Genomic DNA, 62,265 nt, shown 5'->3' with positions numbered 1-62,265 from the left:
AAAATTCATAATGTTAACTAAGCTTTGAAGAAAAATAAAACTATTGAAAATATAATTTACAATTCAAAAGTTTCATTTTCTTAAATGTTATCAACATATTATTAAATGTTGTTCAGCTAACATAATGTGTCATTTTTTTTGGGGGGGGGATTCTAAAAAATGCAAAAGATTTGCATCAATTCCTGTTTTTCTGTGTGTGTGTGTGTATGTGTGTGTGTGTGTGTGTGTGTGTGTGTGTGTGTGTGTGTGTGTGTGTGTGTGTGTGTGTGTGTGTGTGTGTGTGTGTGTGTGTGTGTGTGTGTGTGTGTGTGTGTGTGTTGTAAATGACCCATCAGGTCCTTGTGACATTTGTTATCCTAAGCTGTGACAGAAATATGACTTCCCCTAAGAAATGTCAGAAAGCCATGTCACTAACTTAAGTGTCAGCAAAATCATGCCAGGGACAGAACATGTATGATTCCAACAACACAGTCTCAATATCTAAATTGAGATAGTACAGTTACATTTGAACAGCACTATACCTTTATAGTCATAAAAACAGTTGCTTAGGACTTCTGAATCAGATCTTACACACAGTGTAATATATTTGCAGTAATTAGGGCCACAAATGCCAGTCTCTATGCCTAGGATAGACACATTCTATTTATAACAGCAAACAAGAATATTAATAAATAAATTTTACTTTATAGAATTGTATATGCTTAATGAGCAAACCAAGGATGGTGATTGCAAGACTCCAAGAGACGGCTTATGGATAAATCTTGAGATGAATGCTAGGGATGAGAGACAAGGAATGCACATGTACTAAATGTATGACCAGATTTCAGTAGTTAGTTTCTGAAGATGAATAAATGTTAACATAGCTTATGGCACGTGACTTGGGCTCGATTCATAATTTGATATTTAGGATGTATGTAGAAACAGGATTTTAATAGTAGTTTTATTTTTTATACTTTACTGTATGGATTGAAATTTTTAAACAGTAGTTCCTTATCTATGATGTCCTTTGTGGTTTGTTATACTGGCCACTAGAGGGCACAAACACAAAAGTACACGATGAACGCTTCTCTAAGCTTTTGTCAGATTAATAAATTTAAAAAAGTGTAGATAGATAGATAGATAGATAGATAGATAGATAGATAGATAGATAGATAGATAGATAGATAGAATAGAATATAGGTATAGCCTATATGTAAACATATGTACAGCATATATATATATATATATATATATATATATATATATATATATATATATATATATATATTTATATATAGAGAGAGAGAGAGAGAGAGAGAGATAGATAGATAGATAGATAGATAGATAGATAGATAGATAGATAGATAGATAGATAGATTTAATCAGAATCAGAATCAGAATCAGGTTTATTGGCCAAGAGTATTGACACACACAAGGAATTTGGTTCCAGCTGTTTGTGACTCTCAAAAGTACAGACATAAACAACATTATACTATACAAGAGAAGACAATACAGACTGTACAAGAAAATGCAGACCACGTGATACAATATAGACAGTATAAGTATTAAATTTGAATACAGAATATATGACTGATCAGTTATGTACATACAGTGGGAGAAGTACATGAGAGTGCAAATAACAATATTGTGTAATGTTTTGTGCAACATACAGCAGCAGTAGTGTGCAGCAGCAGTACTGATAATGCAGTACGTGTAGATATATATGTAGATACATATATATATATATATATATATATATATATATATATATATATATATATATATATATATATATATATATATGTATGTATGTGTGTGTGTGTGTGTGTGTGTGTGTGTGTGTGTGTGTGTGTGTGTGTGTGTGTGTGTGTGTGTGTAAACATATGTACAGTAAATAAATATAAAGGCTATAGCAGTGCAGAGATGTGTGGACATTGTTGAAAAGTACAAGTAAATGGTTCTAAGGCTATGGCACTGAAATAATGTGCAGACACTGTTGTAAAGGAACAACAGGTAGAAGGTTCACAGTAATGGGTTCTTACACTGAAGGTGTCTTAGAATGGAGGTGCTGTCTTATCAAATAAATTTTGATCAGTCATTATTTTATCACTCTCTCACTCACTCATTTTCTAACGCTTATCCGATCTACCTCGGGTCACGGGGAGCCTGTGCCTATCTCAGGCGTCATCGGGCATCAAGGCAGGATACCAATTGCAAAAAAAAAGCATGAGGGCAGTTTGCCATGATGGACAAGAAGATGAGATTAACTGTAACTAATCAATCAGTGAAGCTGATTTTCGCACGTATAAGGAAGTGGAACTTGGCAGTACTTCATATTATTGTAGAAACTGAACCATAATAGGAAGTTTCGCATCCTTGTTTGTTTTGTACCGTTTCCTGTTGAGAATAAAGTCTGGAAAGTGCTGTGTTTTGAATTGATTTATAAACATACACATTGTAATATGAAGTATTATGGTGTTGTATTGATCCTGAGCATGTTGGATTTATCTTTAGTGGACACACAGGAAGACTACTGGCCTGTTCACACTGTGTGTGAATCAAACAAGATCCAAGTGACATACAGGAGCTGCGGTGAGATCAAAAGTGTGTGTGTAGTGTGTATGTGTGTATGTGTGTAGTGTGTGTGTGTGTGTGTGTGTGTTGTGTGTATATGTGTGTGTAGTGTGTGTGTAGTGTGTGTGTGTGTGTGTGTGTGTGTGTGTGTGTCTGTGTGTAGTGTGTGTGTGTGTGTGTGTGTCTGTGTGTAGTGTGTGTGTGTGTGTGTGTGTGTGTATGTGTGTGTGTTTGTGTGTAGTACGTGTGTCTGTGTATAGTGTGTGTGCTGTGTGTGTGGGGTGTGTGTGTGTGTGTGTGTGTGTGTGTGTGTGTGTGTGTGTGTGTGTGTGTGTGTGTGTGTGTGTGTGTGATCAGTGCTTGAAAAGAAAAACTATTTTTGAACTGAACAATGTAATATACAATTATTAAGATCAATCATGGGAATAATATAGAATTATTTGATTTAAAATGGTTTATGTATTACGCAAAAGCTGAAATACTTAGTGAGCTATGACCAACCATGATGTTCATCTTAAAACAGGAAGTCATGAAAAGCTTTTCATTCTCGCTGGTTCAGTTCGGTCTTACAACACACCAAAGACTTCATTTAGGACATTCCTCTAAAGTTAAATGAGCTTATTTTCTTCTCTCACATGTCATCAGGTTAAACAAATAAAAGGTACTCAGCTGTACCATTGCTGGTTACTGGACAGGTTCCTTTAGGAATATACTTTCAGCTGGGAGCATAAAGGTAGTGTGTATCATTAAATCTAATTTAACATATAATCAATACTAGCTCAGGTTAATGTCTGTGGGTTTTCTCTGGGTTCACTATGTTCCCAGACCGGACTGTAAAGTGAATTGTCTATGCTAAATGTCTGCACAGTACATAGTGGATAAATCAGTTAATTAAACTGAATGGATGGATGGAAGGACGCAAATGAATCACAAATACATACCTGAAAAATCCAATATGCACTTACCCTTAAAAAACCTGTTTATTTTTTTTTTTATCTATTATTGTATGTTATTGATGTAAATAATACTATGAATACATTACAATATGCACTTTGGCAGCAAAAAATCTGAATCATCAATACAATGGACCATGTAATGATATAATATTGTACATACATATATTACTACTATATTGTATTTTGCTTTTTCCTTATTTTTATCAACTCACATCAACTGCTCATTTATAAACAAATGTCATGTTGACGTAGGAATATTAAAATCACAGAGGACTACAGACCCTTAGCATTTTGTGTTTTACATCTTAATGTGTTTTTACTTTTATGATGATGTAATTAATCCCAAACAGCATAATGATCATCTGATCACTTACAATAGCAGAGACATTCCAAGCTGTACAGTGTAACACGTGTGGTAGCCTAGTGGTTAAGGTGCCGGACCAATCGGAAGGTTGTGAGTTCGAATCCCAGGTCCACCAAGCTGCCACTGTTGGGCCCCTGAGCAAGGACCTTAATACTCAATTGCTTAGTTGTATAAAAAAAGGAGATAATAGTTGCTCTGGATAAAGGCATCAACCAAATGCTGTAAAAGTAAACACTGTAGATTGACACACTTGCTTCAAAGACTTAAGTGCCATCTGACTTTGTCCTTCCAGACCCCATACAGGATGTAGGCTTCACGCTGACCTCTTGTTCAGACATTTTTACACAGCCATATGTCAAAGCATCCTTTCTCCTGAGTGAGTTCACACACATCTGAGCATTCAGACTTACAGCATTTTATCATTGTGATGATCTAAAGTTGATAATGTGTCATCTGTAGGACAAACTGTTGATGAACTTTATCTGTCTGTCGAACTATTTCTCAATGGAGTAAGCACTATACAACATGATGAGCCCGTCTGCTTACCCAATTTCCCTCGGTTCACCTTCTGTGGCAACAGGAGAGGAGGTAAGTGTTCAGCTATCAGTTTCTTGTGATATTCCTGTATATAATTAAAACCTGACCTAAATCAGAATATCTTACAATTTAAAGGTACACTTGATTTTTTTTTTCAAGTGAGCACAGTGACAAGCAATGGTCAGGTTACAAGCTTATTTTCTGAGAGCTGTCTCAATTGAAGCTGGGACTGAAGTACTAGTGGTTTTTTTTTTTTAACATAACATTTTTTAACATTTTTTTTAACATATTTTTTAAAATATGGATGTACAATGTGCAGTAATTGAAAAAAAAAACTTTTTGTCAGCACTGATTGGTGCTTTCATATTTCAGAAATGATTGCCATTCAGTCATCTGTGCCAGGGCTGAAGATTCCACTAAAGGTCTGTATTATTTAAATGACATAGACTATTATAAAGAATCTCTCTCTCTCTCTCTCTCTCTCTCTCTCTCTCTCTCTCTCTCTCTCTCTCTCTCTCTCTCTCTCTCTCTCTCTCTCTCTCTCTCTCATTTATTCCACTTATTGCTCTCCTTTTCTCTCTGCAGGGTCACTACAACATTAAACTACATGCTATAAACCAAAAGGGCTTCCAGATTGTTTGTGTGAATGCCACTGCTATATTTATGTAACATATGAAATAGCCCGAAGAGTTATAAGTGTATATTGTTTGAGGTGTGTTTACATAATGCTTCCTGATTTTAACAAACAAAAGCTGTTTAATTAATATTGATATTGGATTTTATTGACTTGATCTGGATTGCAGCATTACCGAACCCTACCAATAGATGGCACCACTAGCATCTTTCACTGTTATTGTCTATTGTTTTCTTGGTAACTTTTACCAGTCCTTATGTCTTATTTAGTATACACACCCAGGCTCTCTGATACAGATCAGTACATTTTTCAACCTCCTTCATTTTCAGGCTCTTTTCTGACATTCAACAGTCCATGTCATTTATATTGTAACTGGCGTGCACTCAGAACCACACATAGTTTCGCACCACCGCTTATTATTTGTGATTGATAAGCATACTGAACCTGCTCAGTGATCAGACTTGTAGAACAGAATTCATGTGATGTGAAATAGTACAGTACATTTTCTCTGTTTTTTTTATCTCATGGGAGAAAATGTCCTTGTTCTTCTGTTTGCTACAACATTTCAGATATGGATTGAAATCATAGATTCACCCTCATCTAGCATTGATATTAAATAGGGTAATGATGCCTAAGAACCATTGAGTCAGGAGAGGAAAATGTAGACAGTCTGATCACCTTGTCAACTGAATAACAAAATAAATAAACAAACAAACAAATAAATAAATAAATAAATAAATAAAGCAATGCACTTGTGTGTGTGTGTGTGTGTGTGTGTGTGTGTGTGTGTGTGTGTGTGTGTGTGTGTGTGTGTATGTGAGTGTGTGTGTGTTTGTGTGTGTGTGTTTGTGTATTATAGCAAGTCTCTGTTTCTTGGTTAGGAAAACGGGGAATGAGAAAAATTATGATACCACGTTACAAATCCTTATGAGTGTGCTTTAACTGTTCACGCAAAAAAAAAAACAACTTTTTTTTCAAAGAAAATGCAAAATATTAAAAAAGTGTGAATACGGAAGTTGTTTATTTCAAAATGGCTTAAATGTTCTTAATAAAAAGTGAAACTTAATATGAACCACCACGTGGGTGATGTGGCAGCTCAGTAATCTTCTTTTCAAGACATTTCCAGATTTTAAATGTTAGTACCTTCTATAAGCTGGAACATTTATTTCTTTCAGTTTACATAAGGTTTGTTTTTTAACACTAAACATTCTGCCAAGTTATAGTTCTTGAGACCAACAGAAAACACTCATATTACCATAATAACATCAGCACTAATATTAACATGAAATACTAATATTAATATTATGCACACAATTTAGTCAGAGGTTCCACGGCATTAAATATTTACAGAAAACTATTAATGACCCATACAAGCAAAGACTCCTTTTTTAATTCTGCAGCTCAGCAGAACATTGCGAATGAAGCCTCGGGCCACTGTAAGACACCAAATGTTAACTGTTTACAAGAATACAAATCTATTCATATGAACATGCTATAAATCACGGTTACCGAGTTATATATAATAAAGCTTGGGCATTAGGAAGGGAGCTGCATGATCATGTGCACGTTGGAGTTGGAGTGTTGGAGTTGCAGCTACATGGTGAAGGCCTGCAAGGCAAAACACATGGAGACAAACCGGTTTATGTGACCACCCCCCAACACACACAACTTCTTAGGTCTTTAGGTGATCAAAAGCACACTGCTCCTTTAAAGATTACAAGAGTTTTGTGTAATTTTACAAAATAAACAGTATTTTCACAAATTGTAGTGATGCAAACAATTTTATGGGGAATAATTGCTTTACCGTGTGCTTGATTATTTTACTTATCTACCAAATAAAACTTATCTTAAGTGACAAACGTGACTGAAAATTTGAGTAACGGATGTAGTCATGAATACTCCCATGCACTGGTTTTGTATTTAAATCGTACAACAATAGCTTGTATATACTGTATAGCTCTGAATAGTGAGCTACATCGAGATTGAGCTGCTGTGGACGGCTCAAACATAGAAACGAGTTTTTCGACTCTGCTCTAGTGTGGGATGCTCTCAAAGTTTGCTCTACCCTGTGAGAGGTAGCTGCTCTTTCAGCCTCAGTTCATGGAGGATAAAGGAAACCTTTTGTTACCGTGAAGGGTTGTTCCTTAGCAACAGCGTTGCATTCGGGAGCCGTGGCAACAGGTCAATAAATAACATCACTCTCAAGTTTCCCTCTCCGTCTCGGACATTCATCACGTCTTCTGTTACTTTATAGGAACTTTTTGGAATTGTAGCATGGTATTATTAGTGGTTTTATTTATTTTTTTCTTACCTTCCTGTGGTGCTGCTGATGGTATAAATACCAAATTTACTACAGTTACAACACGAGCTCCACAACACTTCACGTTTGAAACAGACCTCACTATATTTATTCTGCATTTAGTCTTCGGTACTTTATTAGGCATCTCTAAAATAACCTTCATGAGTAAAATTAGACTGTGGGTTTGGGTAAAACGGTGCATATAACGTGCACAAATGAGTTACACATTGACTCAAATAGTCTAGACTGATCTTAACTGTGTCCTTTGCTGTGTGAATAACCTCTATGTATTTGACTGACAATGTTTGGAGATCATTATGGAAACAGATGAGAGATAATACAGAGCTGATTGAAAGGACTTTTATCTGAAACATTCTGATTCTCTAAAAATGTTCCGTACATTTCTACGGCAAGCACCATGTTTAACGAAACACACGTCAAGTGACCACTCGTGAGCGTTACATGTACACGTTGAGTCTCAAACCGGGCTGTTGAAATGAGAACGGAATATTATTTTGTCACAATATGGAGGTGCAATAAAACTGAAATGAAATAGAACTTTACATAAAGTCAGTCGACTGACAGTATATACTCGTTATTTATGTAACAGACAAGCAGGATAAAATAAGCTCTGACAGGCTTTAAAACACAATCACGTCCTTCATCATGTGAGAATGAATTTAGATGATTTAATCACAGATAAATAGGCCTTCAATGGGCTGTGTATACAGGGATTAGTAAACACAAATGGGTGCTAAATGACACTGTGGATGTGGGTTTTTTGTTTAATTTTAGTGCAGCTGTAAACATTTTTAAAACTTTTTTTTAAGTTTGTGTGAGCATCTGATAAAATGGCCTCTCGTGGAACCTGTTTGGTCCTGTAGGCTCAGGTAGGGAGATGGAAGAAGAAAAGAAGGGGGAGGACTGGCATGGCTCAGCTCTCAGGGTTGCCAGATTTTGCCTTTTTAATCCGGTTTGGTGTATGTTCTTTTCTTTTGAGTGGTAAATAATATTGAACTTTTAAATGCTTAAGCGTTCTTCTAGCTGCGTGATTGAGGACGGCTTCGAAAGCGGGTGCGATAGGGTGAAAGGATTCTGGTGCATCTGGCAACCCGGGTCTTAGTGGCTTTTAGCCTAGTTGATGAGCTGTTAGACACGTGGATGGATGGGGGCTGTATCGTGCACTGAAATTGAAATGTGAGCATTTGGTCTGCACAATCCAGTGTTTAAAAAGTTTTTCGGCATATTTTATTCGAGTGATCCGTAACCCCATTGATTTTGTAACCATGCACTGGATTACACTGAACAGCATCCTTGTGCACATCATCACATTTCTACATCCACGTGCGTTTGTAATAAACATTTCACGTGCGTGTCCTTTATCTGGCGTACAGAGCTGTACAGAGACATATTAATATTACATCATGCAGAGTGGGTAGATGCCACAGGTGGTTTCATCTTTTATTGTTTAAGCAACTTGAGTTTCCTTTTATTTCACACTCAGAGAGAGGGAGAGTGTGTGTGAGTGAGAGAGAGAGAGACATTAAGAGTTTGTGTGTGAGAGAGAGAGAGACTGTGTGTGTGTGTGTAAAAGAGAGAGAGAGAGAGAGAGAGAGAGACACAGAGTGAGTGAGAGAGAGAAAAAAAGACAGAGATGAGATGCTTGGAGCAGCTTCGGTCCCCTTGGAGACTCCGGCAGGAGCGCAACACGTGATGAGATAGAGATAGAGAGAGAGAGAGAGAGAGAGAGAGAGAGAGAGAGAGAGAGAGAGAGAGAGAGAGGAAAGAAAGAAAGAGAGAGAAAAGAAAGAGAAAAGAATAGAGAGAAAGAAAAGAGTGAGAGCGAGTGAGAGTGAGAAGAGAACGCGCGGAGAGTAAATAGAACCGAACTGAAAAGAACAGAACAGAGGAGAACAGAGGAGTAAACACGACTTGAAGCGCGTCTCCTCTCCTCCCACATCTCGTTCTCCTCCTGTGGGGGATTCGGAAGAAGAAGAAGAGGAGGAGAGAGAACACGGAGTTAACGAACTTTCTGCACATCCTCGGGAAACGCCATTTTGATTCCTCTCCGGAACAGCTTTACTTCTGTACACCTCTATCTCTCCTTCTCTTAACCCACCGTCATCATCATCACCACCACCACCACCATCATCATCATCATCATCATCATGTCTCGGCGAAAGCAGCCAAACCCCAACAAAGTCAGACGTAAGTTACAGCACTTATTTATTATCTTCTGTGCGCCTACAATGACATCCGTGTGATAGTTTATGTGTCCTGTAGCGTGTTATGGTTTAAAGAAACGAGTTATAAACGTAGAAAAGTTTCTCTCTCTCTCTCTCTCTCTCTCTCTCTCTCTCTCTCTCTCTCTCTCTCTCTCTCTCTCTGTGTGTGTGTGTCTCTGTGTCTCTCTCTCTTCACCACCATCGACCTGATGCTCATTGCTCATCCCCAACATCATCGTGACACGTTTCCACACGTATAAAGTTATTTATTCACACGATTTCACAACTATTACACTTTATTTAAAACTTTAGACCGTTGAAGTTTGAATGATGGCGGTTGGAAGTCAGTTAGCTAGCCGATGCTAACAGACCGGAGCATCCATATCTCTGCACTTTGATCCCAAACACTTTTATCGTCATTTTTATGTCTCTACACGGTTTTCTTTCACTTCGTCAACGTTTATTAACATCCACTGATCAAAAAAACACAACTGTCGACTCGTTTGTGTGTGTAATCATTTATTAATTCGATGATTTTTGCTTGCGCGTGTCGTTATTTCACCTCAGGAGTTAGTTTGGACTCCAGGCAGGTCGGTGTATTTTATTTATTTATTTAAACAAAGTTCGGTTCCTGGTTATATGTTGTGATGACACTTTTTTATTTGACTGTCGATCGTTTTTGAATGAGACAAAAAATAAATCGCCATTTTTTTTCTCGGTAAGGTTCTTTAAAAGAAAAAAGTTACTAGGTTAGTTTAAGGGAATGGATGAGGGCGCGTTCCAAATCGCACACTAGTGCACTAGGTCGCGCGCGCTTGCTGGGTGGCGTACTGTTCTGACGAGGGCTGCTATGTAGTAAGCAAGCGTGCGGTTTGAGACGCGGCCTGTGGTCTCTGGGGAAACGGCATCGCCTGAGCTAAATTTTAGGATGCGTCGATTCGAAGTGTGTGACATCGCGGGTTAGAACGACGGGTTAGAACGACGACAACGGTGTTTAAGTGGACTGCTTCTGGCCATGGCAGAGTGATTAGTCGGTGTTGTAAGGTTTACTGGTGAAACCGGTCGTTTAGTTGCCTACTCTGGAGGGAGGAGGAGGAGGAGGAAGATCCGGATGAGCAGTTCACATTCCATTACGAAATTCAACACTGCATGAGAGAGCAAGGCCTTTAGCAGAAGTGTGCACACGTTAAGCATACAGCCAGCACACCATGACCACTTTCTGTGTTTTCTTCCCAAGTTCTGCTCATTTAGTCTCCCTGCATGGTACTTTGTAATGTTGTTCCTGCTCCAACACACCTGACTCAACATATCAGCTAATTCCAGGAGGTTCAAGTGTGTGTGTGTGTGTGTGTGTGAGTGAGTGAGTGAGTGTGAGCGAGCATCAGCACACTAATTAGAATCAGAATCAGAGCAAAGTGATGATTTTTGCTTTGCCTGTTCTCGGCTATGACACCAAACATAATTTAAGGAACCAAAAGCAAAAAAATAATAAAAGCCCTGGACGAAGGGAAGCAAACCTGATGCAGCTCGATTTATTCGTCGCTCATAAATATGCAGACGGACCGAAAACACAAACAGGATTGTGTGAGCACCGAAAACACACGATCTAAATAAAAAAAATAAATAAAATATTTCCGAGATAGTTATATAAAAGTTCTGATAAGACCCGATGCATCACGTTCGCGGCACTAGATCTCTAGTCAGGTTCATCAGTCGGTGCCTCATGGTTCAGAAGCACAGCTCAGATACTTGCTGTATTTGTTCCTATTAATGCATACGAATAAGAGTCTAATTGCGTCTTACTCTCAGCTACTTGGACACTTTCGGACCGGTCGGTTTTCGCCGTATCGCCGACCACCTAAACAGACCTGCACCATGGTCTGATTCAAACTGACTTCATGTGTACGTGAAAGCAACTTAACACGTGCAACAGGAATGAGAAACACCACTCTGTATGATGTATGGCAGATGCTAGAAAAAAAAAAGTACTAGCTTTTTTCATTGCATTAAACCAGTGGCTGTTTCCTAATCCTGCTTGTGAATCAGTTGCTGTAACACACCCTTTTTAAGCTCATAAAGGCCTGAAGTATTGCATCAGGTTCGTTGGGTTTCTGATCGATCCGGGCAAAGGCATACGCTTCATGATTGTTCATTTTAATTATAATAATGTGTACATGTTTGTTTTGAGGCCCTGCAGCAGTGATCAAGTGAGGACATGCAAATTTGAACTGAAATGACAGGACTGAGAAGCTGTTGTGTAGTTCCTGTATTACAGAAAACAGTGCGATGGGAAACAATAGGTGCAAAAAAACCCGAAACCAGTACTCCAGCTCTAGCCTTGATGTCGAGAAGTGTACCTTTGATTGCAATTGTTTGTGATCCCAGTGGCCTCCAGTGCTGCTAAAATAGTCAAGATAGCAGCTTTTGTTGTTGTTAAACTTTAGCTGTTCATCACATAGAATAGCGTTTATTTTACATTATTATTTTTTTTTCATTTCTGCTTGGGAGCTGCCGGCTCTCCGTTTCATGATTGCGAGCCATGTTTGGGTGAGCAGGCCTAGGCTGGATGTGGCCTGCTCCATTGTGAGGTCTGTTGACAAAATATACAAATCGCAAGTTTCTGCCGAGATGAACAATACCACTGTAGCCGAGTGAAAGTTCGAATCAGACTCCTCCTTATGCCTCCTTAAATACGCAATTAGGAGAGGACCAGAATGAATGTGTAAATATTTATCGTAAGATTGACATGATGTCAAGAAGAGTGTTTCAGTGCTGTGAAACTGTGTTTTCCAGATTAATATTTTTCCTCACTGTTTTTACGATTTGAATCAAACGTGTTCAATCGTAGTGTATGATGTCTGAAGGATCTCTGTCTCCCTTCGGCTTAGACTAGTTCATTAAGTACAACTCTGCCCTGTAGGGATTCAGAATCACCCAGGGCACAGGCATTAGCAATTCCTAATTCATTTAAAGTTCAATCCCCAGACGCCCAGGCTACTTAACCAAACCCCCCCCCCCTTCTTTCAAACAATTGCTGGGTATCACTTTGCATGTGCTTATTACATGGAGCACAGGATTTACATGGTCTGTTTGATTTGTTATTCATTTATGGTTTCTTTTTTTTATTTCTTTTTTTTCTTGCATGTAAAAACATTCAGTGCTTACACCCAACGATGTGTGATTTGTCAGTCTGATTATTTTTTTTTTAAAAACTACTCAACCAAACCTAGAAACAGGTCTGAGAGTTTCAGATGGTATATCTCTATATCTCTTTTCAGGGTTTCCGCATGTCTTTTCTGATACAGAAGGTCCCGTGTTAACCCTCGGGTATTGATGAGCTGGCCTCTGTGGCTCCCAGGCTATATTTATCATGCCTTTTTTAGATAAGATTAAGTTCCTTCTCACTGACTGCATAGAGCGGATGCAGGGACTGGACTTTTCTGCAGCGGGATGATGTGGGACGGAACGAGCGGATACATGAATAGAGACGCAATTGAGTTTTAACCTCGGTATTTATTACTGATCAGTCGGCTGTCTTTTTGCTAAACCATAAAATAATGAAAACTATTGTTAGAGTTGATTGTTGAGTTCATATTCAAAATTTATAATGAGTCCCAAGGGCTAATATCTAAGACTAGATGAAAAGCCATAGTCAGAAGTGATTAATTGCCTGTTGGTGTTAATTTCTAAGTCATTTGAAAGCACACAATAGATTGAACCAGATTCAAGTCATGGAAGCTGTTGAAGATTCAATTGTGTATGATGGTCAATTTCACTGTGAAACCAGCTCTCAGAAAGCAGCTGAAATGAGCATGTTAGATATGCAGAGTATGCTTTTTACGAGGAGATAATAACAAGTCTTGTTGTACTGACAGTTGTAAATGAAGATAAAAATAATAAAGTGAATGTGAGCTGCAACTGGAAAAAGTTAAAATAAAAATGTACTGCTGCACGGTTTGTGGCTGCACACTGTGCTGGACACAGAAATTATGGCAATGGCTATATTTGTGGTCGTCCCTGATGGCTTATTGTGGCCTGCACTTCATCAGTGATAATGTATAAATCAGACCACGTGATGACTTGCTTTCTCAATGACTACTTTTTGTATTAATCTAGTTGTATAAGAACAGGGGTTTCACTTTGATGATATTTTCTAACAAAATCTTTTTAATTATGTTGCAAAAGTCACATCTTGTTGCTCATTTTAAATCGAAACCGTGGCCTGTTTGAACACGTCGTGTTTGCCGCCGTCGCTTGCTTAAAGCCGATGCTTTTTTTTTCCTTTTTTTTTTTTTTTTTTATTAGATACTTCTCATTCTGTTTTGGAGTGTTTTTTTTTTTTTGGTCATTGTTTCCTTCTTTTTTATTAAACTCCTTCAATGCATTCGGTGCCATAATTTGATGTCCAAAGCGTCTTGTTTTGAGGAACTGTATGCAGAAAACCTTTCATTATGACTGCAACCTAATCATCTGCCGTCGAGCAGTCAGCAGACCGAACTGATGTGCTCATCTCGATGGCTCATCAGCTTAGTTTTTGACGACCTGGTCACAAAAGCCTACGTGTCATTCAGGCTCACCTCCTCCTTCTGCTCCTCCTCTTCCAGCATGTCGTGTCTCTATCACCTTTAACTAACAACCCCCTTCAGCTCGAACAGGCAAACAGAGCAGGTATTTACTGTGGGTCCAAAGTCTAACTCAAGGGCTGTCACCGATGTGAAAGAATGCCAGAGCGGAGGAGAGAACTAAGCAGGAAAGAACAAAAGATAGGAGCGAAACAAGCAACGACGAAAAATATAGAGTGGAGAAGAGGGTCGTCAGGAAGTGAAACTGCCTCTTAGCTGAGGTGGACAGGGAAGTGATGGAGGAAGTGGAAGAACAATAGAGCTAAAGCAGACGGCCCTTGATCATTCACCCGTGTCCTTTGCACATGGCTTTTTACTACAGCTACTTTTCCCTCTCCCTCTTATTGCATTCGAAGGCTAAATATCAGTGTCGAGACTGATGGAAGAAAAAGACACGGCTAAATGGAGAGACTTTCTCTCTCTCTCTCCCTCTCTCTCTCTGTGTCTTTGGCCTCTCTTTCTCTTTTCGAAACTCTCCCTCAGTCTGTCTGTCTTCTTTCAAGCCTGTAGCTCTCCCTCCCTGCCTGGATTTCTTGCTGACTAAACAGTTTTGTCAGCTGGCAGTCGTGCGCAGGCTGAGGATTTGCGATAGCTTCTGGAGGTTGGAGCGAGGGGGAGGGGTGGTACTCCCAGGCAGCACTTGTTGCTCAGTGGAACCGAGAGAACGAGGGAGGGAGGGAGGGAGGGAGGAAGAAAGAGGGTGGGAAGAAGGGAGGAATAGTTAGAGACAGAGGGAGGCTGCAGGAAGGAAAGGGGAAAAAAAAGCGGCAGCAGCAACAGCATCGCCCAACCAGTTTCTGTGAGACCGAGGGAGAGAGAATGCAAATGTTACACAGCTGAATTGCCTGTATCTTTTTACAGCCAGACCGTTGTGATCTCAAAGTTATGTACTTTGCTTTGTTTGAAAGACTTCCCCTCTCTCTCTCTCTCTCTCTCTCTCTCTCTCTCTCTCTCTCTCTCTCTCTCTCTCTCTCTCACTCACACACACACTTTGCTCTCAAACCCTGTCTGCCTTTTTAGCACAGTGAGGCAATATATTCCTATTCCTAAAAGCCCCCCCCAAAATGTGCTATGGCATGTTTTCCACATCTGTCACTTTTGAAGACAGGCAGGGAAAAGCGCCGAGTGTATTTGTGTAAACCGTATTAATCTGAACTGGGGCATGCTGCCTAGATAACAACCCCGGTCCAGTAGGATGAGCTCTCTGAACGACACCCTACCTAAGAACCATAGCTCGGAAGACACGTGGGTCAGCTGATGTTGAGAAAATTGCTCTAAAGTTGATTCCCCCCCCCCCCCCCCCACCAGCACACTTAGCAAAAGTGTATTTTTAAAGCTCTTCATGGTTGCATTCTGTTGCAAAATGTGTAATTATAAGAGTGGGCTTTTGGTTTTAATCTCCTGTTGTAACCCCACTGTCTCTCTAACGTTACCTTTTCAGCGCCCTAGGTGCTCTATGCACACCCACATACACAATGTCCTGCCTCACAGCTCACACTGGGTTGAAAAGGTACCATTGTTTGTTCTGCAAACATGGGACACACCTTGTCTCCATGGAGACAGGAGTGCATGCCCCTACTTTTGCTGCTTCTTCGGTTCGTGAAAATGTTGAGCCTCGCACTATCTACAGCCTCTCTTAGGGAATGACATGGTTCTGACCTAAAAGAAATCATCCCCTAGCCCCGGTGGTACAGCAGTGGGGGAGGATAGGACAGGGTGGGGTTCATGGAGCAGTACCTGAAATGGAGGAGCCTCAGAGATTCATTGAAGAATGGGATCGGGGCTTGCTGATGGGGAGGGTTGAGGAATTTGACACTCTGAAACTTCAGCTGCACTTTTTACCCCCCCCCCTTTTTTTTTTCTTTTTTTTTTTTGCGCAAAAGTCTTGCTAAATGACTTAAAAGGAACATGGAACTGTCAAATATGCTGCATATTTGCTTTTCAAAGATTATCCAGAAGTAAGCATTTCTGAGAAATTGCCATGTCATTGCCTGTTGTTTAAATTATTGCTATTATTATTATTATTATTATTATTATTATTATTATTATTATTATTATTATTATTATTATTTTACTTTGTTCCTTGTAATTCTTTTTCAAGACATTCACCATCTTGTTCATTGCAGAATAACAGGGACACAGATTTCTAGTTCAGTTCGCCGCCTTTAAATACGTCCGCCTTCTTTAAAGCTGTAGGATTGATACAGATGCTATACAGAGCTTCACTTAATGCCTTCATGTCACATCATGGCAGAGAAGTGAAAAACAAAACCCCCACAGTGTCGGGTCAAGCAATTTAACAGAAGACTGAGAAACCCACCCACCCATGTGTTGGTACATAAGCATTAAGAAGATGGTGGACACAGATGCAGATGCCAGTAGTGTTTCCAAAATAAATGCTGTACAGTGATGTAGCCGGTAAAGACATCGGGGTGGGGCCTGGGCTATTTTGAAGGTTGTGTGTCTAGCTCTAAATTTGGGTTGCGGTTATGTGGGGGCAGGTAAAACGTAAAGATCTGCCTGGCCCACTAAACTAGGGTTAATGGTACACTGTCAGCCTCCCTTGAGAAACGTCAATAGCTTTTGCTGCCACACCTCTAAGAAAGGAGACAAAGGGGAGTGATTTGGATTCTTTCTTCTGCTTGAAACCTGGCCTTTTGATCAGGATCTGAGCACGTAAAGAATGACCACAAGCCCTGCCCACCTTCAACACCTACTCCCTATCAGTATTTCAACCTTATCAAAAGAGGTCTACCTGTACAACCCAGCCTTGTTCAAGCCTAGCTCCCTGTGCCCTACCTTTCACATATTTGCTCACTCACACTCAATTTGTTCGGTCCCTCACAATACAAGTAATCTAATTCCAGCCTCGTAATCTTGTTTTATCAGCTCCTAAGTTGAGCATGGAATATTTTATGGTGTGGCAGGTAAGAAAGTACAAGCAAAACGTAATAAGGTCCGACTTGTCCGTGCCTGCCATCTGGATTACTAAAAGGACGAGCCATAACCACCATTTCTCAAAACAGTTTCAAACGAGGCTTAGTCATAAGGAAGTCACTATGCTTTTCTCCATCACACATTGCCTTGTGACCTCAGCATCAAGCAAACCATTTCTTTCAAAGGAGTGTTATCTTTAACCACTCACTCACTTAGGCCTCAACTTGTGAACTTTGGTACCAAGTATCAGGGGAAAAAAAACTTAGAGCAATGATGGTCATAAAGTTCAGGAAAGAAAGGAGAACGAGATAAGTATGTTGTCGATGGGCTCGTAAGAAGGAATCTGGGTCAAGGTTTCTGCAAATAGATCTTTTTCTGTTCATGTTTAAGTAGTTATAGTCGTGTTTAGTTTTTTGTATCTTAATTTTAGACCGCTCAGATTAAAATAGAGCCACGGACTACCCATTCGCTTACTATGAGTGAAATAAGAAACCAGAGAGTAATAGAAATGGTCTGTGGTCTGAGCTTGTGTAACATTGAAATTAAGCCAAAAGATTGGCAAACAATTTCAGCGGGTGGCTCAAGTTGCGTGTTCGGATATATTTACGGCATTTGGCAGATGGGGTGGATTTCGATAATAGATATCCGTCCTTACTTCCAGAAACTTTCTCCATGATTTTGACAGATGTGAGTTCAAGTCATAAACAGGAGGGTGATTCAGGCCACACATGTTGGTCAGTGACTTTAAGTGTATTTCTGCTTTGGGCTTGTTTCTGCTATCTGGATGTGCTTATCTTGTATCCTTTAAAAAAATGACCACTTAGCATCTCATCATCTAGAATCAGCAACCTGAATGCCAACACAGCAAAGCCTCAGGAACGTGGTGTTGTACTAGTTGAAGATCAAGACCCTATACATGTTTCATGTTGAACTCAGAAGTGTGTAATTAGTTCTGAACATCCATGTGTGTTTGTAGGTTTGTGGTTTCCTTTGTCCATTTCATCCCTCGGGAAGAAGATTGCTTTTCCCACCAGACTGTGAGTCTTTCAGATGTTTGCTGAAAGATGAAGAGGAAATAGTGGATACCGGCTGTTGTTTCAGAACTTTGTAATTACTACTACATTAAGAGACTGAATGCAGAACGTTCCCTGTGAGAATTTCTCTCAAGTGGACAAAGACCGTCCCACCAACCCAAAGTCGGCCAGTGATATATGTTCTCTTCCTGTGTTTCCATTCGTACTTTAACCGTTTTCATTCTCTCAAGGCCTCACTGTGTTGAGAGTTGTAACCCACCCACCAATCTGTACCCAGGCTTGTGCTGGCTAACATCTGATGAAACTCTCTTTATCACCCTGTTGGCAAAACATTGAGGGGGCTCATACAGATGGAAATGAGGCCTTTAGAGTCCCACAGTCGAAATGCTACTGCCCTAACGCCTCCGCAGAGTGCCATGGGATTACAAAAGGGACTGGTTTGCCATGACCCCAACCCATGACTGCTGAGATGCTAAAACCACAGAGCTCTTGATGTTCTTCATTCAGCGTTCTCTCCTCTACATTCTTTCAAGTTGGTATCAGTTGTGTTTTACATATTTAGACATCAGCCGTCTTCAGTCGTTTGAACGGAGTTAACAGCTCATTAATGACACTTAAAATAACACTAGTATTACTGGAATAATTAGCACAATCCACCAATGCTGCTTTTGTACCGTACACTTAATGGTCTCTTGTGCATTCCACTATATCAAGTGCTAACTACAAGGCGCTTTTTTTGCATGAAGGTTACTTCCCCGAGTGATGCTCGTTCTCTTTGCAAAAGTCACAAAGGATTGCAAATGTTGCGAATGACGAAATTGGGGGCATTTTTGTCAAAGCTACCACATTGCAATTCGGCACTTTCTTAAGTAAGTCATTTACCCATTCATCGCATCTCATCATGTAAAAATAAATAGATAACCAAGGCTTTTTAAAATGCTCTCTGAAGTTCCAGAGCTTCCAACCCCCTATTTCAGATGAATTACTCCCTTGTAAGAGTATGTCCTCAGTCAGAGGCCTATGTACAGAGAGAGTGAGAGGGAGACTAGCACAGTGACTCTGGAGTGGCAAGGAAAAAAAACAATGTGACTCTTATTTCAGCCAGAGGAGAGGAGAGGAGGGGAGAGCAGAGTACGCGATGTGATGCCGCAGAGTTGCTTCAGTGTAACCGAGAAGTTTCAGTATGCCCACATACCCCCGAGTTTGATGGATAACCCCTACTGCGAGGGCTGGTCTGCCTGTCAATCAAAGTGCTCTGCCATAGCAAACAGCCGGCTGCTCAGCCTCTCATTGGCTGAAGGGTTGTCATGTGATTTGGTTTTAGGGGGTAGGTCCTGAAAGGTAGGTGGGTGAGAGCTTACACTGCAACAGTTGGTTGATGTTATGGCCTTGTACTTTGGCCTTCATCCTCATTTTGGAGTTTAGGTCATATAACATCAGAACAGGAGCCAAAGCGGTGTGTCGGGAGTGAGGACAAGAAGAAGAGGTGTGTACAATGATTCATCTGGAACTGCAGATAATATTGCGGTTATTTTGGCATTCCAAGGACAGGTGTTGACTAAATACACTGCCATCTAGTTGCTAAACGAGTACTTTTTCCCTTCCCCCCCCCCCAAGTTCTTCAGTAGAGGGAGGGGGAAAGGTCTCACAGGCCACAAATCATGTGTGCTTGCTCAGTGTGTGTATGTGTGTGTGAGGGAGAGAGAGACAGACATTGGGATAGCCTCAGTCTCAGTCCAGATGAACGGTGTATTCTTCTTGCTTTCACAAAGAGCTCTATTATAGCATGCTGTAAGAGGCGTATCTGCCCAGTGCTCCATTAAAGCCCCCTCCAGTGGTTTTCCTTCGTCTTGGCTCCCTAACAGACAAGGTGGAACCCACAGACGCCCGGCAGCACAACTCGGACCACTACTAATAGTAGCCTGGGCATCAATCCCCAAAGCACCATGAAGGCCCAGGGGTTAGAATTTTCAAATTTAAGAACCATGAAATAGTCAGGGGAAGTTGGGACCACGATGCTGGGATCGTGGTGCGGAAAACCCCGCACGACATTCATTACAGTAGGGCTTGGTTCTTTTTAAAGAGCTTTAAAAAAAAACAACAAAAGAAATGGTTTGAGGAAAATATTTTGAAAGCAGAAAACAAAGTCGACCAGTCTACCCAGATTGTTATTACAGGAGATTTCTTGACAACTACTACTTTGAGTTTATTTTAATAAGATGTTTGGAGATGCATCCGTTCGCTTAGCTGAGGCATCAGGATACACAGATAATCCAGTTCAAAACTCAACTAAAACAACGACGTCTGTATTTTGACTGAACTCGTTGACGACTTTGGGAAGTTTCGTTAGTCAGCATAGCTAAATAATTTGCAGACTTTCGAATCTTGAATGTCTTTAAGATCCGTGGCTCACGGAGCACGTTGTGTGTTCAGGGCATATTGAGGATCTGTACACGTCTGCGTGTAACGGCATGTCGGTTTAACGGGCCTGAAAAGCCCTTCGAGCACCCAATCCCTCCCTACATGGTTTTCTTTTCAGGTGTAGGGAGGCTTTTGGGTTTCACCTCATGAAGCCAGCAGCCACGCCTTAACCTTGCTTCAAAAAGAGATTATCCTAAGCATCTTCAGGCCTTTAGTTTCCAGAGACATGAAGACAGAGATACAGCTGTGAGCTCAGCTTCAGTATGATTTAACCAGAGCTAATCTTAGACCATTACGTCTCTGTTTTTTTTTTTCAGAAAGCTCTGGCCAACACCTGATGTGTAAAACCCAAACAAATGTTCTGGCTCCTCCGTCATCTTAGAGTGGAAATATAGCATTCATACTCACCTAGTCATCATTCACACCTTTACTCTTACTTGTATAAATACAGTTTCAGTCCGCTTCTCTTTTTCATGCTGACTCAATGTTTTGCAGGAGCGTACCAGTTATTTGACCGTCATGTCATTTGCAGATTAGACTATTTTATGACTCTCACCCCCCCCCCCCCCCACTAGGAATAGAATAGAATCAACGCTGCTAAAGGTTTAGCTTTGAAATAAAATTTCAGTGCTAAATCTGGAGTAGTGCATCTTCTCTGTTATGGCTTCGTACATTGTCCATCAGAGAACGAGTAGAACAAAACAAGAACATGGATAGAATGTTTTAGTTACCGGTTCCAAGGATATGACCTGTTCCACACTGTGGGATAGACACGGACACATTACTGTAAAATTTTTATTATATTGTGCTTTATTATAAAACATATGAACTTATAAGTCAGAGTGAGCGTTACAGCCTTATTTATACATTTGCATTGATGCTTTTTTAATTAGCATTTGTTTATTTATTATTTATTTTTATTAATAATCGGATAGACGGCATTTTCATATCCTACAGTCTTCTTAAACTTCTTTTAAAAACCCTCCGCATGCCCTGTATAGTACAGGTTTATTCAAACATTAGCCTTTATCGTATTTAAATGCGTACAATAGTAGTCCCGCCTTTCACTATAGCCACAAAGGGTTTTTTTTTCTTGTACATTCCATAGACAAAACGAATGATAAAAATTAAGAGATTAAATTAAAGTGAGTTTCACTTTTCATTTCACTTTGTCACGTGCATAAAGTGTGCTTTAAGCATCTGTACGTAGTCAAAGTTTTGCGCTACGGCCGTACACGTCTACCCAGAGACAACAATGATAAATACGTAGCTCTTGCATAGTAGAGAAAGATGCTGAAGGAGGGAAGTAAAATAGTAGTAAAGTGTAAACATGTGAAAGGTACGAGGTCATAAAGTGTCACGATGGATAATATCGATATTATTTATAGATACGGCAAGTACATCGTTTCATTTTAAACTCGAAACCCGTTAATAACTTTGCGTTTTGGTATACTCGTTATCATCCAAAAGTATTTCCGCCGGGCACGGACGGGCGGTCCTGGAGGAGTGATTTATGGAGTGGAGCCGTCACTGCCGCCCTTCGATGAATGCACCATTTGTTGCAGATGGACAACTGTCAGAGAAGAGCACTGAGGCCTGCAGCGTCCTCACTGTCATAAATACAGCTGAGGGAACAGGGTCGAGAGAGCGAGAGGAGAAGGCGGGAGGGATTCCCATGTCACTTCTGTCTAGGAGTCTTGTTTCATTGATGGACCAAGTTAAGCATGACTAACCACACAAGCGTTAAATATATTAAATACGTTCGGTACGCGTGGTTTTATACCTTTTGTGTGCGATGCAAAAAGGCACTTCATGTCTGTGCTCTCATCGCTACTCTGAAAAGGTGTGCTGCTGTATAAAGAGAATGCCAGACATCTGATTTTCCTGCAGGAACATGTCCGGAAAACAAAGCAATAAGAGCATCGGTGAGATGGAGGTGGGGGGATTAGGGGCACACTTTGTATTCCTCCACGATTTCCACCTCACGGTCTCTCCGTCAGTGTCGAGTTGACTGGGAGGCCTTGTAGCCCGACATCAATGCGACCTTATTCATTTATTCCTTAAGAGAATCGAACAGCAGTCAACATGCGAATGGCTGCAGTGTTTTAATGCGCTGGAAGGATAGTGATGGTCTGTGAGCAAGCCTGCCTGCAAACACTTGTGCATACATACACACTCGTACCATCTGTAGCGTGTGGTGGACAGTGTACGCTTTTTTCCAAGGCAGCTGTCAATGGTACACCAATCTGTCAGCACACAGTCTGCATCTGTACTGCCTCTTTGTAACTCACACCGTGTGTGTGTGTGTGTGTGTGTGCGAGTGTGAGTGTGCTAGTATGAGCATGCATTCCAAATCGTCCTTTGTCGATCTGACCTGGAGTCAGTCTCTGGTGAGGAACCCTTGCTCTTCTCCGCTCTACATTTTCGTACATTTGCATGGACGTGGAGAGGGGGCTGAATTTGAGCCCGTCTCCTTCCTCCAGGCAGGCTCATATGACCAGACAACCCCTGCATCAGTGCTCCACAGTGAGCACAGCCAAGCCTGGGCAGCATACACAGTATTCAGGCCCAAATAAAGACGTACTGGCTCGAGGGAGGGGAAAAAAAAGTTCCAGTCGCTGGCACCTGTTGCTAAGGACCATCGGTTTGCAGCCATATTTAATTCCAGAGCCAAGAGCTGCTGTGTCAGCAACCCCTCCGTAGTGCTAAAACACACCTCATCAGCCGAGTATGAACGCTTCACCTTCATGATGTTAAAGCAAAGGAAATATGTTCTGACATGAGATTATATTTGCCACGATCCTGTAAAAGTATCTGCTACGATTATGATAGTGTTATCATCATAAGTCTGTAATGAATGTAATGTTTTCTAGCTACACATTTTACACAAACTCACACATTTCTCCATATCATAAGCTTCAGCTATTTTTCCGGCAACGGTTATTTTTGATGATTTTTCACATCTTTTTTGCGTCACTTTCGGTTTCAAAAGTTTTTGTAACCCAAGTTAAAAGACAAGCAATTTGAAACCATTCCAAACTGCTGTGAGCCTCATGAGAATAGCATTAAAGTCAAATCCTGGACAACTGCAAGACACATGTATGGTCGTAAAAAAGAATGGATTTCTTTATGTACTGTTTTGTTCATTACAGCATTTAGGTTAGTTCACGTTATCCCGCATGCATTTTAATTTATTTTCTATATTTATATCCATCAAATTCTTATATTACTGTTGCACACTACAGTAGCTACAGTTTCCTCGCGGACGTTTATAAGTAGCACGTCGTCCGCATCGTGAAAGACCGATCTACACCTCTGTTCTGCTGTAGCTCAAATCCCACAGCAAACACAATTGCTATTTAGTATAAAATCTTGAAGTTATTATGGTGTCAAGAGTACAGTGTGTCCTCATAGAGTCGACAAGAAACCAGGAGTGTTAACAGCAGGTCGAATTTAGCCATTGCAGTGTGTCTGTTCTTCTTTTAAGTAATTGGGTGTCAGAAAAATGACTCGTCCAGTTAATTAGTCATATATGTGTGTGTGTGTGTGTGTGTGTGTGTGTGTGTGTGTGTGTGTATGTATGTGTATATATATATATATATAACATACTGTCTTTGTTTGGCTAGTAATGGAGACTTTAATGCACAATACACATTATTAAACTTTTGTATAGGTTGAATTTGTTTCTTATCAAGTATGGGTGTTTGTTTTTTACCATCTCTGGGTTTAAGAAATGACAGTTATATTTATCTGTATATTGTAACCATGATCAAATCTCGGCAGCTTTGCGTTTAGACGTTTCAACACGCATCATCATTAAAGTTTACTTGCTATTAATCACTATCTTATTCTTTTAGGTAGCTGTAATGGTAGTGGCTGATAAGAATATAGTGTTTGCCGAGCAATAGAGCTGCCGAAACTCTAAGCCCATCACCGTGGAATGGAATTTCCATACCAGCATGACTAGTAAAACATTAGCAGTCTATTGCAGAAAATGTACAGAGAGGCCCACTAGTATCTCTACAAGTCAGGCCATGTCTCTACATGGCTTTCCTGTTAATCTCCAGACATGGCCGTGGTGGCAAAGCTGCTCTCGCCATCTCTCATTTTTTTTTACGTCTTCTCCAATTTTCTCTCACGCAATACTGAATGCACCACCATTTATTGACCAATTTAAATTTCCTTGCCACTCGGTTGAGGTTTTTGGGAGAATATGCAGGCAGGCGCTAAATCCGTAGAGGAACCTCATGGTTCCTGAAAGAGAACGTAATGAAGGTTTGGCAGTGAGACTCCTGCTACAGGATCTAAAGATCTTTTCTGCTCAGCTCAGAAACCTTGACTACTGATGGTCATAGCAGAGAGCAGAGAGCACGTTTTTCATTTAATTCATTTGTTGAAAGTGGTGCGTTAAAAACCAACAACAAAAAAACTGCAGGTTTTTGCGATGCACAGTACAGACCAAAAGTTTGGACACACCTTCCAGAAGTTTGGACACACCACCTTTACAACAGGACAATGACCCCAAACACACCTCCACGCTGTGTAAGGGCTATTTGACCATGAAGGAGAGTGATGGGGTGCTGCGCCAGATGACCTGGCCTCCACAGTCACCGAACCTGAACCCAATCGAGATGGTTTGGGGTGAGCTGGACCTCAGAGTGAAGGTAAAAGGGCCAACAAGTGCTAAGCATCTCTGGGAACTCCTTCAAGACTGTTGGAAGACCATTTCAGGTCACTACCTCTTGAAGCTCATCACGAGAATGCCAAGAGTGCGCAAAGCAGTAATCAAAGCAAAAGGTGAAAGTCATATTCTAGGTTCTTTGAAGAACCTAGAATATGACATATTTTCAGTCGTTTCACACTTGTTTGTTATGTGCGTATATAATTCCACATGTGTTAATTCATAGTTTTGATGCCTTCAGTGTGAATCTACAATTTTCATAGTCATGAAAATAAAGAAAACTCTTTGAATGAGAAGGTGTGTCCAAACTTTTGGTCTGTACTGTACATTCGTGAAGAACATTTCGACCTTTGTGATAATTACATCCTGTACAATCCCAATAAAGATCGAACATTTCAGGGAAACAAAAAAACCCCCACTAAATTGAATATCCTGACTGTCAAGTGTGCACACCTCTGAACTAATACTTAGTTAAAGCACCCTTTGAGTTTATTGCACCACTCAGTCTGTTTGGATAAGAGTCTTATCAGCTTGGCACATCTTGACTTCCAGATCTTTTATACTGTGAGGATATCTGTTGTGCACAGCCCTCTGTAACAGTAAAATAATTCAAATAAGAGAAGAAAAAAAAAACTAAACTTTTTAAGAAAACCTAAATGTATCAGTAACCGTTTCGTATTATTTATATTTCGAATATTTTCCATATCGATTTATATCATTATCCATTTCGCTCGGATATAAATCGAGCAAATCGGATATAAAGAAACGTTCTGGCGCTGACTGAGCTTACAGGAAGACCTGGTGCTCGACACTTCAGTTAGATTCAGTTAGCTAATCGACCTGACGTAAAAGAACAAAGTTTTTTTTTTTAAACGCTCAGATCAGACATCGTGTTCAATTCCACCCAGGAAGCAAAAAAAAAAAAAAAAAGTGTGAGTGATGCTCAGAGCCTAACTCTGTCTTCACTGATTTCTTAAAGCAACAGAGGAAAAATAAGCTAAGAAGTAAAGAAATGTATTTTCGTGTAATATCTGAGTAAACGGCATCTGAACAAGTCTCGGAATGTGCAAGAGTAAGTCTGTGTGACAGTGTGTACGGTCTGGCTCAATAACGATGTTCTTCCCCTCCCTCTTCTTCACATTGTCCTTTCTGTGGAACTAACACAAAGTGTAAAAGCGAGCGAGTCAGGGAGGGAGTTGTTGACGTCGCCTCAGCAAGAAGGAAGAAACCGGACTTTCTCGTTAATCCAGATTTGTACATCAACTTTGCTCTGGTGTTTCTGTTTCTGTACACTCCTACATCCACACACACACACTTACACACGCGCACACACGCACACACACACACACACACACACACACACACACACACACACACTTTTAGCTTTTAACTTTCAGCTCCTGCATCTGCTTTTTTACATCGTCACAGTTACAGAGTCTACACACACCAGTCTCTCTGTCTGTGCCGGCCGTGTCTTTGCCTGTATGTGTGTGTGTGTGTGTGTGTGTGTGTGTGTGTTTGGTGTTTAAGCACTGTGTAAGGCTGGAGATATGGGCAGGTGGAGAAATGGTGATATCTCCATGAGCCAACTGCTCTCAAAGCTTACGGTTCCTACACTTGTCCGTGCCTGTCATCCTGAACAGAAACAGCACAGCAGCATTCTTTACACTCACTCACACTATCTCCCTCTCTCTTTCACACTCTCTCTCTCTCTCTCTCTCTCTCTCTCTCTCTCTCTCTCTCTCTCTCTCTCTCTCTCTCTCTCTCTCACACACACACACACACACGCACACACATAAACGATGATGTTTAGTGTCAATCAGTAACGTCCACCTCACATCGAAGCTCTAATTATAACCTTGCTGTGTCTCCAGTTACAATTATATTCTTGGCAAAAATATTCTCTGTTTACATTTGCCCCATAAATAGGACAATAATTTTAGAAAGCGTTCGCAAAAACGTGCATAATTTTGCATGAGATCTTTGCATGGTATCTCGGCGCATCTCTGACTTTACTGAGCAACACAACCTGCACAGACGATACCACAGCGAAGGCACAGCAGTACAAATACCGCAACTGTATATCTTCCGCCACTTTCTGTTAGCATCACAGACTCAAGGAACAAAATATGGTCCGTAGGATCAGCGTAGGAACTAAAATCAGCACGCCACATGGTATTTCTATTGAACCACATTTGCTAAATTGAATCGCATTTCAAAAAAACTTTTGCAATTTCATTTGTAAGAAATGTCTCACAAATCCCTTCACACACCTTTCCGTGCTGTTTCTAAAAGTTTAAATAGTGTGGTCTTGGTCTTGCACTGCAGATATTTTTTTATACAGAAATACCCCATGATATCTGTTTAAAACATTTTAACCACAGGGTCTACCAACGGAACTTAAAAACTGACGAGACGACGACCGACGCTTTTCTAAGCGACTCCTTTTGACTCCGCTGTTGTAAACATCGCATTTGTCCGTTAGCCTAGTGGCTTAAGAGATCTTAACTGTTCAGAATAATTTCCAAACAGTCTTGTAATGACTATGCGATGATTTCTAGCGAGGGCGACCACACAGTCGATTACCGATCCCCGCTACCGTCTCAAACCCACCCCCCCGAATGCGTTTCGAGTGATCAGGTCACGACGCGTCTGCAGGACACATTTGACCCCAGTCACACCTGTACATAGAGCTGATCAATTGTGAGCTGATCCCCTACGACGCATGTTACTGCCAGGTGTGAATGGGGTCAGAGCTGTAAAACCCAAACGGCCAACAGGCAAAATGTCAGTCAGGGATCCGCCACTGCTCGCTCTCCGTCGGCTCGCACACCTGGACTAAAAATGAGAACGTCTGTGGGACCCACACATCGGTTTAAGAAACATGGCTTTAGAGTCTCAGATCCAGATGTTATGTAAAATTTAAGCCTATATTCAAAATGTCTACAGAAAGAAAGAAAATGCAAATCGTTGGCTGCTTCCTTCAGATGCTTATTTTTAAATAACTGGTTAAAAGAGCAGCAGGTAGAAACACAGTCTCGTGTCTAACTCGTGTCTGAACCGTCCTACTCAGCAGCATGTAGTGTCGTGGTAATATTGCTCAGTTGGTGTTAGCTGGCAGACTTATTTAGCAAACATGACACTTTCATGGCGCTAACTAGCGCATAATCAAATATGGCATAATTGCACAGGCTTATGTGGTATCATCTGGGTAAAGCACGTGCATCCACTTTGTGAAGAGAATGCCAGGCGTATTACTTGTAAAAGTAAAAAAACATTGTAAAAGTAAAACGGTCATCATTCGAGGATTAGCACTGATTATAGCTAGCCGATTACGTCAACATCGTTCTACGGCAAGCGCTAATCACAGCTGCGCGTTTCTGTTCGCTTGCTACCCTGCATCCTCTGTTTCAGCCTCACACACTGCTGGTATTCAGTTGCTGTGGCTAGAGATGATGCAGAGCCTGGGTGTGTTCTTCACACACACACAAACACACACACACAAACACACACACACACACACACACAGGCATGGCTCAAGACCTTTGCAACCTAAAATGTCTCCTCCACCCAGCCATTATAACTACCTCTGTGTGCCTCAATTAGGCAGTCTTACCAGCCACTAATCTGATAATCACTGTTTCTCTCTCTCTCTCTCTCTCTCTCTCTCTCTCTATCTCTCTCTCTCTCTCTCTCTCTCTCTATCTCTCTCTCTCTCTCTCTCATCCCCTCCATCATTTTCTGCCTCCTTTATTCCCCCCATCTATTTACATCTATTTTTTTTTCCTCTTATCATTTTTTCCTTCAATCTCCATTCTTCACTTTTTAACCATCAGGGCCGGGTACGAGGCGTCGATTTGTCCTCTCTCTTCCTCCTTCTCAGTCGTCTCCCTCCATCACCTTCTCCGCCCGTCTCCTCTGTCTTTTCAAAAGCTCCTTCACAAAGAAGATAAGCCGTTAGCAGCCCGTAAATCTGTCCTCCTCCTCGTCTCTGCCCATCTGTATCTCACTCTATTTTATACACTCATTTGCATAAACACACAGACAGGAACCGGAGCTAGACGAGGGACTACAAAGACAAAGTACGAAGAAAGAAGTCTCGGGTTAGATGTAGAGCTGGAAAACAGACGTGTCCATTGGCTAGTAACGTTCTGTAACAGCATTTTACAGCTTTGTCATTGACTACAGCACATCCAGTGTCACGTGTGACTTTCAGTACTTTTACATTTCTCATTTTGTTTATATGCTCATTTCACTTAGATGTGCAAAGTGGCTATACAAGAAAAGCAGTATACAGGAGGTGTTAGGAAATCCTCCATTTAAAAAAAAAATGAACCTAACAAAACTTGGCAAGGCTTTTACTCTGAAAATCCATATTTAGGAGTCTTCCTAAATGTCTCTCCAAGGAAACTCCTATAGTTCTTATCGAGTAATAAAGTTGAAGGTTCTCTTCTAGCTGCTGTTGTTGACCCAGAATACTGTACCATTCTGTTTCTGTAACGCTTTAACAACTGCTAAAATATCTCACTTTACCTACCTCGACCCTGCCATTGGTTTCGGCATGGGATTTAAAATAATAACAAGCAAACAAACGTTGCATTAAATACAGCGTTAGAATGATTTATTTCACAGTCCGAGTGTCTGTAAATAAGACAGCATTGCTTCTGGTTTTAACTTTATAACAGCGTAGTATAGGGCCAGATCAGGTAGATTAGACAGCATCTTGACTCATGTGTTCTGATTTCCTGCTCAGTGTTATATGTAAACACCAGTTTTAGAATTTCATGTAGTCACGTGATTTATTTTCTCTTTTTGTTTCCTATTAAGAGCGTTGTGTTAATGAAAAGTGGAACAAGTCTTTATCCAACGATAGTAGTTTAAAGGAAGTTTTGCCAATTTAAGTGGGGGAAAAAAAATAAAGGAACAGAAAAACTCAAGTTGTATCACAAATTCTGAAAAAAAGAAGTATACCATATCCGCATGGTATCTTCACATAGTCATCATTTATATAGGAGTTTCTACTCTATCAGATGAGTAGGAGGTGAAATTTTAGTTTCTTGAGCCATAAATCTTTCCCATCTCTTCACAAGTCACATTATACACAGCAGGTTTTGTATAATAGAGTTTGCATGTGTTGTCCTCCATGCATCTTCATCTTGTGTGTGTGTGTCTGTGTGTGCGCGTGTGTATGTGTGTGTATATTAAACCCTGTCTGTGGTCTTCCTGCAGTGTGAACCGTGGGTGCTGACGCTCGAGGTGCACGGCGGTCCCTCTCCACAGCCTCATTCGAGGACTGGTAAATATCCCTCCCTTTCAGGCCGTGCCTCCGCAACCTCACACACAGCCTCAGCACATCCTTCTGTAAAATAAAAAACGCACAGCATGGACTAGCTGTTATGGAACTTTGCCATCTGAGCAAGCATGCAAAGTATCGTCTGAAACTTTACCCCAAAGTGTTACTGTTTTATCTTTTTTTTTCCTTGTCACTTTGCCAGCTCTGTTGCTTTATTATCTACTTTTTCATTTTAATTATGGTTTCAGTTCTTATCCCAGTGGAAACGGCTCTTCCATTCCATGCCTCCATGTCTCTGCTTGCTGCCCTCTTTTGCACACAGAGAGAATGCACCGTGCTCGTCCGTCCAGCCGAGTCAGAGAGCATGCGCTCGCTTCTTTTGGTCGCAAATGTCGTCGTACCATTTCGGATATGAAACGTGTGCGTTTCTGAGGATCTGCTCTGATACTGACATCACTGTAACCAAACGAATCTGCAGGCTGCTGATGCAAAGTTATGTAAAGCACCACAGGCTTGATGAAGCTTTAAAGATTATCTGTGTCCTGCGTTCACATGTAATTTTTGTGTTTTCTCAGTCAATAACACTAATATCAAGGAGTCTTATTTCTGCTGAAAACTTTTGGGTTTTCAGGAGATATCTTTTGGTTTGTTTTTCGAGCTGGGGAACAAATAATATTTTCCAATCCACGGTTGTCTTTTATGTGTCATGTTGACATGAACACAGGCAACAAATTGTCTTAAAGTCCACTGATGAGATCACTGCATTTTAGCTCATTTCTGTACACTTTTGTGGACAGAAGCCTCAGGATCCTAACAGTTGCTTGCTGCATCCTTTGCGTACATGCAGTTCTGTGTCTTCTAGTTTTTTCAGTGACAGTCACTAGACTGATAGAAGATTTATTTGAAGCAGCTATTGGTGAGTAAATCATGTGTGTTTACTGATAGACTATGGCCAAAGGTCTGAATTGCCTCCTTCTTGGAATGTAGGCAGTTTGTGGCTGCGTTTATTGACAAAACGTACAAACCTCTCCATCTGACTAGCAGCCCAAGGACTCCCTTCATCAGCCTTAAGGGGGTGTAACTCAAGGTCATTTGCATGGATGAATGTACTTTTGTTCTCCTTGTAGCCCTGTGTTTAAAGGTTAAACATTTGTTTGCTCCCTCTTTGTGCCACAATGATAGATGATTGATGTAGCAGTGCCGGTGAATTGTCCCAGCTCACTTGTACCGTTGATGCGGTGCTGTTGTGTCCGTGTAGTGCAATTTGTGCCAACTACGAGGCGTCCGCGCTGTGGCACGATGACAGCCGGCGAGAAGCTGCAGAGATTGAGCACAGAGATCCTACACCACGGTCTCTTTAAAACCATATACAGGGACAGAAATACTTATGAAGTACCTCTGGTCTGTGGTAAGATTTGAAATCATATGACATGGCTTTGTCATGTTTGCTCAGGAAAGAAAGCTCTGCTTCTGCTAAGAAAACTTCTCTTTCTCATTAATGTCGGTCAGATCAGCTGACTGCTTGTACTGTAGGAGAGGTGCAAAAGGAGAAGTCAAAATGAGCTTTAGTGGGAAAGCTGTTCCTTCCTCCTGCAGGGTTTGAAAGAGAGAGCAAGCCAGCAACCGTAATGAAACCATAAAGAATACGAGAGGATTAGCCTGCTTTTCCGTAACGAAAGACGCTGCACCGTGTCACGGTACAGACGTGGAAACCCTGCTCTCTGCTGGAGAAGCTACCGCACATGGCTGCCGAGTTTCTGTGCTCTGTGGTTGGAGCTCATAGACACACCCTTTGTTCCCCCTCAGCACCGAAAGAAAAGAGTGGAGAGAAGGACAATGCTATCTCTGCAGCCTTAGATGAGTTAAACAGTAGCCTGTGTGTGTGTGTGTGCGTGCACGCGTGTGTCTGTTAGATAGCCACGTATGCTCGAACAGTTGTTTCTGTTCTGCTCTGTGTTCAGTTCGAGCCAGATCTAAACAGGAAGCGTTTAAATAAGTGCATTTTCCCACAGAACGAGGAGGTTTACATCAATACGTGCAAATTTAAGATTCAAAACGAATCGATTCGTTTTAGTACAAAAGTCACACTTGTGCTCAGACTTGTGCATAAACGTGTTACGTTTTAACAGTAAATAGACATCCGTGATAAACAAGAAACATTGCCCAGGTTACATCCCTTTAAAGTCTGCAAACTCCCTCGAATAGTTTTACTTGTTCAATACAATGAAATATGATGAACGGAGGTTTCTGTAAAAATTAAACTTCCAGCAATCCTGTCTAAAGTGTGTGTTTCAGGGCAAGGTGTTAAAGAAGCGTGAATAAATAATCGCTGAGTGTGAAGAAAAGAGAGAGATTTTATTAGTATTTTTTTCTTCTTCTTCTTCCTGTCACTTTGTTGTAGCCTGGGCCTCTGATCAACGCTTCTAGCTTCTTCCTCTGCAAACGTGTCTCTGCAGTGATCTGCCGATCTTTGCCCTGTGAGAGAGCGAGAGAGAGAGCGAGAGAGCGAGAGAGCGAGAGAGAGCCATAGTGAAAACAAGGGAGTGCAAAAGAGTTGTAATATAGGAATGGAGGAGTGTGGATGGAGACATTTATTTTTAATTAACGAATGAATTCATTTTGATTAATTAGGCAGTGCCTTCCTCCTGGTGTGTTCAGGATATATTTATTTATTTATTCGCTTATTTATTTATTTATTTATTTAGTTCAGCGGGTTTCCGATATGGTGGCGAGCAGCATTTTTTTTTTCCTCCTCTTTTTTTCAACTGCAGAAAGAAAGAAAGAACAAAAATCCTGTTAAATTTCACAAAGCATCTTTAATCTGAGGGGCATCCAAGACTTTAGCATGGTGTTAAAAAAATCTATTTAAATAAAACACCATTGTGTAGAATCAGAAAGTGATTTGTTATCCGTTTAAAAATAATGTTTTTTTCTTTTTTAGTGGAACTCGAAGTTTAGTTTCCTTCTGTTGTCTGTATTATAATGGAATCATTGTTGTAGCTTAACTACTTTGAGTGCAAAAGCAAGTTAACTAGAAGCTTGGAGTGATTTCCCCGGCTGTGTGTGTGTGTGTGCGCGCGTGCATGTGTGTGAGACTGTTGGCATGTTGAGGCAGGATGCAGGCATGTGCAGGCCTCGGTAGCACAGAGTGACTCAGTAGAGACGAGAGAACAGCAGCACACATGGATGACTCTAGCTTTCCCCATAGGATCTAAAACACACACACACACACACACACACACACACACACACACACTTCTGTTCATTGCCATGTTGTGACTAAACTGAATCTTTAACACGTTTTAAGGGCTTTGAGGGAGGGAGGGAAAGAGGGAGGGCAAGAGCAGCTTCCTTCCTCCATCTCCTCACACTTTTGCTTTGGGTTAGTGATACACCACATTATTTGAGTGGGGTTGTATCCATCCTCCCCTCCACCACCTCTCTGCCTTTTCTGCCCTGAGTCTGTTTGAGAAACATGGTGTCAGGACAGACACACAGGAGGCTGTAATAAATAGCCAACATATGGTCACCGGATCTGTGGCCTCGCAGGCCCCTCACCCTTACTCCTAACTTACATCTCTCTCTCTGTCCCTCTCTCTGTCCCTCTCTCTCTGTCTGTTTGTCTCTCTCTCTCTCTGTCTCTCTCTCTCTGTCTGTTTCTCTCTCTCTCTCTCTCTCTCTCTCTCTGTCTGTGTGTCTGTTTCTCTCTCTCTCTCTCTCTCTCTCTCTCTCTCTCTGTCTGTTTGTCTCTCTCTCTCTCTCTGTCTGTTTGTCTGTCTCTCTCTCTCTCTCCCTCTCTCTTCCTCCCTCTCTCTGTCTCTCTCTCCCTCCCTCTCTCTCTCTCTAACTCTGTCTGTCTGTCTGTCTGTCTGTCTATGTCTCTCTCTTTCTGTCTGTCTCTCTCTGTCTCTCTCTCTCATTCTCTCTCTCTCTCTCTCTCTCTCTCTTTTTTTCTCTTTCTTTTTGATGGAACTTTTCTTCTTTATTTTCCTCTCTGGCCACCAATCCAGAATTAGGCTTTCAGAAACTTTTTACTTGTTTTTTCTTAAAATCAAACAAACAAACAAAAACAGTTTAAATGGGTATCTACAATAACCGGAAACAGAGCTACTAACAGCAGGGTATTGTTCAGTGCTGGTTGGTTTCGAACACACACTATACTACGAGCAACGATACACACACAGACAGTTATAAAAAAAAACAAGGAAGCTTATAATAGTCTGGTTTCTTGGTGCCATGTTTGTGGCATGAAAAACAACACTGGGTTGTTTTGTTTCTCAACCTAGATAGAGTTTCATTTTAAGTTCACAAAACTGCCTGGAACTCACATATATATGTGTTTGCAGCTTTAAGGAGAATATTTATGTATTGTGAACACACTTAAAAACTTTTTTTCTTTTGAAATGGTCGTGTGTGTGTGTGTGTGTGTGTGTGTGTGTGTGTGTGTGTGTGTGTGTGTGTGTGTGTGTGTGTGTGTGTGAGAGAGAGAGAAAGAGAGAGAGAGAGAGAGAGAGAGAGAGAGAGAACATGTAATAGAAGCATGGAGTCGAATGGGGACCCAAATAATTCAAGTTCATCATTCATTAGTTTATCTCAGAGATATCCTTAAGCACTATATTAAAGGTTCAGGTGCTGTCACATGGGTGAAAAATGAACTAGTGCTCCGAGATCAGATGGCGCCTGTTTGGGTCTGTTATTGTTTTTAAAAGTGCAGTGGAAAAACTGCTTTTTTTTGTACCTCTCCTCCTCCCCTCATCTCTTGCTTCTTCACATGTGGGTGCTCTCCTCTCAGCAGGTAAAAGCACACAGCACCTCCTCCTCCCCCCCGAACACACACACACACACACACACACACACACACACACCAGCACCATCCTCCCTCCTGTTAACTTTGAAGTGCATGTGTCACTTTCGGCAGTTTGGCTCTGAGCCATTGTCTATCAGCCAGGTTTAGGAAAAGCTCGCGGCAGCTCCAGCCTGGGAACTTCAGACAAGCAGGACAGCTTCTAAAACACCCTGTACTCATTCCTCCTGGAGCCGCTCCACTCCGGAGTCGAGAAGGAAACGCTTTAGCACGCAATGCGGATCGTGCTCCAGAACACCATGGGGGCCATTTGCTTCAATTTTGGACCTTGACCAGTGTTTATAGTTAAATTTAGATTAGGAATGAAGGTTAGCTAGTCTAATAAATAACCAGGTGTGCTTTCACATGTGGCACAGTCACATGTAGCAGCAGAGAACAACAGAAAACATCCGTTATATCGGTCGAAGTCGCAAAGACAAACTTAGAGTAAACAGTGAACTTATTGTGCGTGAACATTTTAACTAGATTTCATTTAGCATGCTGCCTATTTGGGAACCTTCCGGTTGAGAAAATGCCACAGAGGTTTGCTTTTGGTATTGAGGATATTAAACATCACTGTCTGTATTGTGTCCTGAGATTTTTATTTTATTTTATTTTATTGTGCTTCCAGGAATTTCTCTTTCTCTGGCGTGCGACATAATCCAAAGGCTTTTCATCTGTTCGCAGCTTCCATGGGTTGTGTGTGTAGGACGATTTAGTGCAGCGGGAATCTTATCTCCTAAACGAGCCTTTAGTGGCAGGCAGCTCTAACCATTTAAAGCTCCTCTGGTGAGGGGTCTCACACCTTCATCCCCCCCCCCCCCCCCCCACTACGGACTTCCTTCTCTTCCACTCGGTGTCACAGGGCGTCAGAGTCGTTTACAGAGAACCGAGACAGCATCGAGGTGCTCGTGCTCAAGTCCCCACCCTGTTAGGAAAAATCCTCCCAAGATTATTGATGACAGCTGAAGTTTGGTGGTCAGGAAACAATGCACCCTGATGTTGCAGCTTCTCAGAGATCTTTGAACAACCAGAGAGAGCGAGAGAGAGAGAGTGTGAGAGAGCGCTCTGGTTTGGGGACATTGTTAGAGACTAGGTTTTCTGATTGTAATCCAAGGGAGCACTTCATAGATTCCTTCATGCATCAGTTGTTATGTCGGTGATGCTTTGGCAGCGCCGTGAGTGTAGTCATGCCAGTGCAGCTTGCTGAGAGAGAGAGTGAGGGTGAGGGAGGGAGGCTGCTGTGGTGAGGAAGGGGGCATTCTTTTCCAGAGTGTTTGGTAGCATGTGAGGACTTTTTCCAGCCTCGTGTGTCTCTGTTTCTACTGAACACACACACACACACACACACACACACACACACACACACACACACACACACACACACACACACACACACACACCTCTATATTGCTCTCTGCATGACCTTTTTAGTGTCACCTGTAAATGGTTTCCTCTTACAAGTATGTTTAAAAACCTGTATGTGCGTGTGCGTGCGTTGTGCTTCAGTGAGAGTGATGGGTGGGAACAGATGTAGTAACAGTAGCACCCCCACCCTCAAACTTTCTCCTGGCTGAGCTGCAAGAAGCTAATAACAAGTCTCTCTCTTTCTCTCTCTCTCTCTCTCTCTCTCTCTCTCTCTCTCTCTCTGTCTCTCTCTCTCTCTCTCTCTCTCTCTCTCTGTCTTTCTCTCTGTCTTTATTTCTCCCTCTGTCTCTTTCTCTCGCTTTCTCTTTCTCTCTCTCTCGCTTTCTCTCTCTCTCTCTCTGTCGTTCTCTCTGTCTTTCTCTCTCTCTTTCTCCCTCTGTCTCTCTCTTTCTCTTTCTCTCTCTCTCTCTCTCTCTCTCTCTCTCTCTCTCTCTCTCTTTTTCTCTTTTTCTCTCTCTCTCTTTCTCTCTCTCTCTCTCTCTCTCTCTCTCTCTCTCTCTCTCTCTCTCTCTCTCTCTCTCTCTCTCTCTCTCTCTCTCTCTCTCTCTCTCTCTCAACCCCAAACCTGTCCTGATAGAGGAACCGCTACCTTTTCAGGTCCACGCTAATTCGTCTCTTCTCTCCACTTCCACTAATTGCACTGTCTTCTTTATGTTTCATGTTTTTAACTTTTTTCTTTCTTTCCGATCACTTCTTTGCTGTCGCCCCCTCCACCATCATCTGTTGCCGTTCATTTTACAGGCTGTAAAAGTGCCAGTGTGGTGAACGAGCATATCCCCTCCACCGAGCCGGTGGACCACTGGGCTGATCTTCTCTTACGATTTCATTACACAAGTACCCTTCAGTCACAGAGTAACTATTTGTGGTGTATACTGTTTTATTTTCTTTTGTTAGACTCACACATGCCCAACTGAGAATACTCTATGTTTTAGATTAAATTGGACCTGGTTGTCACCAAAAAGCCTAAATTCATGACTTTCTTCATTCATTGCTTTTTTCCCTGTTCAGTTTTGGTCACCATGATGGGTAACATCAAGCTTCTCCTGCTTATTTTCTTTACTGAACAAATCAGTTAAGTCTCAAATAGTTCTAGTCAATATGATGATATAATATTCATTTTGTTACATTTAAATAAATACATATTAATAACATACGTGACCGTAAACTTCCCTGAGATTGCAATATTTTTAATAATATATTATATATATATATATATATATATATATATATATATATATATATATATATATATATATTTTTTTTTTTTGAATAAAAATTACAAGCTTATTTGGTAAAAGAATTTTTTTCCCTTAATTTCAATGAGTTTATTTTAACTAAGATAATGTTAAATAAATAAAGTTATATAAAAGTGCTAGAAAACTTCACACTGTTTGTTTACTTTATTTATTTATTTATTTATTTATTTATTTATTTATTTATTTATTTATTTATTTATTCCCCCCCCCCCCCGATTGTTTATAAACCTATATTTTGTCATACACTTCATGTATCAGAAATATCATATAATCAATCATTATATAATTGAAATGTTTTGCCGTATCACCCATCCCTACTCCCAGAGTCCTTCACTGTTGTGGAAACGTGAGCACGAGTCGAGACCCCACCGTGACTCTGATTTAAAACAGGCACATGTGAATTCACCAGCGTGTGTCCTGTTGTTTTTGAGTAGCATCTGTGATCTACATCCATCATGTCATGACATTCTCATCATCTGGTTTCCTCTTCATATCGTCTCAGGGATTTTTTTCCTTGTCACCATCGACCTCAGGCTTGCTCATTAGGGATAGATGTTAGAGAGATACAGTAACTTCGTTTTGACTCCGTTTCTATACTTTTGTAAAGCCGTTTCGAGACAACGTCCATTGTTAACGGCGCTATACAAACGGGTTGAATCGAATGTGCACTGACCAACACTCACACACGCTCACTCCATCTCTTTGTCCGTCTGTTTCCACTCTCTGGTGAGGAGGAAGTAGCCTGGACCGGAGAAGAGCTTCCTGTGGGGTTGTAAACGGGAAACGGCAATTAGCTGAGGGAGAACCCAGTTACTTTACCTCTCTTCTCATGCTCCCTCTTCTCTCTCTCACTCTTCTTTCTCTTTCTCTTTCCCTCTTGCCTTGTCATCTTTTTACATGTTGACCTTTTTTTACGTCTCTTTTTCCTGTTGCGACCCTGCTCGCTCGCGTGTGTGTGTGTATGTGTGTGTGTGTGTGTGTGGCTTGCTAAGAAAGCACTACTTACTTAATCTCCAAACCCATCTGCTTTAATGATGCTGATATCCGTTTCAAACAATCACATCTCTTTATTTTACCCTAAGAGGATTAGGAAAAAAAACGATCAAGCTTGAGAGGAAACCTAGCAGTAATTTCATATTTAAGTGTAAAACCCCTCTAGATTCACTGGGGATGATATTTAATTTTGACCTCTTGTTATTAGCACCCTTGTGCTCCTGATAGAATCTACTGTGCTGGTCATTTCATGAGACAGACAGATGCGCACACTCATGCATTCTCTCTCTCTCTCTCTCTCTCTCTCTCTCTCTCTCTCTCATGCTCTCTTTCTCGCTCTCTCTCGCCAGCTCTCTTTCTCTCTCTCCCCCTCTCTTTCTCTCTCTCCCCCTCTTTCTCCCTTTCTTTCTGTCTTTCTCTCTCTCCCTCTCTCTCTCGCCTGCTCCCTCTCTCTCTCTCGCCCGCTCTCTCTCTCTCTCTCTCTCTCTCTCTCTCTCTCTCTCTCTCTCTCTCTCCCTCTCTCTTTCTCTTTCTCTCTGTCTTTCTCTCCCTCTCTCTCTCTCGCCCCACTCCCTCTCTCTGTCCCTCTCTCTGTCCCTCTCTCTCTCTCTCTCTCTCTCTCTCTTTCTCTCTCTCTCTCTCTCTCTCTCTCTGTCTCTCCCTCTGTGTGTTTGTGCGTGTGTGTGTGTGTGTGTGATCTGTCTGATCTGAGGCTATGGGAAATTCTCTCTGGAAATTTTAAGTTTCCAATGCTGAGTTTTCAAAGCTGTCCCCTGGGTTTGATGATAAGTGTAAAAGCAATGTCCTTTCTATCCTTAATATATATAAAAAAAAAGTTTCAAAGTCACTTTGCTGTCTCTGGCGCAGGTTATTGACTGTTTCCTTTATGGTGCAAGTTTATGAAGACCTCTAAACATATCCATGCACAAACTTTATCTCATCTAAACATCCCTTATCTCTGTGTTGCAGTGATGGATAGTTTAGCAGAGGAGAAGAAGACAGGGGAGGAGGTCAGCTCCGCCATCGGCACCATGAAGGCCAAGCAGACGGAGGAGACGAATCAACACGACGGTAAGAGATGCTGGCACACACTTAGCTAAGTGATACATGGATGACAGTATTTTGTTTTGCTCATCCTAAAATCGGAACAAACAACAACGACAAACACACTAACAAATGGCTAACGCACCAATGAGAAAATATATATTAAAAATGTCGACAAGAAAATCTATTTATGAAGCAGCACTGAGGTTGTTTAATGATGTAGGATTACTGGTGTTTCCCATGACATTAGTTCTAATAATAGCAGTATATCATATGAGATGTACATGTCTGAACCTTATTTGGCTTTTAAACTCCGCTGTACACGTATGTTAAACAGCATGTTTGTGGCACTCCACATCAGCAACCCATCTGCGATTATTCCTCAGAGAGTCCAAAAAAGTCGGCGGTGAGCGTAGCCGACGCACAGATCCGAGTGGAGGCAGGGAAAGATGGAGCAGATGGAGCAGACCTGTCGTCGATCACCTCGATGATGAGCACCGTGATGAAAGCAGCTCAGCTTAACGGAGGGGTGGAGATTTCCAACAAAACCCCCAACAAAACTTCCAATAAGAGCCCCAGCGCCAGCCGCTCCAGCAGAAAGAGTCAGGTATGTATAGAGCCTCATGCTCTCACTCTCAATAAACCAGCTTGTCTAGTCCATGCTGCTTGTTCTCCAAAGCTTCTGTACATACTACTGGAGAGAAAAAAAAGCTCTTACTAGCAAAATAAGTTTGTAGCACAATAGATCTGTAGCTAGCATGAAGTGTCTCCTTTCTGAAAAGCACCCAAGTCAAACTCTGTTTCAAAGCGATAACAATGAAGCGTTTGAAAGAACCCTTAAGGAACCGTGAGTGAGATCATACTCACTTGTTCCCACAAGCAAAGCTTAAACTGCTTTTAACAGAAGCTCTTGTTTGTTCATTTCCAGCCTATAAAGCCTATCAGCGTGTTTCTGTTGATTATATTTACACTACTTAGCTCAGCTGAATGGTGGGCTTCTGTAAACTGTGAGATAAGTAAAGTAAATCAAACATAAATATCTGATATAGGTGGGAACCCTGGCAAAGGAGGAATTTTAGGCCTGCGAATATTTTACATGTAAACATATGGGAAGACACTAGGTGGCCAGAACAGGATTTAAAAATCGATGCAAACTCGTATTTCTGCGTCCAAGCAGACGCAATGTTCAACATCTGACCCGTCTGGTTGCAGCTTACAGATCAAGTGGGAGAACCGAAATGGCGTGAGAAGTGTGGGTGGGGTGATGTGCCTAGTAGGTGAAGGAATATTGCATAAGTTACAAGTTTTTAAGTCTTACATGTTGAAACCCACAGATTTATATGGCACAGTTTAAATGTAGCTAGTTTTAGGACACCTTTATAACCCCATAAGGAAGTAAAGCGTCATATCCAGGTTAAGATTAAATGTGTAGAAATAATACTTGTGTGTATTCTCGCTAGCCAGACAGTACACAAGTAGTGTAATAAAGTTGGAATCATTACTACAGGTACACTGAGCTGTTTATTTATTTATTTATCGATCGATTGATTTTTTTTTATATCAGAGAGCCGAAAATCCAACCTTTTGACCTCAAGCCTGTAATTACGTATTAGACAAATGGCCAGAAGATTGGGAAGAAATAAGGAAATATTCTAAATATATAATATAATAGATATAATATTAAAAAAATGCAGCTCGGACATTAAATATAGACCTAACCAGGTGGTGTACACAAGGTGTCATTAAGGTCACACCAGACCTGCCCCATAGGTATTTACTGAAGGGTGCAGAAACAGCAAAATGTCAATATTGTAAAACCCCCTTGACCGTAAAATAGATTTTTTTTTTTTTTTTGGTCTGCCCTGTTAGCAATGTTATATTTTAGAAGACAGCACATCTATCAGGACAAACATATTTTGTATAAAAATACATCAACAAAAAAAACATTTTTATCACAATATGTTTTGTTAGTTAGAAATTAGTAAGAGTTTTATTAATATCTGTATTTGCCTTCAAATAACCATTGAAGCTAATGGTAATGAAAGTAAATGCAAAACGATTGGCATAAAAAGTGCCTTAGACAGTACACGGTCTATATAAAAACGTGTGCTCGTTACCCATACTGTAAAGTCATTAACCAGACGTGCGCAATAAGATGTGGATAATGACGGCGTTCTACGCCGGTGTCCGGTGTTTCAAACGTGCAAGCGATCTTGACAGATATACGAGATGTCCATCAGCTTGGCAAGAGTCTTGCAGGCTGATACGCAGCATACAGGCACGGCTAAACCGTCGGCCATGTTTTACTGCTTCAGCTGGAACCATGCAGCAGTGCTCTTGTATAGTTCACCGGATCAGTAGCAGGTGTTTGTGTGTGCGTGTGTTTCTGCATTTAGAGCGGGTGGGATGACGCAGGTGAGAGAGTGTGTGTTCATGCAGACAGTGTGTCCTCATGTGTTGAAGCGGTGAGACACATGGTCCTCAGCTCCTCAATTCTCCTTTTGTACACACAGCTCCTCATCACATGGTGCCGATTAAAGCGTGCACTCCAGGCCTGTAAGTGCCCTCATGTGGGGATAACAGGTGTTAATTCTGACCCCTCTGTACCCACTCAGCCCCCCTAAAAAAACTACTCTAAAGTTTTCTCATTGAAACACACAAACGGATAAACGACAGGCTTTAGCACGCACGTTTACACTATCGAGTAGTGCGGCTGCCATAAATCATTAGAATTAGCATTTTAATCACGTAAGAAAGGAATGCGTTTTTTTATTTATTCGTTTTGCCGCAAGATTTTCATTCCCCATGATTTCTGAGATCGTTAGCTGACCTTCATTCATTTAAACATTTCTACAGTAATAGTGAGGTAAGACAGCTCAGCTCTGACATGGCTGTTAAAACACACACACACACAGACACACACCCCTGGTTAACACGTATGCAGTCACACACACAGAGGAGACCAATCATGTTTTCCACCTTAATGAAAAAGCCGACAGTGTAAATATTATATATTTGGAAAATATAAAAATGTAATGATTATCTTGAGGCCTTGGTTTATTTAATCCTCAGCGTTTACTGTCTGACGATCACTGGTTGATTTTGCATGTTGTTTTTACTCTGCAGAACAGCAGCACCTCTCATCACAAAGCGTATGCTGCTAGATCTCTATATTTTATTCCAGATAAATATAGAAATCTGCTATTTTTAGACCTGCATCTTCCTTCTAGTCCTGATCTGATCCTTTAAATTTAAGGGGAACATGTGACTAATATTACTAAGGCCAGTAAAGCTGTTGTTACCCAATTTCTGGCCACTGAACAACTGTTTGTTTTGGAGATAGTGATGGCGTGCATCGGTTTCTGATAGTTTAACCCCTCATGTAGCCATGATGGACTCTCTGTAATTAGACAGAAATCCTATACAAAATCTGATGTATTAGTGCCCTTGATCATGTGTGCATTCAAAATGATTTTTGTTCCGGAGTTGTGTGCGTGTGTGATGGCATGGCATGCAACCTGGTTGTGGCCGTGTGGGAGTGCAGTAAGAGTCGAACAGGGCTACACATCAAACTCCGAGTTAATGATCTGCTCTATTGTCAACAATAGTGGGAGGGAGCACATGGTGTTGGGTTACAATCTGCCACTCAAGGTGAAAGAGGAACACACAGACACACACACACACACATACAGAGCTTACGTTTGGGATGCTCATTTGACAGACATTCACAAAAATGTACCTTTAACCTTAATAGCCGTAAAGTGAAAGATGGAAAATATCTTGACGTGAACAAAAACCTGAATTAAAGAGAACACGGCATTGTGTGTATGCACAGGGTTCTATAAGGATTACGGTTTGTTTCTGACTAACTTAACACCGACGAACAATATATCTGGATTCATTTCGAAGGCTCGGACGTCCCAGATCGTCCTACGCTCTTATCTATCAAACTGAGTATTTATTTTACCCCAGAATCTTATACATACAGCATGGATCAGTGAAACAGTCAAGGGCAGAAGACAAGGCCACCAGATGGGGATTTACCCACACCCCCTTCTGTGTTTAGCACAGGCACACCAAAGCAGACACGGGGGGGCTTTTATTTGATCTTCTGTCAATTTTGGAATTGTACTTTATACAGTTCATTTTGATTCTGAATTTAATATCCAGGACAAATGATCCGAGGCCATTGACGTACCTGGGTCGTGTCACCTTCTTACTGTAATATATCATAGAGTATAATATAGATAATTTTAGCAAAGGACACATTTAACGGAGATGTTTCTATCTGTGTGTGTGTGTGTGTGTTTTAGGATTCCAAAGATGACACCTCAACTCACATCTGCCCACTGTGTGACAAAAATTGTCAAAGTCAGCACCAGCTTACCATGCACATTCGCCAGGTAACATATTCACAACGAAGATTCACAAATAAGATTCTATTACGTCAGTGATGGGCTAGTAATGAGGCTTCTTTGTTTCTCTCCGTCTCTCCGTCTTCAGCATAACTCGGAAACTGGCACTGCAGATCACTCCTGCAGTATCTGCGGAAAGTGCCTGAGCTCAGCCAGCTCTCTGGACCGCCACATGCTGGTGCACAGTGGCGAGAGGCCATACAAATGCTCCGTGTGCGGACAAACCTTTACCACCAACGGCAACATGCACAGGTCAGAGACACTGCAGCCTGTATCAAGTCTGTGTTTGGCAAGATGGCTACCATAGCATCGTTCTTCTCAGGGCATGAGAAGCTAATGTGTGTGTCTGATAGAACACTCTCATTTGGAGCGTTTAAGCTAGGATGAACGCTGCTATGCTGCATCTTTTAGTTCTTTCACTTATGCCGAGTTTGGGCTAATACGACGAGGCAGAACTGATTGGGGACTTTGAATTGGTCTGACACTTTTTAACTGCAGTGAGAAGATGATTCATCAGGAACTGAACCGAATATGCTGATTTACAGGTTGTGAGCGTTTAACACGAAATATGCAAAATAAGTGGTGGAGAACAGAGAGGGAATGCGGTGTGTTCTGCGTATCCGAAGTGAAAAACAAGACGAAACGTTCAATACAGTTTTAATATCGTCATCATCCATCACCGCATCTTTGTTTGGTTTATATCAGTGATTTCTGTGAACACTTCTTAAAAGTCTTAAAAACTTTTTTTTAGACCCTGCACTTTCCCATACACGCCTCGAAAAAATTTTTTTTAGACTAGCTCAGTGGAAATAGAAATAAACCACTATTAGGTGAGAAGCACCATAAGGACAAATTACTCGAGACAAGGCAGTGAAACATTTCCATAAAAAAAAAAGACTGGTTTATAATGATGGGAAATGCTGAAACAGTTTGGCGAGTCAGGAGCACACGTCTGAACAGTACAGCTGTGTATTTGTACAGGTGACTCATCTGCGGTGGTTAAGAAGGAGTGTGTGTTTGTGTGTGTGTGTTTGACAAAGAGAGAATGAGACAGGGATGTGAGTGAGTGAACTGGACCATCCAGACTGACACCTGTGGCTTTCTGCCTCACGCTTAGCCACCCAACAATGAGGACTAATCCCAAGATTAGCAATGACTGTGTATCCCGGAGGATTCAGCGTTTGTGTTTGTGTAAGGGAGACATCTCCCACTCTGATGCAAGATTCCTAGTGGCTCACATTTTCTAGCTCCACTCTGAAGGTACTTGGTAGATGTGACAAGTCAGGGCTGGTTTATATTCCTCCGTTGAGGCAGTTTTGCATCGGGACACAGAGAGGAGGGGGGATGTATAGAAGTACCTGGTGTCCATTACTGCATCAGTGCTACATTAAACAGACTAAGAACGCCGATCGGTCGAGGTAGAAGGGTTGTTTTGCATGATACATCACGGGGTCATTTTGCTTACGTCATGTTTATTCATCCGGTAGAGATCATGAATATGTTAAGAGACTTTTAATATAAAATAACTGGGACTTTCCGAAACGGCATGCAGGGGCGGGGCTTATTATAGATTCTCTTTCAATATACAGTTACGATACAACACTTGACTTCCTTATCATTTTCTGTAGAGAACTCCGAACAATCCCAAACCGTTCCATGTCCGGACTAATTTATATAAACTAACATGGTCTCAGTGATCTACAAGCAGAAAGTAAATAGCAGCTGCTTCTCCATTCGTTCTGCAGTGAGACATTCACTGGAATGGTTTCCACTATTACTGGACCTTTTTAATGTTTTCTTACAAATACGAACACTAGTGTGACCGCCCGTACACAACACCTTCACTTGTTCACAGGTACACGGACGCAGAAGTATCAAACAGGCCTCGTGTGCTGTGAAGACATAACGATCTGAATTCCCCCCCCCCCCCCCCCCAATGCTGAGCAGCTTCCTCACTCTTCTAACACAGCTAACTGGCTGTTAAAAGGCTTTCATTGTCTAACGAGGTTATCCAGGAATGGTTGAGTTAGGGGAAGGTTTAAACAGAGTACACAGTGTGTGTGTGTGTGTGTGTGTGTGTGTGTGTGTGTGTGTGTGTGTGTGTGTGTGTGTGTGTGTGTGTGTGTGTGTGTGTGTGTGTGCGCGTGCACATTTTCTATTAGAGATGGAAACGAAAATTTCTGGTTGACTCCTATTCAATTTTTAAAAAAGTAATGCTTCACAGTTGAAATAAAATTTGATTCACAGTTGTTTGATGCAGAATAAAACAATTTGAATAATTATTATTATTAACGTTCGGTAATTGTTATAACAATATTGCCTTTTGCAGTACTGATATTTTTCAGAAACCTACAATATGCAAATGCGTTATTTCTTTACTTATTTTTCCAATTCAGAAAAAAAGTTGAACAGTTTTCAAGGCAAGTTGGCATCACAGTTATTATAAGGAAGATTACGCCATTCTTGTTCATTACCATGTAACGTTTTCAAACATCTCAGAAGTAGTACATGAAGGACATATGACATAAATATAAACTACTCAGCATTGCGAAACCATTACATTGTGTGTCAGCACGGCAACGTCTTCAGCGTTACTCGCTAGGATGATAGCAAATATATTAGTGTGAACTATATCGTGATGCATCACGAAACAATTTCGCCGAACGATATTTAATTAACATCAGGCATCCATTTAAAAAAAAAAAAAAGATTCCATCTTTCTCAGTAAGTTGTCCTGAACCTCGCCCTGATGCTGCACCGCCACCCTGCCTGTATGGGTTACACGCAAAACAAGTGTGCCTCTGAGATAGTAAATGGGCGTTGGTGTAAAAGTGTGTGTGCATGCAGTTTGAGGTACGTGTGCTAAGGACAGAGGCAGTTTATTATGAAAGAAGGATTGTGCGCAGGAAACGGACGTCTTTGAAGAGCTTCCCTCTCCGTTGTTTCACATGTGGTATCTTCTATCACCAGGCTGTAGTGGTGGAGGGGCAAGAACCAACATCCTCCCTGAGGCTAAGGGGCTAAAGGTGTTGAGGCATGGAGGAGGGGACTGTAAAACAGAGAGAGAGAGAGATTATCCTCATCAGTTTTCACTTGATTCAACATTGATAAAAAGAAATATGACCCGGTTTTCAGTGTGGGGCTGTTAATCAGACAAGCGCTTGCTGATGAGTTGAGAAACTGGTCTGTTTGCCTCCTTTTACCACGTCATCGTCAGTCAGCGTGTTTGTGTGGCCGTAAGAATGTAATCTTCCTCCCTTTTCTTACTCATTTGTCCGATCAAGTTCATAAGTTGAGTTTTATTTCTAACGCACATCAGTGAAAACAAACCGGTGTAGTTGTGCTGTTGTAAAACCGTGATGCACGAGGAAGTTGACTATGTTGTTGGCAAGAAGGCCACCATTTTGTGCCAAAGCATCACATGGAAATGGGGGCAGGGAGGAGGGAGTCACTGTTGTCAAGGAGAGAGATCACAACCGACAGAGGAGGGCGGCCACACGAGAGCTTATTGGCTGCTTTATTTGCTTAAACTCCTCCAGCATTGGTTCCACTGCTAAACGGCCACAGAGTTAAGGGTAGTGCCCTTGGTGTGACATTGCATTGGGAATTTAACAACACAGCGCCCCCTGCCTTCACACTGTGTCGGAATGTCAGGAATGGACTTGTTGAGGCATCCACATGTTTTATGATCCTTTACAGATTAGGTAGCTGACTCCTACCATTTCTAAAGTAACACCCACGATCCAAGCACAGGAAGCCTAGAACAAGTTAAGTAATGTAATTTAAATTGTATATTTTTATAAGCTTTACTGCTGCTAAAGTTTTTTTTCTTTCTTTCTTTTTTTTCAATTAGATTTAACTGCTTAAACTTATCTGCTTGAAAGATGCCTGTGGTGATCTCCATCCAATCGTGATTCACTGACTCGGCAGTGCAGGTCTGCTGCGATTTGTCAAGCTCGAGGTCAGAGTCCAGAGCAGGGAAAGAATCAAATCCCCACACGGGTGGCCAATCTTCTGCCCGCTATTAATAAACTACTGAGTGAAAGATGAAACTCAGACAACCGAGATGGAGAAGGATGACCTTTTTCACATATGCACAAGCACATATCTAATTCATATATAAAAATTTAGCCTGAGAAGGTTAACAGGGAAATGTGTAAGAGATGCACAGTCTTGTCAGTGCAGACCTGTTATACAGTATATAACCCTTCTGTAAACTTTGATCTTTTGCCCATGTCGCATTGTGCATCTTTTTTACCTCTCCTTGGCATGGAGAATGGGACCCCTAGGTAGATGAAAAAGAGAGACGTTAATGTCAATCGATGGTATTAAACATGCTTTTCTTTTTCTTTTCTTTCTTTTCTTTTCTTTTTTTTTTTTTTTTGGTTTCCTGACTATTAAAATGAAGAGGACTTGTTTATGGGTCTCTTCACGGAACATTGCTTATTCCTGTGCATGTTATCCATGTAAGGGCATACACATGCACTGGGATAATTACAGGGGTTTTTCGCCTATTACTGCTTTTCCTCTTGGTGCCATTTCCATCCGGAAGCATGAAAGATCCCTCAATCCAGTTTTACTCGGAGATTATCCATCAACCACTCCAATCAAGCAAGCCACCCTGTTGGTTCGGTTATCTGATTTGCAAAAGTTCTCCCATTCACACACGGGCATTATCGGTCATTTAGGCATCGACTTCAATCAAATCTCAGCCACAGCGAAACGGATTTGTTCGAGAAAACATGACCGGCGCCGTCGGCTAACGTAGATTTGTATATACCCTTATAAAATGTAAAATGTTTATAAGATGCTTTTTATTTGTTTTAAACACACTGAATAGTTCACCCGTCTTTTTCAATTTGCAGGCACATGAAGATCCATGATAAAGATCCTTCCCTCTCCAGTCCCACCAGCCCACTATTATCCGGTAAAAGGAAACGCTCCTCTGCTGTTCTTTCCAAGAAGAAACCTACTCATAGTGACGATGGAGAACAAGCTGATGAGCCATCCAGTAAAAGGGTTCGATTTTCATCTGTTATGTACACTATAATTCATATTTATATATGGGGGGAAGTCGTGGCCTAATGGTTAGAGAGTCAGACTCCTAACCCTAAGGTTGTGGGTCGAGTCTCGGGCCGGCCACGACTGAGGTGCCCTTGAACAAGGCACCGAATCCCCCCAACTGCTCCCCAGGCACAGCAGCATAAATGGCTGCCCACTGCTCCGGGTGTGTGTTCACAGTGTGTGTGTTCACTGCTGTGTGTGTGCACTTTGGATGGGTTAAACGCAGAGAACGAATTCTAAGTATGGGTCACCGTACTTAGCCGTATGACACGTCACTTTCACTTTCATACATACAGATTATGTCTGGATATAGATGCTGAAAAATCTGTAAAAGTCTCTAAAAATCCCTTAGCATCTGTGACTGACACTGCACTGTCCTTGCATAGCAGGGTGTAGAAGATGGTGGAGTGGATGATCAGACCGGGAGCAAGGGGCAGGAGGAGCAGCTGCCATGCCCCATCTGCTTCAAGACCCTCAACTCCAAACACGAACTGGAAGCTCATATGGAAACCCATCCTGACACTGCACTCAGGTTCGAAAAGCACTTGTACACAAGACAGATATTCTTATTTTCCCCCCAACTATATGCCTTCATCATCTACAGATTTAGTGAAATCCAGGTGTTTTTAAGTTAGTTATCATTTATGCAGATTTATTCTGTTTTGTCACTGCTTTTCTGAACAAATGTATGTAGCTTTATGGTCAGGAAAGACTCTTTGCCATGAGAGCTGTGTTGATGAAGGACATTAGACATTGGAGGTTTAGGCAGGACAGCAGCAGTTGCTTGGAGATTATGGAGGCACTCTTTGTTCTGAAATGGTCTTAATTTAACACATCTGAGCAAAGAGACCTTTTTGCATACCAATTGGGGCATTGATTTACAGGCTTGCCTATAGCTTGTGTTCCCCACCGTTAAACTTTTTTAGGACTTCTGATGTCCCGTTTGTGAATTTTAAACTGAATAAAAACAATAACAGGATTATCATCGTATTTCCAGGTCTCCAAGACCAACTCAAAGTTTGCTGAGTAAATGGAGAAGGGTCATACCTGACTTGCTCCTAATGGTGTTTGTGCATTCTTAGTCAGAAGAAGTTTAACGGATTCATCCCTTCCCCCATTTGGCCCTTGGGCACCAGAGTAGGGAGTGGTGTTGAGAAGAGAGAGGGAGGAAATTCGGGGAGGAAAGAGGAAGGAGGGGGGAAAGTACCATAGAGTGTGTGTGTGTGTGTGTGTGTGTGTGCGTGTGTGTGTGTGCATGCACGGTGAGGGGATTTAATGAGTCACAGAAGTAGACTTCAGGACGCAGTCGGTTGGACCTCTCTGTTGGGGGGTGGGGGGGTGGGGATGAGTTTCCTTGGAGACATCACAGTCCAGAGACTTCAGCCCTAAAACCCACTCATGCAATGACCAACTTGTCTGAACACAAGTTAATGGGTAGCTTCATGGAGCTGGGTCATTCTGAGGTGAGCCTGCCTGGATTCGGGTTCACAGCGCCATTACTGTATGGACGTAAAGCAAATTTAGCACTAATCCTGTGTAATCACTAGAGCTAAGAGAGCTAGTTAAGAGGATCTAGGCTGCAGTGAATCGGGCGTTTAATACGGCTGACTGTAGACCACAAGCGTGCAAATACAAGGATGCTCTCACACGAGGTGGAAGGACTTGTCGTGTGTCTCTCCCAATCGCACACTGTTCACACATCCAGTCACACATTCAGAGGCATCCAATAATAAAGGGAGTTAGCACTTTGGTTATATGAGACTCCCTCTGGGAGACACAACATAAACAAAATGTCTCAGTGACTTCTAACACAAAGGGAAAACAGGTTTGGCAGTGAGGTTGCTGTTGTTCATGACTAGCACTCACAAAAATGTGCATCTAAGTTAGACAACATATAAGCCATGAAACTGTGAAAACACACATGCCATGTTGGTGGCCTGGTCATACCTTGTGTGTCTGTCTGTGTGTGTGTCTGTGTGTGTGTCTGTCTGTGTATGTGTGTGTGTGTGTGTGTGTGTGTGTGTGTAAGATAAAGCAGCTTATGGTCACCACAGACACCTCGGGACAGGGGTGAGAGGTGTGGCTGATGATAAGAGCTGTGTGCAGCGTCACAGAGACACTAGCCAGCTGTCTCTCGTAGTGCATGACAAACAGAAATGGAGAATGTTCACAGTTATTGCTGGAGATATTTATCTATCATATACCAAAATGTTTGAAGTTGTCTGTTACAATTAAACAATACTTGATTATAGCTTTTCTAAACCCATCCAAGCACCCCAGTGTTACTAAACAATCACAGATACTGGTTAATTCATCTTATTTTGCATTAAGGATTAAGCACTTTGTTTAATTAAAGGTTCTAAAATATTAACTAATATATGTTACTACTCAGGTGCGAGCATTGTTGCATCTCATTTCGGTCACTTCGAGGTTTGCTCCGTCACAACGCAGCCATCCATAAGCAGCTGCCAACCGATGCCAGTGGACGGCCATTCATCCAGGACAACCCCTCCATACCCCTTGGCTTCAACGATCTTGCTTTTATTGACTTCTCCTGTCACAAATTCCCTCAAATTGCCCAGGTAATTACCTGCATTTATATCAATCTGCAAATATATTCTGATATTTAAGTACATGGTGTTGCTGCCGTTTACCAGTAATACTTAATAATGTATTTATTCAAATCAATAGGTTTGGTGTGAAACCAATATACGCCGCTGCACCAGCAAGCTTCATCGCTTTGTGTGTGAGACCTGTGACAAAGCGTTTCCTTTAAACATGGCATTAGACTTGCACAAGTCCACACACGACGCTTCTGAATCCAAGGACGAGTCTGCTTCCTCCCAGCCTTCCAGTACAGAGTCCCCTATATCTGAAAAAAGTAGCTTCATGGACTCGCTGGGTTTGCAACACATTTCTCAGGTCAAACCTGTACCCTCAGAGGAGGATGCCTATCAAGCAGTGCTAGACAGTATCCATGTAATCCACGTGGATCCATCGTCGGCCCAAAACGATTCTAGCTTCCCTGGGGGGACTAGCCTGTCTCTGGTGGATCCAACGTCGCTTCGGGGTTTGTCCCAGAATGAGGCACTCAAACTTCTTTCCTTACAGCCATTTCAGACTTGTTTTCTTGTCCAGCCAGATGGTGGGATGGTAGTAAAGCCAGTTTGTGGTGAGACCGGAATGGAACTAGCTGACATACAGCAGATCCTCAAAGTGGCTTCTGCTGCCCCAGACCAGATCAGCCCCCCTCCTTTGTCCAAGGCACCATGCAGTGCAGTGCAGTCAAACTACAAGCAGATGCCCCCACTCAAGCCAAAGCCTCTGGTGGCTCCTAGGACCAATATGACAAACTCCACTCCCCCTCCCCTTTTAAGCACCCAGCAGGCATCACTAGGTTGCATCAGCCCCAGTCTACCACCTCCTGCTGGCCAGTTTCCAAATGCTGCCAAGGAACTGTCGCCATCTTCATCTTCATCATCTTCAACTTGCAACCAGGCTTCTATTGAAAAGATGCAAATGGAAGCTGATTGCATGGGTGATGCCCACACTCCTATGGACACAGATGACCAACAAACTAAGCCAACAGAAGAAAAGATAAGGGAGCCATCTGGGAAAAAGGGAGCGGGTCGCAAAGGGTCATATCCCTGCCGTCTTTGTAAACAGGTATTTGCATATTCAGGGGTATTACAGGCACACATGCATTATCATTTGGGTGTCTTGCCCCACCAGTGTAATATTTGTGACTACATTGCTCCTGACAAAGCCACACTGATCCGTCATCTCCGCACCCATACCGGTGAGCGACCTTACGTCTGCAGAGTCTGCCATTACCCATTCACTGTTAAAGCCAACTGTGAGCGTCACCTTCGCAAGAAACACATGAAGAACACCCGAAAGGAAATCGAGAAAAATATCAAGTACGTCACCTCATCCACGTCAATGCCCGATGGATTAGAACAAACTGGGGAAAGTGCCTGTCATTTATGTGGTGAGGACCTTAAGACCTTTCGAGCCCTAAAGATCCACATGCGTGTCCACAATGGCTTCCAGAGAAAGCCGTTTGAGTGTAAGCGCTGTGGAGCAGCCTTTTTAGCCAAGCGTAACTGTATCCACCACCTTCTGAAACAGCACCCTGAGATTAAAGAGCAGGATATCGAAGAGCATATAGCTGCCATCACTGTCGCTCCTTCTCAAACAAGTCCTAAACCTTCTCTAGTCAATGGAATGCTACCAAGTGCTTCACCCTGTTCCATTAAAGTGGAGGATCTAAGTTTCTATGCCACAGATCAGGACCAACCGCTGGACTTTTCAAACAAAAATCGAGGAGGTAGCAATGATGGAAATATCAGTGTTTCTCCTGTAATCAAAATGGAGTCTACCACTTACGATGATTCCATGGAGCCCATTGATCTCTCTATTCCCAAGAAACCTGAGAAAAATACGAAGGCAAATCCCGATGCAGTGCTGCACAGAGAAGTAAAAAAAGAACAGACATCCTTTAACATAATGGATCACACACTTGTCCTGCAAACAGATAGAACCATTGATGAGAAACCACAGCAGCATGGGTGCTACCAGTTTCCTGTTGCCTTGACCACCATTAGTACAACCAGCTCAGCAGGTCGTGTCTCGCGGCTAAAGCCCCTTCTACCTAAGCCAAATTCTGCTGACGTGAAGGAGCTCCCGCCATTAGCGTCTATTGCCCAGATTATCTCCTCTGTCTCTGGTGCCCCCGACCTACTGAAACGAGACAGCCCTAATGGCTGTCTTGATTCTGTCTCAGAGAGCTCAGCTGAGGAGTTTCTTCAGGAGGGATCCAAAAGGAGAAGAAATAAAAGGCAGGCCAACAACATATCAAAGGAAAAGCCCACGATGAATTCAACAGACCTCAGTGTTGATCTCGAGTCCAGTGGGGAATTTGCTAGTGTGGAGAAGATGTTGGCCACCAGTAATGCCAATAAATTCAGCACCTACTTAAAGACCAACATTATGGAGCTAGAAAGGAAAGAGGGAGGACAATCATGCAACGGTGACAAGAACGAAGCGAAAGAAGAAAAACACATGCAAGGCAAGCAGTCTTCACAACCCCAGCAGTCCAAAGGGAAAAAGAATGCATACTCAAACTCTGTGCAAAAAATGACTTGCCCGTTCTGTCCCAGAGTCTTTCCGTGGGCCAGCTCACTCCAACGCCACATGCTGACACACACGGGTAACATGGAAATCATGTTTAAATGTCTGTCTACTTAAATCATTTTTAGTTTCAAGTCATTTTAGATATCTTTTACATGTGGAATAACTCGGTCAATTCGTTCTGTGCTATAGGTCAAAAGCCGTACCCCTGCCCTAAATGCGAAGCCCTATTCTCAACCAAGTCCAACTGCGAGCGGCATCTTTTACGCAAGCACGGCGTTACCAATAGAAACCTCCGGCAAAATGGCACCACGCCGAAAACCAAGGAGTCAGACGACTGCTCACCAGAGAGCGCAGGTATGGAGTCACTCATCACGATCAGTGTCCAGGAAATAATACGCAATAACAATATATACCTTTAAACCTGAACTAGTCTGCAAATTTTCTGTTAAATACAATCATATAAATCAGCGTCGTATTAAGCTACGTAATGTAACCTTTAACCATTAAAGATATTAAGTCAAAAGACAAAACATTAAAATAGGAACAGAACGTACCGGATTATTTCCTGTCATTTGTTTTTAATCTGGAACCTGCCTGTAATTTCAATCTCAGTCAGATCGCTGTTTGTAAGATATGCAGTTTGTGAGAATACATATTTATTTTCTACAGTATTTTGGAGATGTCGAATGTGACGTCTTGCACTTTCTTTGGGACTTGTGTTCAGTATTCACAAGAAAAACTTTATGCATTGTCATCACAGATATTGCTCATTTAATTTTCGCAACAGGCAGAACAACGTGAGCCAAAATTTAAGGTCGTTTATTTTTAACTTGTGTGTTTTAGAGAGCATGTCTGAAACAGAGCTCCCTAGTGGTGAGGCAATGGAGTTGACCAATTCTGGAGCTGAAAAGCCTGCTGCATCTGATGCTGAAAAGCCCTCCCCTGCCAAGCCCACAGAAGCAGCTGCAGTAAAAGCTCTTCTTCACCAGGGGGAGCAAGAACACCAAGATGTGCATGAGTCATTGAAAAAAAAAAGCACCGTTAATGACGATGATACCCACAGCAATAAAAGCCTGGACCTGAACTTTGCCAGTAAATTAATTGACTTTACGTTCTCAGAGGGTGAACAGCCGAAGTCCTCTCCTGTTGTAGACAGTGATTCACATGAACAGGACGAGTCCAAGCTGACCTGCAAGAGCTGCAACAAGAGCTTCAAATACGCCGCCACTCTAGCACGACACGAAAGAGTTCACGCGTTAGAACTTGCAGCCGACGCCACTAACGTGGACTCCAAAACGGACGACGCGGCAGAGTCTTGCGAACCGAAAAAGGATGACGTAGAAGACGAGGCGGAGAAAGCGGAGCTAAACGGGACAGCAGAAAGTGAAGGAGCAGGCAGTGCGATGGACAGTGGCTCCGAGGATGACCGAGAGGAGAGGAGTGATGAAGAAGGAGGTGCAACTGAACCAAAGAGCTGTGAAGGGGAGGCTGAACTGTCTGGGAGCAAAACTGACAAGAGGAAGAAAATCTGCGTAGTGTGTGGCAAACGTTTCTGGAGCCTTCAGGATCTGACAAGACACATGCGCTCTCACACGGGTAAGAACCATTTGAATGAACAAGTATCTGTAGTGCAGGTTTTCTTTGATGTACAGCATAGATAGCATTCTAACGGATGCTTTAAACGTCATGTTTGTCCAGGTGAACGACCCTACAAGTGTCAGACCTGTGAGCGCACGTTCACCCTGAAACACAGCCTGGTCAGGCATCAGCGTATACACCAGAAACCCCGTGGTGCGGACGGAGAGATGGGCAGAGCTGGAGAGGAGGAGGGATTCAGCGGGGGCTCGGCCAGCGAGAGGGTGTCCACCCCGAACAGCACGAACCCTCCGTCTGAAAACGAGAGCGAAAACACAAAGGAGAAAAAGCAAGAGTCTGCCTCGGCTACAAACAGTGAGCCCGAACTTAGTAATGAAGCTTCTGTCACAGAGGAGGCAGAATCCGAACCAGCTACCGACACACCCAAAGAGCCTCCAGCAGAGCAACTAGCCCCAGATTCACCAGAGGTGGAGCAAACCGACAGATTTCTGCAAGGCCTGCTGGAGATCCATTCCAAGCCTGACATCGAGTGCATCCTTCCTACCAGCGAGCCTCCTCTCATCGGCGTGGAGTGAAAGAGTAACTCCAGTGTGAGTGCCATACAATAAGTACTTTTGTACTGCAAAAACATTTTAAACAGCAACAAAAAGACCATTTACAAGTGCCTTGCTACTTTTTTTTGCTATATCTTTATCTACTACCAGATGATTTAGTTGATTTTTTTTTAGAGTATTTTATATATATAAAAAAAAAATCTTTTTTGAAAATGCCACATAAAGCAATACATAAATGAACACTTTAGTCTGATGATTTGTATATGATTAAAAGACTGAACAGAGAACGGTCCTATAAGGCTGTTAGAAGCTGGCACATGGCTACTGAGACTACTGTGTGACGACTTGTGCATACAAGCATAACTGGAATATGCGCTTATATTTCAAAGGGCTGTTCACGGACTCAAATCCACCTTCTAGCTTTAGTAATAGAAAGGCATCCAGAATACCTGAAACAGTGAATTTTATTCTGGCTTTTGTATTACATAAAAGACGGCACGGTGAGTTGAAGTGGCTTCGATCTGGAAGGCAGATCTGCATTATGGGTGACTCTCTGTGCGGTGTGCAACAACTCAGTATATAACATGTGGGCAATATTTGCCTATAATAGCACGTTTTTGTTCCCAGTTACGTCCTGTTTTAACCTTTATATTATTTCAGGCAGAAAGTCAAGGACAGGTTTTTTACAGAGGGATGTGCAGTGTTTTTTTTTTTCTTTCTTAAAATCTAAAAGACTCAAGAAGAAGGGCTTTAGCTCCAGCGTCACTTACAAAACAGATCTAAGCAGAAAGAGAGTCCAACTTAAAACGTCTTCCAAAACCATTCTACTTCAGGCCTTACTTGTGTTTCTCCAGAGGTCTTAGGATGGACCTCCTGCTTCCAAACGCTAGTTGTTCTTATTACTTGAAATCTGTCACCCTGCTGCCTCCTGTCTGGCTACGGCACCAGTTCCAGGACCATCATCCTCCTGAGCATCTCTCCTAGTTAGGAGATCAGGTCAATCATGTGATCACATGTGGAGTTGGGTTTTTATGTCATTTAAATTTTTTTTTCCACAAATGTGTAAACCTCAACCTCTAAGTGAACCTCAAAGAGCAGCAAAGCGAACTGACAGCGTAATTACGACCGGGCGACTACCATTTACCACAGAAAATTTTAACAGGAACCGAAAACCGTTTGCATTTGTCGTGCGAGTGCTATGGAACAGAGTATTAGTAAGCGAGCGTTTCTTCGACGGGAGACGAGCAGTCCTGTACAGGACGGCGTATTCCCTCACCGCAGTGGCCACCGGCACAAGACTAGTGTTGGATGAACTTGAATGAAAAATGCAATCTCTTCCTCAGTCTGCGTATCGTATTCTGAGACTCCGTTTCTCCTGATGCCTTTTCCTGGGATGCTACGTGTGAGTGTGTTGCGTGTGTATCCACGTGTGTATATATTTCTGTTGAGAATGCACACGGACTGTTTTAAATGTATTTATTGTAGCCCAGTGTGGGTAAAGAAGTAAAAATATGGAGAAGCCATGTATTATGCTGCAGAGAGAAATGTTTTAGACTCGATACTTTAGTAGCCCAGCTGATCTGGGTCTTTTTGGGTTTTTTTTTTCTTCCCCTAGCAATAATCATTATTGATCCAAAGGCTTTATGTAGATGTTTTTATGTTTTATAGACTCGGTGGTCAATTTTGTCTTTTTTTTTTTTTTTTTTTTGGCTATCATTATTATCACTATTATATCAGTTTGGATAATATGAGTTCGTTTTTTTTTTCTCTTTGATATACGAGGCATATAAAACTGTGAAATTTATTGTTTGTTGGGTAAATCTTTAGGGTAGAGTTGCATGTTAACCTTTTTTAAGTTCTATTAAATGGATGTTTTTCTGTTCCTTTTACTTTCTCACACTGTCTTGCTCTCAGGGTTTTTACATGATGCTTATTTGAAATGTACTTTCCTGAGTTGCAAATATTCTCCCCAACTCTTGATTTTGGAACAATTTGAACTGTCAATCACTACTTCTAGCACTTGACTGTGAATTAAAAACGAGTGGGATGGATAAAGATGTTCTGAATCCATGCACACCCACATTCCTCTCATCAATTATTCTTTTTTTTTTCTTTTCTTTTTTTTTTCCTCTGGTCGTTTATTTCCTGGTTCCTTCATGCTCTTTCTCCTTTAAATATGGCAAAAACTACAAACTGATGACAAAAGTCTTGCCATCTGACTCCGATTGATATTTAAAGGGAGCTTTGCGTCGCTGCTACACACATAAAGCGTAATTCTACTGGACTTGAACAGAAGCAGAATCATCAATAGTATTTTGGTACACTACTCCTGCTCTTCACACGAGTGCTTTTTGAAATCAGAAATTTAAGCTGTTCTGTATCAAACCTTTAAAGCAATAAAATTATATTAATGCAAAATGATGTCTCGCACGTCTGCTTTGATTTAGACAAACGCATTTGTTTTTGTGGGATTTTCCTCCCTCTTATAGCACAAAGACATATCAGGACCTGTCGGTTTACCGATTTAAGACTCCTGGGTCGTTGTAACTTTACTCTGACTCTTAATACAAAAAGACGTTCCGCTGGATATTTAATTCTAGATGCATATCATCAGCGTCCGAGGAGTTGAGGAGAAAACTGGAAATATAAACTGGTCCTTTTCTTCACTTCAGTTTTAGGATCCATTTTCTTTGGTCATTTCTCATTGTACTGAACAACATGTGCATTTATAGGACATTATAACAGTTTAGGAAACATATTAACACTATAGGAAACATTAAATAAATATAGAAATTGGCACCTTGGCTTCTAAAATAGCTGGAGACCAGAATTCAGTTAAATGAATTTTTAGTAAGTAATTTGTAGAGATTTAGTTTTAAATGCACTGCTACTGTTTTACTGGCAGATTGCTAGGAAAGCTACATATGTGAAGTTTATCGTTTATTCTGCAATTTAACGTCTTCAAAGTTATCATTTTGGGAATATTTTAATGGTGTGTTGTGATAGTTTTAAGACTGTGATGGAGATCTTTTAAACACCTTTATCAAGGGTGTAATGATTTTTTTTATCACAGTTCTAAACATAACTTGTATACTGTTATTTCAACTCATAGGCGTAATAATAGGCTGTTTTTTCAATCTGAACTGTTTGTACGATGCCCTTCAAAATTCCTGTCACCCTTCATCCAAGCGCTCTGTAAAATATACACGACATGTTTGTTTATTCATCTACAGTAAGCATTTCATTTCAATTCAATTCAAATTTATTTGGATAGCGCTTTTTTTTTTAATACACAATTGACATTGTCTCAAAGCAGCTTTACAGAACATAAAGCATAATTCAGTGCGATGAAGATTTTGGACCTCCACCGAGACGAGGCCGACTCTGTGAGGATCCTGAGACATCTAGAGATGTTCCAGCTCCAGTTAGACACTATGATACTAAAGAGGAGATGAAACTCTGTGTGGTCTTTAAGGACAACAACCTCCTCCTCAATACAACATTTATCAGACTGTATATTTATAATCACACCCTCCAGTGTCACCCAAACGAGGATGAGTTTTGTGTCTGGTTCCTCTCAAGGTTTCTTCCTCTTCCATCTAAGGGAGTTTTTCCGCCCCCTGGTGGAAATCTAGTGCAACACACCGTGTTTTGATTTTAATAACATTTTCGCATATTAATTGTAAATAGAACTAATTATTATACTTAAAGCTATAACAGGAAACGGTTTTAGTAATTAATACAACATTCTGTGTAATAAAATTAACGATTTTAATGTTAATACATTAGTTGATGAAGAAACAACAACAATAAAATCAGTCATAATAATAACAATAATAATAATAATAATAATATTAATAACAATAATTATAGTAGTAATAATAATAATAATAATAATAATAATAATAATAATAATAAGAAGAAGAAGAAGAAGAAGAAGACAGTTGTGTTCCTTTTTCTTAACCATGATTGGCCAGCTAAAAGGTGGTGCAGGGTTCCATGGAAACGGATCATTCCATTGAGCGGTGGTTAATGGGGGGAACCTGATATGTCTAAAACTCGTTGGTTCACAACAGTAATATTGACATTTTTTATTCTTCATTTATTTCCATCTAATATTTGTTTGTTTGTTTGTTTAAACAAACATTGTTTGAAGACAGTAATTTATTTAATAGGGCATTCATTCATTCATTCATTCATTCATTCTTGCATATCTGAATAAAAATCCCCACTATTAAATATAGACTTAATAAAAAAAAATCATTTTTGTACACATTGTATTAATACAATATTTTGGACGAAAGTCCTTCATCAGCAGTGAAAGCAGTTTTTCTGTCACTGGAACCAGTAGATATTCAGGAAAACACTAAGAAACCTGTGAGAACCTGAGCTTAAACCTGAACTTAAACTTCTGTACCTTCTTGACCTCAGACTCATGTAACCTCACTGTTCTATCTCCCTCTCTCTCATTCAAACGCATGTTTTGTATTCTCGCTTACTTAATCTGTCTTTCATTCCTCTCCTTTCCAGAGCAGACCTCCAGCTTTCCGGGTGTTCCTCCACCTCCTCTCTACTCTCACAACAAATCATAATGTCACAAACATCTTTGTCCAGGGAGATTCCATGGACTTCATCTGTCAATCTGTCCATCACCACAGCAAACAAGGGACTCAACGCCGATCCTCTATGTATCCCCTCCTCCAGCTTGAACTCCTCTGTCTGACCTACAGCAGGTCTCACTGCTGTTATACTCCTCTCATACATATCCTGAACTCCTCTGACGTACTTGTCTACCAATCCTGACATCCTCATACGGTCCCAAAGCTCCTCTTTTGGCACCCTGTCATAAGCTTTCTCTAAATCCACAAAGACACAGTGCAGCTCCTTCTGACCATCTCTGTTCTTTTCCTTTAACATTCTCAGAGCAAAAATTGCATCAGTTGTGCTCTTTCTGGGCACGAAGCCATACCGCTGCTCACAAATATCCACTTCCTTCCTTATCCCAGCTTCCACTATTCTTTCCCATTGCTTCATTGTGTGGCTCATCAACTTTACACCTCTGTAGTTGCTACAACTCTGCACATCACCCTTGTTCTTATCAATAGGCACTAGAAACTTCTCCTCCATCCCATTCCTCAGTCTTCTTCTCACTCTCCAATATCCTGTTGAACAATCTAGATAGAAACTCCACTGCTGTCTCTTCTAGACACCTCCACAGGTAGGTCATCTGTACCAACAGCCTTGATTCTCCTCAGAATCTTCCTTCCTCACCTAATCCTTTTTAATCTTTACTATTCCCTGCTGTACAATATTCACCTCTTCCTTCTGTCTTTCCCTCTCATTTTCCTCATTCATGAGCTCCTCAAAATACTCTTTCCAT

General features: G+C 41.5%; 2 protein-coding genes across 12 annotated transcripts; both read left to right on the top strand.

Annotated features, from left to right (window-relative positions):
• Positions 1-2,267: 2,267 nt before the first annotated feature.
• Positions 2,268-6,120, top strand: ly86 (lymphocyte antigen 86). Of its 3 annotated transcripts, none has more exons than XM_047810690.1 (5): positions 2,268-2,583; positions 4,166-4,249; positions 4,333-4,461; positions 4,757-4,832; positions 4,996-5,095. In XM_047810690.1, the coding sequence occupies exons 1-4, from the start codon at positions 2,442-2,444 to the stop codon at positions 4,786-4,788; spliced, it is 387 nt and encodes a 128-aa protein (XP_047666646.1). In that variant the 5' UTR covers positions 2,268-2,441; the 3' UTR covers positions 4,789-4,832; positions 4,996-5,095. The 3 variants fall into 3 exon arrangements, with proteins under 3 accessions (XP_047666646.1, XP_027004689.2, XP_027004690.2); XM_027148888.2 differs by having other exon boundaries at positions 2,309-2,583; positions 4,783-4,832; positions 4,996-6,120; XM_027148889.2 differs by having other exon boundaries at positions 2,312-2,571; positions 4,783-4,832; positions 4,996-6,120.
• Positions 6,121-8,974: 2,854 nt separating this feature from the next.
• rreb1a (ras responsive element binding protein 1a) lies at positions 8,975-59,306 on the top strand. Of its 9 annotated transcripts, none has more exons than XM_027149382.2 (13): positions 8,975-9,551; positions 30,493-30,559; positions 40,046-40,147; positions 40,507-40,727; positions 44,434-44,523; positions 44,624-44,787; positions 49,401-49,554; positions 49,986-50,131; positions 51,992-52,181; positions 52,291-54,835; positions 54,925-55,089; positions 55,579-56,331; positions 56,434-59,306. In XM_027149382.2, exons 3-13 carry the CDS (start codon positions 40,048-40,050, stop codon positions 56,904-56,906), a joined length of 5,001 nt encoding a protein of 1,666 aa, XP_027005183.2. In that variant the 5' UTR covers positions 8,975-9,551; positions 30,493-30,559; positions 40,046-40,047; the 3' UTR covers positions 56,907-59,306. The 9 variants fall into 9 exon arrangements, with proteins under 9 accessions (XP_027005183.2, XP_027005181.2, XP_027005176.2 ...); XM_027149375.2 differs by lacking the exon at positions 8,975-9,551 and adding an exon at positions 9,893-10,158; XM_027149376.2 differs by lacking the exon at positions 8,975-9,551 and adding an exon at positions 9,894-10,158 and having other exon boundaries at positions 49,989-50,131.
• The last annotated feature ends 2,959 nt before the right edge of the window (positions 59,307-62,265 follow it).

This window comes from Tachysurus fulvidraco, chromosome 3 (genome assembly GCF_022655615.1).
Source record: "Tachysurus fulvidraco isolate hzauxx_2018 chromosome 3, HZAU_PFXX_2.0, whole genome shotgun sequence".
Classification (NCBI taxonomy): Eukaryota; Metazoa; Chordata; class Actinopteri; order Siluriformes; family Bagridae; genus Tachysurus; species Tachysurus fulvidraco.
This window is presented reverse-complemented; position numbering and strand designations above follow the sequence as displayed.

What these genes read in the sequence shown, in the direction of transcription:
- ly86 (XM_027148888.2), top strand. Translation starts at nt 2,442, where the DNA reads ATGAAGTATTATGGTGTTGTATTGATCCTGAGCATGTTGGATTTATCT. An exon ending in CAAAGCATCCTTTCTCCTGA is followed by an intron (nt 4,250 to 4,332) that starts GTGAGTTCACAC and finishes TGTCATCTGTAG; the next exon opens with GACAAACTGTTGATGAACTT. An exon ending in GGCTGAAGATTCCACTAAAG is followed by an intron (nt 4,833 to 4,995) that starts GTCTGTATTATT and finishes TTCTCTCTGCAG; the next exon opens with GGTCACTACAACATTAAACT.
- rreb1a (XM_027149375.2), top strand. Translation starts at nt 10,099, where the DNA reads ATGATTTTTGCTTGCGCGTGTCGTTATTTCACCTCAGGAGTTAGTTTG. An exon ending in TTAGTTTGGACTCCAGGCAG is followed by an intron (nt 10,159 to 30,492) that starts GTCGGTGTATTT and finishes GTCTTCCTGCAG; the next exon opens with TGTGAACCGTGGGTGCTGAC. An exon ending in ACCAACGGCAACATGCACAG is followed by an intron (nt 44,788 to 49,400) that starts GTCAGAGACACT and finishes TTCAATTTGCAG; the next exon opens with GCACATGAAGATCCATGATA.